The 71,273-nt window shown below is 50.8% G+C and overlaps 1 protein-coding gene across 1 annotated transcript; it reads left to right on the top strand.

Annotated features, from left to right (window-relative positions):
- Positions 1 to 11,527: 11,527 nt before the first annotated feature.
- On the top strand, positions 11,528 to 42,071 carry Disp3 (dispatched RND transporter family member 3). The gene is made up of 20 exons (XM_059256279.1): positions 11,528 to 12,500; positions 13,468 to 13,687; positions 23,398 to 23,534; positions 24,299 to 24,433; positions 24,849 to 25,009; positions 26,116 to 26,255; positions 26,760 to 26,908; positions 27,093 to 27,254; positions 28,394 to 28,555; positions 30,063 to 30,176; positions 31,226 to 31,362; positions 32,706 to 32,890; positions 34,634 to 34,764; positions 34,857 to 35,029; positions 35,830 to 35,956; positions 36,397 to 36,542; positions 38,647 to 38,806; positions 39,447 to 39,560; positions 40,032 to 40,198; positions 41,208 to 42,071. Exons 1-20 carry the CDS (start codon positions 11,528 to 11,530, stop codon positions 41,568 to 41,570), a joined length of 4,056 nt encoding a protein of 1,351 aa, XP_059112262.1. The 3' UTR covers positions 41,571 to 42,071.
- Positions 42,072 to 71,273: the final 29,202 nt, after the last annotated feature.

Below are 71,273 nucleotides of genomic sequence, written 5' to 3'. Positions count from 1 at the left end.
TACATAGCCTGTCAGGCATGGTACCCAATGTCCTTTATATTCTAATCCTCACAACCACCTTAAAGACAGGCATTCTTGTTCCATTTCACAACAGAAGGAAGCAGGTGAGGCTAGAGAGGTTGAGTCACTTGCCCAAGGTCACAGAGCTAGTTAAGGAGCAGATGGGGTCCAGCAGAGCCCCTGCTAGCAGGTTCACTGCAAGGGTGAGGAAAAGGAAGGTTTGGGACCAGAGCCAGGAGGAAGGTGGGGCCACTGGGCAGCCCCGGGCTATTTATATGACACCTCTCCAGCCTTGTCACGATTGCTGGCACCAGTGGCTCCTGTGTTGCTGCCAGTCCCTGGAAGGAAGAAGCCCAGGGCAGCATCTGGAACCAGCTGCTGGAGGATATCACTGGAGTGTAGGGGTAGGAACATTTTACCTTAAACTCCAGGTCAGGTAGCTACTAGAGGGGGAGTCATGGCATGTTGGCCCCATGTGTTCTGGGTTCTGACATCCCACTTCCTCCTTTTAATGCTTTTCTCTGAGGGAGCCAACCTGGGGACCGGGGAAGTTTGGAGTTGCATTGGTGACAGGCTCAGGTCTCAATGTATTGGGAACTAGGAGGTAGGGACAATGGAAAGATCTGTACAGGTTTTGATTCCAGACTGTGCCATCCGGGTCCCTGCAGAGAGAGGTGTCCTAGGAGACAGTATCAGAGCCTTAAGCCTCCTGGAAAAGGTCTTTTTAATCCCCCCACAATGCTAAACATCTGCCTGCACAGCCCCATGGTATGTCAGGCACTGGGAATTCAGAAATGGAAAGATCTAGCTCTATCCTTGTAGTACCATGGAGTCCCCTACCCCACCCTGACTCCTGCTGCCTTGAGAGTAAAGGTAATGGGTGAGGAAAGATGGCTCTCTTGTGCTCCCACCTGAAACAGAAAAGGGACCAGGTATTTTCTGGGACTAAGGACCTGATCCAAGCAAGTGGTCTTCTCCAGGTCAGGGAGAAAGTTTGGGTGGATGCTATAATAACTAGGCATGCTATTTAACTTTCTGCCTTGGTGACTGTGGTGGGAGGCACCATAGGGCTGGTTCTTCCCAGCTGATATCTGGTCCTGACATCCAGCACAAGTATGTCACTTGGTCAGTAAGAAAGGAAACATGATTGGTGATGGGCAGCCAGTCCTGTCCTGAAGGAGAGGTGGTGACTTTCCTCACTTAGGAAGGTAGCTTACATGGAGTTCAAGGACAAAAAGATAAGATGATGCTAAATTGGGATGCTGGGGTCCTGGGAAGTAATGTTTTCATCACTTTCCAAGTCCTGACCTTGGTACTGTCATGAGGGGTTTCTTATGAGCCTTGCTGGGGTCAAGCTGCAGAGTGGTTGCCCCAGTGGAAAGGTTGTCTCCAAAAATAGGCAGCATACTTTGAGATTTTAAATTTTTATTTATGTGTATGAGTGATGTTTTGTTTGGTTTTTGTTTTTGTTTTTTTGAGACAGGGTTTCTCTGTGTAGCCTTGACATTCCTGGAACTCACTCTGTAGACCAGGCTGGCCTCGAATTCACAGAGATCTTCCTGTCTCTGCCTCCTGAGTGGTGGGATTAAAGGCGTGCGCCACCACCGCCCAGCTATGCATGAGTATTTTGTTTGCATGTATATATGTGAACCACATGTGTGCCTAGTGCCCACAGAGGTCAGAAGAGGTCATCGGGTATCCTAGAACTGGAGTTATGGACAGTTGTGAGCCACCATGTGGGTGCTGGTCCTTGGCAAGAACAAGTGCTCCTAACTGTTGAGCCACCTCTCCAGTCCTAAGCAACATACTTTGAATGTTTGCTACTCAGGCTACATTCTGTAGATTTTGTCCTCATGCTCACCTGGCAATAGGTGGCATTTACTATGTCCATCATAAGGGTGAGAAATGGGAAGCACAGAGAGGTGAAGTGGGAAACAACAGAGACAGGATTTGAACCCAGGCAAGCTGATGACAGACCACTATGTGAGGACGAAGTCCACAGCTTGGCCTTTGCTAACATCATTGGCAGAAGTACCTTCTGGGTCCTCAGTGATCCGGGTAGTTTGTATGTCTGGCTCTGGATGTGGACTGGCCATTTTCAGTCCCGATTGCCAAGCAGCCAAAAAGATCACTTTCCAGATGTCCAGATGTGGCCAACTGACAGGACATCCTCTGGCTTTTATCTAGATGGTTCCCCCTTTCCATCCCTCATAGATATAGTTGGGTCCTAGATCTCTCTAGATATAGTAGCATCTGAGGATTCCTGGTTGAAAAGCCTTTCCTGGTTTGAAAACTTTGTTGTGCAGTTTCACAAAAATAGAATACTGGTTTTGGTTCTTGCCAGCAATCCAGACCTGAGAAAAATTAAGCCAGAAAAAAAAATCAGGCTTTGGAAAAGCATCAGTCACCAGATGCAACCCTTCTGGTCTGGCTGGGGGCAAGCACTGCAGTAGTAGCTGCTGCATGCTACCTGCAAGGCAGCCTGATTGCCCTAGCAGGTCTGACAGAGGATTGGGGCAGACCATCCAAAGTAATGGAGCTGGAATCTGCAATAAGCAGGGACATGTCAGAGTCGAGAGATATTCTTGGGCATCTGTGAGCTTGAGAATGGATCTAGGGTGAAACGGTTCATGCATCCTTTGGGAAGAAGAATTTCAGGCATCACAAAGTTAAGACTAGGATGATTTAACAAAATAACAGTCCTTTTATATAGAAAGTACCAATAAGGTGGTATGGATGCATGGATGAATGGGTACATGGATGGTTTCATGCCTGTATGGATAAGTAGGTGAGTGGGTTGATGCATGGATGGATGGATGAATGCATGGGTAGATGAGTGGGTGGGTGGATACATACATTGATGGGTGGATAGATAGATGGATGAATGCATGGGATGGATGGATGAATAAGTGGATGAATTTATGCATGCATGGATGAGTGAATGCATGGATAGTTAGGTGGATGGATGGATGGATGGATGGATGGATGGATGGATGGATGGATGAATGGATGGATGGCTGTCTACATAGATGCATGCATGCATGGATGAATGGGTGGGTAGATGCAAGCATGACTGGGTAGATAGATGATGGATGAATGCACACATTCATGGATGCTGGAGAGGTGGCTGCATGGATAGATGGATGGACAGATGGATGGATGCATGGATGCATAAATGATGGACGGATGGAACTGATGGACTTTGGTAAATAGGACTTTGATTTGGCAGAGCCAGGCCCCAGGTACAAATGGAAGGGCCTATGTCCCTCTCCTCATCTTTAAAGAACTTCCCTTGCTCCAGGAAGAGTTGCCCTGTTACTGGAGGAGGTTTCTGAGTCTGGGAAGCGTGGGGAGGGATCTTTGGCTCTGGATTAGAGACCCTAACAAATTCCTCTCCTGGAGGGATGTACGGTAGATGAAGCTAAGTCCGAGTCTAGGATCGTGGCAGGGCTCGCCACTGTGGGGTGAGGAGTAGCTGTTTTCCTACCACTGCCAATTTATCCAGGGGCAGCATTTAAATAAGAATCAGTTTAGTTTGCCTGCCACCCTCCCCTGCCCAGAAGACCAAATGGATTGCTTCCCCCTCTGCTGTCCTCCATCAAAACATGCCTAGACTCCCACCTCATAGCTCTCCTTGCCCTGCGGTGATGTGGGGCCTGCAATACCATTGGCGCAGGACAGGGAGAGATGATCTGATCCTATGAGTCTCATTCTCTCACTCTATCTCCTGCTCCACCCCGTTCTGAAGGACCCTCAGTTATGGGATTCCCCTGGCCCCTATGAATCTATCTAGGAGGGCCCAACACTAAGAGATGGCACAACCCCAAGATCTTGGGGAATCAGTAGCCCCCTTCCCAGCTAGCTCCATCTCTTCTGTTACCTTCTATGTCCTGGCCCTTTGGAGACTCTGGAAGACAGAACTGGGTTCTTTGAAGCTCATTGGATTCCGACCTCCCATTTGACGGAAGTGCAGATAGGAGACAGGGATGGGACTTGGTGATATCTCGGTGTGAACAGGAGGGATGGGTGCTGGAGGAGGGACCAGGTGGCCTTAGTGGGTCTCTCCAGATCTTAGCCCTGGGGCCCTGAACCTCCCCAGTATTTTTATGATGGAAATTGCAGAGTTGAGGGTGGGCTCATTCTCCACCCAGAGCCCTCGGTCCTAGCTGCTTAGCTCTGACCCGCGCTTGCCTGTCTCAATAGACTGTGGTATCGTCATGGGCTGGGGACCAGAGCAGTGCCAGACTCCTGGCCTTCTGTGGGCTCTGAGCCAATCTCAAGTAAGGAGGAATACTAGGCTCTCCTCCAGCATTGACCATACTTCCTCCATGGATGCCAGAACTGTCAATCAGCAGTCATGGGGGAAAGCCATTGACTTGGGCACAGAAAGGGGAATTCATCTGAACACCCTCAATGCAAAGCAGGGTGTCCATCTCCAAGGTTGAAATTTTCATTCACCCCTCTCCTGGGGCCCCACCGTCCTGCTGTCCCAGCCGGGGCTTGGCCTAAACTGTCTCTAGAATGACTCAGGGGTAGACGCTGAGTGTGCACACCAGCCAGACTACAGTGTATGCATGTGAATGCGCACGCCAGTGAGGGTCAGGAGGGCTGATTTTAGAGCCCAGCATTTTCAAATATGTCAAACTCAAGTAAAACCTAACAGTGAGAAGTTCAGGCTCAAATGAGCCCCTGTAGACCTTTAAAAGATGCAGTTTTCTGCTTTGCAAATTGGAAATCATTCCTCGGGGTAGAAAACACGATACCAAATGGTCTGCAAGCTGGAAGCTGTTGCAGAGCCGTAGTGTCCGAGTCCCCTAGGTTGAGAAGATCAAGGATGTGCAGAAAATGGCTCTGTCTCGGGTACATGGGGCCTGGGTGGCCTCTACCATCCCCCGACCCTCTCATCTGGTACTGGTCCCCTTTGTGCTTTATAAGCCTGAGAGTCAGCAGCCCCAAGTTCTCAAGGAGAGGGCCTCTGCCCTAGAGATCTCATTTCCTTCCCACCCAGAACCCGTCACAGTACTCCCCCAAGGCTGGAGCACCCTCCTTTAGGTTCCTGCTTATCTTACAGGTCTGTGGCCCTGAAGAGTGTTGCTACACGCTTTGGCTCATGGGTGGGGTCTGGGTGTATCTGAGGCCTTTCCCAGAACTAGCACTGTAAAGTGGCCACCTGCTGTGTTGTGTCTCGGGGGAAGCCCATGGCACCCAGCACATAGCTACTGGCTATTCGGCTGTCTGTGCTACACAATGTGATGATATTGCATTGACCTTGAGTGCCAACTCTCCCTGCCCCATTACACAGTAGCTTGTGATCAGGGTAGGGGCAGACCTCCCCCAGCCATCAGTTCCCTTTCCACTGTTTTCCCCTGCTTAAATTAAGGCAACTCTTCCCCTTTACTGTCTGGGGAACTGCGGGCCCAGAGATGGTAGATGAATTGTTCTAGGTCACACAGCAGGTCTGTGGCACGCAAGGACCCTCGTCCAGCCCCTGGCCCAGTCTGCTGCCGCAGGTGCCCATCACTGCTTCCTTCATCTCCCTGGCCCCTGAGTAGCTCCAGGAGGAGCTGCCTGGAACCAGGGAAACAAGAGTGGTTTTACATATTTGCTAATCGGGTCTTTGAGAGAGAGGAGCCCTGAGCTCATCAGCCAGGAAGGAATCCAATTTGGCTTTTATAGCCCTGGTTACTCACCCTCCATTGTGGGCTCTTTCTCTTTTTTATTAACCAATCTTCTAGGGGCTGGGGAACTGCAGAGACTGCTGAGCCCCAGGGTTCCCACTCTCCAGAGCCCCACATGGCATTCCAGGAAGTGGCCAGGATGTGATGGGAAGGGGTGACAGAGTGGGGTTTCTGGAACCTTCTGACCCTCCCGCCAGGAATACCTGGGAGAGTGTTCTAATTTCCGTTTTCTATTCATGCTGCTGGTTACATTAAGCTTTCATTGTCTTATTCTCTGTGACGCCGAGGCTGCTTTAAGGGCTCCAGAGTCTGGGCTGATTGATGGGCCTGGGAAGAGGCCGGAGCTGCACAGGTAGGAGAGGAGAGGAGGAAAAGGGGTGAGGAGGAGAGATCAGTGGGTGGAGTCCCTTCGCAGCCAAACAGGGTGGCTAAAAGGATGACCTCTGCCTCCAGCCTGCAGGAACTCAATCCAACCCTAGCCTGCAGGCAGCTGGCTGCCTTGTGAGCTGAGGGCAGATGAGAACCAGCAAATATTAGAAGAGCAGGGCCAGTGAGATGGCTCAGCAACTAAAGACTCTTGCCTCCACGCCTGACAACCTGACTTCGAGCCCTAGGACCCCCATGATGAGAAGAAGGCACTAACTCCGACAAGGTGTGCTCTGACCTCCTCACATACCTCTGTATGCACACACACAATAAATGAACAAATGTGATTTTTAAAAAACACACAGTGTGTGCTGGCCACATAGTAGGGCCCAGCTGATGGTAAGCCTCTCACCATTTCATTGAGGGAGAAACATTCCTGCCCCAAAAACCCAGCTAGTGGCAGTGCCAGGATTTGAACCCAGGTCTATCTAACTACACAGTCTATGCTGCTCAGCTTACGCTTCGCCCCTGGAATCAAGCTATGGTTCTTTCAAGTCTCTGATAACCTCTTGTTGCCCGGGGGACCAATCCTGTCCCACTGAGCCCACCAGAGGGAATCCACAGAACGGCAGAACAAACAGCAGCTTCTAGGCCATGATTGTGAGGTTTCTCTGGGGATTATGGGACAGTACCCTGGCTGATATACTGCCCAGAGCAAAGCTTGTTTGCCTGATATATATTGAGCTGTTGGGTTTACGAGTCAGCGCCCAGTTTCCTCACCAGCTGTCAGCCTGGGAGGACAACCGTCCTTCATCTGCTCCGTCTCAGCGGCCTGCCCTTCTCTGAGAAATGGGGGACTTGGGCAGGCTTACCACAGCCCCACCTAGGCTCCTAATCAGTAAGTCCAGATCCCTCTGAGCCAACAGACTAGAGCTTCCTGGGAGCACATCCTCTTGGGAAATCTAGGCGTCTACCTCAACTGGGCACAGGCAGCTTGCCCCCAGGGATGAGCAGAGATCTAAGTGGGTCTTGCTGGAGGAAGGATGAAGGGCTCTGAGAAGTACCATCTGCCTTCGTCTAGAGGTCTGGGGGATTCCCCAGCTAGGATCTGATTTTTTTTTCCTGCTACTGGGTTTGAAGCAGGGCCTTACACAGGCTAGGCAAACACCCTCCTGCTGAGCTACATCTCCAGCCTAGGACCCGGGTTTCTTGGGAGAAAATTCTGGAACTGTCCTAATATCTAGTTGCTATGGTAGGGCTCCCTGCATCAACCCCACTTTCTCTCTGCTCCTTGCCCACCTTGTACTAGAGTCTCTAGTAAAACAGAGCCACTGAATATATAGAGATATCAGTGCTCTCTGTGAATTTTTTTCTTCTGTAAAATGGGGCTGCTCACATGCCTCTGCTGCAAGGCTGGTGCTAGGTCAATGGAAGATGGATGAAAAATCCTGGTGGCACAGTGGATGCAGGACTAATTATGATGCTATAATTATCTTAACGACTGTCGGAGATTCCAGCTAGGCTGCCTGGGCTTTGCCTTCACCCCGTGTGTGATTTTGCCCCTTTGAGTGTTTAAGCTGTCACCAGTCTCCCGGTTTGGAACGGAGAGTTCAGCTCACTGGAAAGGGTTGGGGATGCTGGGCAACAGGCATGTGGTGGGAGCATCGAGAAGGCTGGACCAAGACTGAGGACAGTGATACCTAGGAGTGTCTGTGACCTCTTTGCTTCCTTCTCTTTCCCATGAGCTGGACTCGTGGGAGAGGCAGACCCACAAACAGGAGAGACACAGTGTTCTCACTCTAACACAGCAGCAGAGTGGAACTACTTAACTCAAAATATCTCAGTTTGAACTTCTGCCCAAATCTCTCAAGCCAAAAGTGAGGGATGCTAAGGGCTCTGAGCTGTTCATGGACCAGGGCTGAACCAAGGAAGCAAAACACACCCAGTCAGGGAGAAAAAGCTGATTACCTCCTAATTGCCGTTAAATTAGATATATACATATATGTATTTTAAGTAGAATCTGCATGTCTAATGTGAGTTTTTGATTACATTTTAATAGTCTGGCTGGGATGAGGGAATGAAGGAGGAAGGGGTCTGTCATCCTTGGCTAGAAGGAGGGAAGTTGTAAACAGAGAGCTTTGGCTTGGCCCTCCAGCCTGGGTGCTGTGTGAGGATAAGTAGGGGTCCAGACTGGTGTCCACACCACTCCCCACCATAGGTCCTTGCCTTGTAGACTTTAAACACAGCTTCTCTATTTTGGATATGCCTATCATCTCCAGACCTGCTCGTCCCCTGGGGCTGCCAAAAAAAAAAAAATGACCCTAGAATCTGGTGGCAAAATAGAAAACTTCCAGGCAAGAACCCCAGCCTCACCACTGCTAGAATGACCTTGGGTGTCGCAACTCTGCTCACCGGGTCTCAGTTTTCCTGCGTGTGCAATGGAAGTGTTGTATGTGATATATTTTGTTGTTTTTTGAGACATGATTTTTATGCAGTCGAAGCTGGTCTCAAATTTGCAGTGGAGCTGAGGATGACCTTTAAACTCCCTATCTTCCAGCCTGCATCTCCTGAGTGCTGCGATTAGAGGTGTATAATAGAGGTCTGTGCTTTATGGATGCTGGGGATGGAAGCAGGGGATTCGAGAGTGCTAGGCAAGCTCTCGATAACTGAGCCACATCCACGGTTCCCTTTGCTAGGGTTTTATGTGCTGTGATTTACTTCCCTTTCCTTTCAAGACTGCTCTTCCTGTCTCAAGGGACTGGAAGTGTCCACACTCCTATCCCTCCAGGCCAGTGTTGCACTTTCCTCCTGGATCCTGGGCCCACTCTCCTTGATTTGCTTCTAAGAGGCCAGCACTCTCCCTCTACCCCACCCCGTGCACATTGTCACAACTCTTCAAAGAGGTAAAGACAGCTGGTAAAATACATATGTGACTACACACACACACACACACACACACACACACACACACACACACACACGCTTCTTCTTCTTCTTTTTTTGTTTTTGTTTTTCGAGACAGGGTTTCTCTGTGTAGCTTTGCGCCTTTCCTGGAACTCACTCTGTAGCCTAGGCTGGCCTCAAACTCACAGAGATCCGCCTGCCTCTGCCTCCCGAGTGCTGGGATTAAAGGCGTGCACCACCACCGCCCAGCCCACACACGCTATTTTTAAATAGCATTTATTTCTGATTCTAAAAATAAGGCTATACTTGATCATTGCAGAAAATTTGGAAACAGACAAGCATAAAAGAGAAAATAAAAATCATCCATAATCTTCTCAAACAGCGAGAGTCATTCTTAATGGGTTATATTTAAAATACATATGAGATTCCTTCCCCACCACACCCTCTGATTATAAAAGTGGGATTTTGCTTTGGATATGACTTTGAGTCCCAGCAAGATTAGCCTTGAAACGGTTGCATCAGCCAGGCAGGCATGGTAGTTCATGACTGGCATTCCAGCACATTGGAGGTAGAAGCAGGAAGATCAGGAGTTCAAGGTCATCCACAGCTATATAGAGAGTTTGAGACAAGCCTAAGTTACATGAGACCCCATGTCAAAAGCCACACGGGCGGAACTAGAGAGATGGCTCAGTGGTAAAGAGCACTTCCTGCTCTTGAGAGGATCTGGGTTCAGTTCCCAGCACCCACATCAGGAGCTCACAACTGCCTGTCACTTGAGTTCCAGAGACTCCAATGCCATTTGACCTCTGTGGGCATTTGCACACACATGATGCACATAAACTCACACACACTGACATAAATACACACAGGAAGTGTGTTGGCAAGATGGTTCAGGAGGTAAAGGCAAGCCCGAGAGCTGAGTTCAATCTCTGCAACACACATGTCGGAAGAGGAGGGCTGACTTCCACCAGGCTGTCCTCTGAATGCCATATGCACAAGACTGTGGATGAGTATATGCACACCTACACAAGGTGGGGGAGGGGAGAGAATAGAATGTAATACAAAGGCAGTAAGGGGGAGGGGGAAGGAAGGAGGAAGAGAACTGGGTACATCTTTTCTCTTTGCTCCCCGTTCAGGGGTCATTCTCTTGCTTTTTCCTTCTTTCAAGTCTTGGACCCAGAGGGTCCCCTCAGTCATTCTCTCTATTGCATCCACCTCTCCTCCAACCCACCTCCCATTATTCCACTCTCTTACCTCGCTCTCCTCATGTGTCTATTGCTTTAGTCCTCTCCTCCTCCCTCTTCCTTACTTGCTCTGGACTGACAGCATTCTCTTCCTCCTGGGTTGACCAGCTAATTGAAGCAGAATGCTCCAGAGAATGTCAGTGGGAAAGGGGGCATCCTCAGCCCCGCTGCCTCTTCCCTCTACCTGATGTCTATCTGGATCAGGAGTCTCCCTCCATCCCAGAGACACTGAAGGTGGCCTCTGGGCCACCCCGTGGGAATCCTCACATCTCTGAGAGATGCCTAGCCCCTGCCCGTGCTCAGAGGGCTGCCGTTTGCTGGAGCTGCATATTAAGTGGTCTAAGCCTGACAGACAGTGGCTGCAGCTGCAGTGTTCAGGGAGGGGTGGGATATACTGAGGGCTCTGTGGCAGACACCTAGTCTTGGCACAGTCCCCCGGGCAATGACTGAGAACGTTACACTCTCCAAGGGGGAACAAAGGAATGTGATTGCCTGATAAGACGATATTTACCATATTACATAGACTGCAAAGTACTTCCACCTCTGACCCCACACTCCTTTGAGACAGGAGCGGCTCCCTTCATTTTATAGGTGGTAACTCGGAAGTTCAGGGTGGCTCTAAGTCTTACCAATGTTCCAGTTGCCAGGACCCAAACCAGAGCCTGTCTGATTCCAGAGATCATTTTTCTCTCCTTCTACCCTGACAAACTGCGAAGGTACCTTACAGTTGCTCATTATACACAAGTAGTTGCTATGGAGCCACATCTTACATTGGCCTTGAATTCTGAAGTTGGACAGAGAACGCAGCAAAAATTGAAACATCACATGTAGCCAGAAGTCTTGGCTGGCCTTTACACACCAGAAAGAAAAAAAAATGTCTTTTCTGTTGCAATTGGCTTACAGATCCTTTTTTTTTTTTTTGTATTTTTGTGCACATGGCTATTTTGTCTGTATGTATGCATGTGCATACAAGCGTGCCTGGTGCCCCTTAGATTCAGATCTGCTGCAACTGGAGCTACAGGCAGTTGTGAGATGCCATGAGAGTGGTGGGAACTGAACCCGGGTCCTCTGCAAGAGCAGCGGATACCGTATCTCCAACCCCTGCTCTTTTTTTTTTTTTTTTTTTTTTTGGTCTTGAAAGCCAAGATCATCTTGCTGGGTGTGATGGGAAAGAATAATGTGTTTTTCCTGGTTAGGTGCACATGTGCTTTGGTGCCATAGAGCCTAGTGAGCACATGATTCAATCCCACGGTGGAACTGGTGTCTGCTTGTGGTACCCAGGCTGGGTGAAGCCTCCCCTCTCAAGGCTGTTGACCCATCCTTTTCCCCTAGGCTATGGACTCGGAGGATGACCCCCTGCTGCAGGATGTGTGGCTAGAAGAGGAACAGCAGGAAGAGGAGACCTTGGGCGAGGCCTGCAGAGGTGTCTCTGGGCCAGGGCTGCCCTCCGGAGCACAGGGCTACTGGCGACGCTGGACGCTGCCATCCCGGCCCCCAGCCTCAGGGTTCTGGAGCACCCTGGGCTGGGCCTTCACCAACCCATGCTGCGCAGGTCTGGTGCTGTTCCTCGGTTGCAGCATCCCCATGGTGCTGTCCGCCTTCATGTTTCTCTACTACCCGCCCTTGGACATCGACATCTCCTACAATGCCTTCGAAATCCGCAACCATGAGGCTTCACAGCGCTTTGACGCTCTGGCCTTGGCCCTCAAGTCCCAGTTTGGATCTTGGGGGCGCAACAGGCGGGACTTGGCAGACTTCACCTCCGAAACGCTGCAGCGCCTCATCTCAGAACAGCTGCAGCAGCTGCACCTGGGGAATCATTCGCGACAGGCATCCCGGACCCCTCGCTCAGCTCCCAGGGTCACCCTTGCCACTCAGAGATCAGCAGCCATTCCGAGTGAGCGACCTCGACGCCAGGCCCCGCCCCCGACGGACCAGGTAGCCAATCAGAGCCGAGCCCGTCGGGGAGCCTCGCGTTGGGATTACTCGCGCACCTATGTGAGCGCCAACACCCAGACGCACGCGCACTGGCGCATCGAGCTCATCTTCCTGGCGCGGGGAGATGCGGAGCGCAACATTTTCACCAGCGAGCGCTTGGTCACGATCCACGAGATCGAGAGAAAGATCATGGACCACCCGGGCTTCCGGGAGTTCTGCTGGAAGCCGCATGAGGTACTCAAGGACCTGCCTCTCGGCTCCTATTCCTACTGCTCCCCGCCCAGCTCGCTCATGACTTACTTCTTTCCCACCGAGAGGGGCGGCAAGATCTACTACGATGGCATGGGCCAGGACTTGGCGGATATCCGGGGTGAGCAGCAAGGGACTATGCTGAGCTTGGGCGTGGCCAGAGGGCAAGGTGCCAATGGGATGTGCAGCTGAGATCAGATATGAAGAGGGAGAGGGAGAGAAAGTGACAGAATAAGATGCCCACTGGGATTGTGGGACTTTGGGAGTTAGGTTGAGTCCAGAGAGAGAAAACGTGGAGAGAGACTTGGGAGTGGGGTTGGTTAGAGAGAGCCTGGGAGGAAGTGTATCTTAGTTGGGTTTCCACTGCTGTGATTAAAGCACTGTGACCAAAAGCAACTTAGAGAGCAAAGGGTTTATTTCATCTTGCATTTCCGCATCATCGAAGGAAGTCAGGACAGGAACTCGCGGCAGGAACCTAGAGGCAGGAACTGAAGCAGAGGTCATGGAAGGTCGCTGCTTACTGGCTTGCTTGCTCAGTTTTCTTTCTTAAACATCATAGGACCACCTACCCAAGATTAGCACCGACCCCAGTGGCTGGGTTCTCTTCTGTCAATTAACAATCAAGAAAATGTTCCCATAGGTTTGCCTACAGTCAATACGATAGAGGTGTTTTCTCAGTTAAGGTTCCTCTTCCCAGATAACATTAGCTTGTGTCAAGTTGACCAAAAACAAACTAAAAAACTACCCAGGACAAAAAGGAACATGAGATTTAAGCTATCTTGGGGTGGGGCTTGAGGAAGGATGGGACAGTGCTAGATAGTAGAACTTTGGAAGGAGGGAGGGCACAGGTAGGGTAGGGCTTTAGCAGATGGAGTTACAGGATTACAGACTGAGCCTTGGAATTAGGTGGGGTTCAAACTGGAATCAAAGCACAAACCTAGTGGGAACTGCCTGCTCAGGCAAAGGAGGGTCATACTTGGGAAGCTGTAGACTCTCCAAGTCGTGCATCTGTCCCAGATGTTGTAGTGGGGGGGGGGGTGCTGGTGGAAGCAGTGCACTGAGCTCTTCGGATTTCCCTGTCCCTGCAGGCTCCCTAGAGCTGGCCATGACTCACCCCGAGTTCTACTGGTATGTTGATGAAGGCCTCTCGGTGGATAATCTGAAGAGCTCCCTCCTGCGCAGCGAGATCCTGTTTGGAGCACCGCTCCCCAACTACTACTCGGTGGACGATCGCTGGGAGGAACAGAGGGCCAAGTTTCAGAGCTTTGTGGTCACTTACGTGGCCATGCTAGCCAAGCAGTCTACTAGGTAGGAAGTCCAGCTCCACACCTTGTGTGCCTGCCTCTGCACCTGTGTGTAGTAGGTAACAGGGTAACTCCTATGCTCCAAATCTCTTTCCTCACAGCCTTAACCCCAGGAAGTCTTTATCCCCAAATGTGAGCAGAGTTAGGTACATCGTCTGGTTCCTCTGAATGACCTCTTTTCTTGACTGGTGCTAATGGTTAGTAGACATGACAGCTTTGAGGGAGGGAGACAATTCCAGAACTCTTGTTCTGGAGGGCTTGGGTATGACTAGCCCGAAAAGCAGTTCCTTTCTGCCTCTAATATCCAAGGCGTCAGTGGGCAAAATCACTTCATTTCTCTGGCCTGAGTCTCCCTGTTTGTAAGATGAGGCAGTGGTTCCTATTACTGTGGTCATTAAGAGGAGAGGAGAGCAGGGCTGGAGAGGTGGTTTGGTAGATAAGAGCACCTGCTGCTCTTGCAGAAGACCTGGGCTCGGCTCTCAGCACCTCTGTGGTAGCTCGCAGCCATCTGTAATTACAATTTCAGGGGTTCCTACAATCCTCTAACGGCTTCTGCAGGCATATGGCATGTGCATGGTGCATGTACATACACACAGGCAAGACTCATACATATAAAATAAATACTTTTTTTGGGGGGGGGTTTCGAGACAGGGTTTCTCTGTGTAGCTTTGCGCCTTTCCTGGGACTCACTTGGTAGCCCAGGCTGGCCTCGAACTCACAGAAATCTGCCTGCCTCTGCTTCCCGAGTGCTGGGATTAAAGGCGTGCGCCACCACCGCCCGGCAATAAATACTTTTTTTTAAAGAAGAGGAAATGAGCTAGGCCTGGGGAGATTGGTTCAGTTAGTAAAGTGCTTTGCCATGCAGGCATGAAGGTCCGAGTTCAGATCCTTAGAACCCACATAAAACCCCGGTATAATCCCAACAGTAGGACTGTTAGAACTGCAGACTCACAAGACATCTCTCAGACCTGTGGCATTTCCGGGGGTGGGGGTGGGGGTGGGGATCCGTGTGCAGTGTACAGCTTAAGGAAGTGGGGGCTTGGGGAGATGGGTCACTTGGTGAAGTGCTTGCCATGTGAGTACAAGGACCTGAATTCAATCCCCAAAACCCATGTTAGAACAGCCAGGTGTAATGATGTGCATCTGTGATCCAGTGCTGGAGAGGCCTGGAGTCAGGGAGAATCCCTAGAGCTCACTGGCTGGCCAGCCTAGACAAATTGGTGAACTCTAGGTTGAGAGTCTGTCTCAAAAAACAAGACTGGGCAGGGCTCGGTGGTGGAGAGTACTTGCTGCTCTTCCAGAGGACGTCCGTCTCCAGAACTCACATCAGGCGGCTCACAACTACAGTAACTGCAGCTGCAGGAGATTCACTGTCCTTTTCTGGCCTCTGTGGTTACTTGCAATCCTGCTCACAAACACAAACACACACATGCACATAGATAAAAAAAAATGTATCTTTTTAAAAGGTGGAAAATAACAGGAAGACACTCAAGGTTGATCTCTGACCTCTGTTCTCTGCACACACATGCACCAGAGCATACACATGTGCACATGCAGGCAGACACACACACACACACACACACACACACACACACACACACACATTTAAGAGGTCAGCAAGATGGCTCACTGGAGCCTGAAACCAAGCCTGATGACCTGAGTCAGGTCCCTGGAACCAGTATGGTAGAAAGAGAGAGCTGACTTGCACAAGTTTTCTTCTGAACTCCATGCACACACCATAGTATGCACATATACCACCCACCCCCCTCCACACACACACATGTTTAAGAAAGATCTGGTTTGGAGATGGGCTTGTTTCTGGTTCACTTCTATAAGCCTAGCCCCAACAAGGTTCCTGGAAGCACTTGGTAAAGATTACTCTACAGAATGAATGAGTGGGTGGATGATGGATGGATGGTTGATGGATGGATGGATAATGGATGGATGGATGGATGATAGATGGATGGATGGATGATGGATGGATGGATGGTAGGTGGATGGATGGATGATAGGTGGGTGGATGAATGGATGGATGATGGATGGATGGATGGATGGTTGATGGATGGATGATAGGAGGATGGATGGATGGGTGATAGGTGGATGGATGGATGGATGGATGGATGGATGGATGATAGGTGGATAGATGGATGGGTGGGTGGTGGGTAGATGGATGGATGATAGGTAGATGGATGGATGGATGGGTGGTTGATGGATGGATGGATATGGATGGATGAGGTACCTCAAGGAAGGCAGCTGAGAGGAGCTGACTGTGGAGGGCACTTCAGATAGCAAAAATTACCTCTGCTGAAATGTTCACCTGCTAAGTTCAAGGCCTTGCCCTGGCACTTCCTAGCAGGAAGTGACAGCCAGGCCCCAAGGACTTGATTGTAATGCCTTCTTTCAGATTCACAAAATCCTTTTTATTGTTGTATTATTGGTGACTCAAGAGGAAAACACACCTTGACTTAACACAGAATTACATGAATCGTCACTTTTATGGCTTCGTTGATGACACCAGCCTGTGGCATTTACCGTTCTTCATCCTCTGTGGTTTTGTTGTGTGCGTTTTAATTGTATATACATTTTAAACACCACAGCCCATTCTGTCTTGCAGAACCTGTTCATTTCTCTTTATCTTCATGTTTACCTTTCCTGTTGCTCCTCATTACTTTCTGTGGTTTCCTGCTTTCTCTGGGACCACTTTCCTTGTGTCTGAAGAACTCTTTTTTCATATTCTCCAAGTTTGCTGGTGGTGACCTCTGTTTTGTTTGCCTGGAGAATATCTTTATTTTACTTTCATTTTTCTAATCTATTTCACTTGTGTGGTGTTCCAAACTGCCAGCTGTGTTTATTCACTATTTTAAAGATGTCATTCCATTGTCTCATGGCTTCCATCATTTTCTGGAGAGAAGTCAGCTGCAAATCTTCCTTGTTGCTCCATTAGTTTATTACAATTTTTATTATGCTTGTTCATTTGTTTTGTATGTGTACATGTGTGGGCACATGCGTGCTACTATGTGCATGTGGAAGTCAGAGGACAACTTGCAAGAATTTGTTCTCTTCTTCCACGTATATGGGTTCCAGAACTCATGTTGTCAGGCTTGGCAGCAAGCTCCTTTATCCTCTAAGCCATCTTGCCTGTCCATTGTTGCTCTCTTAAAATGACTGTTTTCTCTTTCCTTTTAATTTGCTTATTTTTTAAAGGTTCATTTATTTTTACTTTATGTGTGTGTTGCCTATCTGCATTTGTGTGTGTTATGTGTATGTGTTGCCTATATGCATTTGTGTGTGTTATGTGTGTTGCCTATATGCATTTGTGTGTGTTATGTGTGTGTTGCCTATATGCATTTGTGTGTGTTATGTGTGTTGCCTATATGCAGTTGTGTGTGTTATGTGTGTTGCCTATATGCATTTGTGTGTGTTATGTGTGTGTGTTGCCTATATGCATTTGTATGTGTTATGTGTGTGTGCTGCCTATATGCATTTGTGTGTGTTATGTGTGTTGCCTATAAGCATTTGTGTGTGTTATATGTGTGTTGCCTATATGCATTTGTGTGTGTTATGTGTGTGTGTTGCCTATATGCATTTGTGTGTGTTATGTCCCTTCCCCATAAGACACTCTATAAATGCTGTATAAATTTATGTAGATACAGTAAATGACTGATTTAACTTTCAGCTTTTTTTACTCAAAGAAAAAGTATCTAATTCATCAAAGTAAGAAAGCCAGAGATCTTTTCTTCTTGGCTATTATGTGTGAGGCTAAGGAAATAAAAAAAATTGTTGAAGTGTAATTGGCACACGACCAACTGCATATACTTACATTTTAGTCTTGACACATCTACTGTCAAGATTGCGAATTTCCCAGTACGTTTCCTTATGTCCACTGACAACCATCTCATCCTGCATCCTGCTTCCAAGCTGCTTCCCAGCCCCAAACCATCTCATCCTGCATCCTGCTTCCAAGCTGCTCCCCAGCCCCCAACCATCTCATCCTGCATCCTGCTTCCAAGCTGCTTCCCAGCCCCAAACCATCTCATCCTGCATCCTGCTTCCAAGCTGCTCCCCAGCCCCCAACCATCTCATCCTGCATCCTGCTTCCAAGCTGCTTCCCAGCCCCAAACCATCTCATCCTGCATCCTGCTTCCAAGTTGCTTCCCAGCCCCCAACCATCTCATCCTGCATCCTGCTTCCAAGCTGCTCCCCAGCCCCAAACCATCTCATCCTGCATCCTGCTTCCAAGCTGCTTCTCAGCCCTCAACCATCTCATCCTGCATCCTGCTTCCAAGCTGCTTCTCAGCCCCCAACCATCTCATCCTGCATCCTGCTTCCAAGCTGCTCCCCAGCCCCAACCATAGCAATCACTTTCTGTTTTTTGTTTGTTTGTTTGTTTTATATAATTTTATGTATATGAGCATTTGCCTGCCTGTATTTAAATGCCTGTATTTAAACATGCATGCAGTACTCTAAGAGGCCAGAAAGGGGCATCAGACTCCCTGAAACTGGACAACAGCCAGCTGTCTAGCAGGTGCTGGGATTTGAACCCAGGTCCTCTGCTAGAGCAGGCTGTGCTTTTAACTGCTGAGCCATATCTCCAGCCCCCACTTCCTGTTTCTACCATCATATGTAGACATTCTTTTTCTAGAATTTTGTATACGTGGTATTCTAGGTTCTCTTTTGATGGGACTCATTCATTCCTTCTAGCTAATTTGAGTTGTACCCATGTTTTACCGTGTTTGAACATTTTATTGTTGAACATGGAATAGTATTCCATTGTATGGAGATCATATTTTGTTCATCTGTTCACTCATTGGTGTTTGTATTGCTTCCAGGTTTAATCATTACAGATAAAGCCCCAGTGAGTGTTAGTGTATAAGTCTTTGTAGGGACAAAACCTTTTTGCCTTAGAGAAAAGCCTCATAGTAAAATGACTGAGCAATAATGGTGGGCATATGTTTAACTTAAGGGACTTCCAGAGTTTTCCAAATTGGTTGTACCACTTTGTTTCCACCAGTGGTGTGTGAGAATTCCAGTTCTCCCACATCCCCGCCAGCACTTGCTGTGGGGTTCTCATTTGCCCCAGTTGTCCCACATCCCCGCCAGCACTTGCTGTGGGGTTCTCATTTGCCCCTCTGTCACTGTGATAAACAGCAACCCTGACCAACATGGGGAGGAAAGGGTTTGCTGGATCTTTGTCTTCCAAGTGGCAGTCCGCCATGGAGGGAGCCCAAGAAACTGGATGCAGGAACTGAAGCAGAGGCCATGGAGGAACACAGCCTACTGAGTTGCTCTCAGACTCACATTCAGCTACTTTTCTTGTACCTCCCAAGACCACCACACTGGACCCTTCCACACCAACAATCAAGGAAACACCCCCACAGACTTGCAATCTGATAGAGAATTTCCTCAGTTGAGGGTCCCTCTGACTCTGGTGTGTCAGGTTGACAAAAATAAACCAGTACATATAGATAGTGCCATTTAAAACTGTTCTTAATTTAGAAAGGATGGGAGGAGGGAGGGAAGGAGGGAGGGAGGGAGGGAAGGAGGGAAAGAAAGGAAGAAAGGAAAGGAGGAAGGAAGGAAGGAAGGAAGGAAGGAAGGAAGGAAGGAAGGAAGGAAAGAAGGAAGGAAGGGCACTCTACAAACGTTTATTCTCTGTGCTTTAACCAAATGTGAGTTTCTATGCTAACCACTGTCCACTTGTGCCGTTTTTTATTGAGTTTTCCGTTTCATACTATGACATTCATTTTGAGTTCACCTTTGAGCATGGAACAAGATATAGATTGGGGTTTATTATTTTTGCATGGGAATCTGGTTATCTCAGTGTCATTTGTTGGAAGGGTTTTTCTTTGTTGAATTGCCTTTGTACCTTGGACACAAACTGTCTATGTGTATGTGTGTTTTTGGACCTTCTCTTCTAGTCCATGGGTCCTGCACTTTAGAACTACACAGTCATGATTATCACAGCTTCATACCAAGGTTTGTTTGTTTGTTTGTTTGTTTGTTTGTTTGTTTTTCCCTCAGTGTTAGGGGTTGAGCCCAGGGTGTTGCACATGCTAGGCAAGCACTCTACCACTGAGATGCATCCTGAGACAGGAGAATGACAGTTCAGCCTGTGTGGCAGAGTGTGTTCAAGTACAGCCTGGATAATTTAGCAAGACTCTGCCTCAGATTTAAAAAAATAAATTAAAAATAGCTGGGGCTGTAGTTCAGAGGTAGAGAGTGTGCTTAGCAAGTATGAAGCCCTAGGTCCAATCCCAAGTGCCAGGAGAGAGAAAAGTCTACTGGGCTCTTGTATGTTATTGACACCTTCAAACACTGCATCTTTGGACCTGTGAACATGGTATGTCTAATGTCATTTTTCATTTTCTCTCTAAGCAGTTCCTGTTTTCGTGCTCCTACAATAATACAACTTTAAAATTTATTCTCCAGCTGTTAATTTATACTTTAAATTTATAGTGTTCTTCATGTGTAAACTTAGGGTTTTTGTTGTTGCTGCTTGTTTTTTAGGTTTATTTTCCACACAGATAAGCTTGTGTTATACTGATGAAGCAGAGCTACATCTTCTTTTCCAATAGAGATGCATTTATTTCTCGTTTTCTTGCCTGATTGCACTGGCTAACATCATCAGAACTAGTGCTGAATAGATGGAATGGGGAAGTTCTTTTTTTATTTCTTCTGGATAAATTCTTTCTTATGCTTTTATTTTAATCTTATTTTTTTTTCAGCCCTAACTCTTAGTAGCTACTTTAGGATTTGTAGTATACCTCCTTAAATACCACAGTATGTCTTTGAGATGGCACTATGTCATAGTCACAGCCTTCTGTGCTTCCAGTGGCCTCTATACACTGTGGGCCACATTCTGTGTGGAATGAACACCACACAACCCTATTATTTTTAAGCGGCCAGTTTTTCTTTTATAGAGATAACAAAAACGCTGTGTTTCTTACTCATGACATTTCCGTTTACAGTGCAGTTTCTCCTCAGTGCAGATCCTCCTTCCTACACTCCCTCATCCCCTTCTGCCTGAGGGCCCCCCTCAGCATCTTCAGTAATGTGGGTGTACCAGAGGTAATTTCAGTCTGTGTATCTGACGGAGTTTTTTTTGATTTTGCCTTTGCTTTTGAAATGTATTTTTGCTGGGTATAGAATTCTGGGTTGGGATTCCCCGGAGTGTCTGGGGATGCTGCTCGGCCGTTTTCTGACTTTCATCATTTCTGACTAGAAATCTGCCGTGGCTCTTCCCTTTCTTCTACGGTATGCCACATGTCCTTGCCCTCTGTCAGTTTTTCCCTTGACGAGAGTGTCGGAGTGGTTCAGTTGGGATGTGCATTGTTGTCCATTTAGTTGTTTGGTCTTTGGAGCTCATGGTTCAAGCTTCTTGGATCAACAGCTTCACAGTTTCCATTGTTTGAGGAAGTTTCCGGCTCCTTGAGAATCTAGTAGCTGATCAGAGAGGCTGTTCTCAGTACAGCAGCGCTGTCAAGGCATCAGCCCTGGAAACCACAGCGCCTACTTTATTTTTTATCTCAGAGGATCATAGTATGGTGATATTTTATTTGTACTGAAATGTGATTTTATTTGTATGTTAATAAATAAAGTTGCCCGGGGGTCAGAGCTATTAGAGCCATAGCAAAAGCATGGCAGTGGTGGTGCATGCCTTTAATCCCAGCACTTGGTAGGCAGAGCTAGGTAGATCTCTGTGTGTTCAAGGATACAGCCAGCATTGGAGACACACGCCTTTAATCTCAATACCAACCTCGTACAGACAGGCAGTGACGAGGCAGTCATGTGGTTGAGTTTACAACCAATGAGAAGACAGAACAGAAACTCTGTATAAAGACAAACACACAGGAAGTAGCTCTCTTTCGGAGAGGTACAACAACAGTGACAGTGAAGGGTAAGGTTTTTAGATCTTAGCTATTGCTCTGACCTCTTGGGCTTTCATCTTTGCATTGGCTCTGTGTTTCTTATTTAATAAGACGGTTACATCTACATCACATTTCTCTGTGGTCTGGTATCCAGAGTCCCATTTCATGTGTTTTCTCATAATTTAAGTTTATTTTTAGATTGATTTGTTTTTTATTTCATATGCATGGATGTTTTACCTGTGTATAGATGGTGCGCCATGTGAGTGCTTGTTGGAGCCCCCGTAACTGGGGTTATGGATGGTTGTGAGCCACCATGTGGGTACTGGAAATCAAACCCAGGTTCTCTGTAAGAGCACAAGTGCTCTTAACCACTCAGCCATCTCTCTAGCTCTTTTTTTCTCCTGTTTTTGTGGTTGCAGTGGTAAGGCCAGTCCAGATGTCAACTGCTGCTCTGTCAATGCTGGAAACATCACTCTTGGTTGCATTTTAAAGCGGTTTGGGTGCCGGAGAGATTGCTCAATGGTTAAGAGCATGTAGTACTCTTCAAGATGACTCAGGCTCAGGTGCCGGCATGCACATCAGACTGCTCACAATCACCTGTAATTCCAGGTCCAGGGGATCTGATGCCTTCCTTGAGCCTCTGTGGGTACTCACATATACATAGCGCACACACAGAAACACACACACACACAAATAAAATAAAAATAAATCTTAAAAATATAGTTGGGGGGTTGGGGATTTAGCTCAGTGGTAGAGCGCTTGCCTGGCAATCGCAAGGCCCTGGGTTCAGTCCTCAGCTCTGGAAAATATATATATATATAGTTGGGGATGGCTGGGTATGGTGATGTACCTTTAATTCCAATATTCACGAGGCAGGAGTAGATAGACTTCTGTGAATTCAAGTCTAGCTTGGTATACATAGCACCTCCTAGCCATCCAGGGATACATAGTGAGACTCTGTCTCATGAAAATAAAAATGAATAAATAAAATACAGTTTGGGGTTGGGGAGATTGCTCAGTGGTTAAAATATTTGTTGCCTGAGTGTGAGGACCAGAGTTCGGATCCCCAAAACCCACATAAATGCCGGGTGGCCATGACAGCCTACCTGTAATTCTAAAGCTTGTAAAGTTGAGATAGATCCCCAGAGCTATCTGGCTAGCCAGACTAGCGATGTTAGAGAACTCTGGGTTCCATTGAAAACTCTGCTGCAATGAATATGGCAGAGAGCAGTCAAGGAAGAATTTCTACATCAACACTGGGTTTCCACACCTGCACAAATGCAAGTGCACCTGCACACACGTACACACACACACACACACACACACACACACACACACACTCACACACATGTGGGAACAGGCATATACATACCACAGGCACATCCACACGGGAGAAAACAGTTTGATCACCCTGGTTGGTTTTCCTTTGGAAAATGGCTTGTAGTGAGCACACACTGAACAGCAGTGTAAAACGGGATTATCTGGAGCCAGTTTGATTGACTTTAGATTCTGCTGTGTACCGTTGAGAACTGGAAGGTTACATAGGAGCTGATTGTCACTGATTATTATCTGTGTGGAATGGTAGATCTCAACCTCAGCTGCACGTTGAATCACCTGGGAGATTTGGGGGGAAAAAAAACACTTGGTTCAGCTCCACCCAAGAAATTATGATTTAATTTGCTTGGCATCCGGCCTAGATGTCAGGACTTTTGGATGCTCAAGTAATTTTAACGAGCAGCCAAGGTAAAGAGCCACTGGAGAAGAGCACAGCCCCAGCTCTCAAGTGTCCACAGTCATCTTCAATCCCCTTCTTGTGTCTCCTTTCTCCTCGGCCTCCCTCCCCCAGCAAAGTCCAGGTCCTCTATGGGGGGACGGACCTCTTCGACTATGAGGTGCGCAGGACTTTCAATAATGACATGCTCCTCGCCTTCATCAGCAGCAGCTGCATCGCTGCCCTGGTCTACATCCTCACTTCCTGCTCAGGTACGGCATCCCAGAAGGCTCATGTAAGCCAGTGCCTTCTCTCCCCGCAGCATGCACCAACCTGTTCAAGGGTACCGGGATAGCCTCGAATCCAGCTTGTCAGCGCTGGGCCAAATGGTGCTCGGACACCATGACAACTTTGTGTATGGGCATCTGGGACATTTTTAGACTGTTCTTGATTATTCAAGAGCCTACTCTATATACCACATCGGCTGCCCTTTTGCCCACAACTTATCTCCCTATCACCACCACCACCTCCTCACATGTACTATCTGCCTCTAACTGCTACATGTATACAGTAGGCATGTGCTCTTGCCCAAATGAGCAGAGGTAGAAAACTAGACAAGACATGCAATCACTCACGCAGCAAATATTAGTTGGGTGCTAGATATATGCCCAATGTTCTGACTCATCAGGATCCAGTGGTGAACCAGACAGAGGTCCTGCAGAGTGGAACCTCTAATCTCCTCAGGTGACACACAATATAAAACACTCACAATTCTCTCCTTGTATGTAAGGTTGTCTGGAAGAAGTCCTGTAGGCAGCCTGACCTCAGATGGTTTCATCTGCCACACAGGCCTCCTGCCCAGCCCCTTCTCTGGGAATGAAGGGCTTCAAATTCTGCAGATTGTCCCTACACCTGGCTGGGAGCAGACAGGGTGGTGCAGGGGGCCCAGGATGAGGGGCTGAGGTCAGGGTTACTGAAGGGGGTCTGTGTTCCGTGAGGGCCCTCCCATGACCCTTCTGCTCCTCCCCCTGCCCAGTTTTCCTGTCCTTCTTCGGGATTGCCAGCATCGGTCTCAGCTGCCTGGTGGCACTCTTCCTCTACCATGTGGTCTTTGGCATCCAGTACTTGGGCATCCTCAATGGAGTGGCTGCCTTTGTGATTGTGGGCATTGGTAAGTTATCTCTCCCACCCACGGCAGAGGACTCCCACCTGAGAACTCTGCCCCTTCCCCAAGAAGGTATTCTGGGTGATGGTGAGGGTGGTGGGAAGACAACTAAGTTTTGGAAGAGGGGTGGGTGGGGCCAGGAAGCATGATGGATGGGCCTTGGAGATAGTGAGTGGGGCCAAGGAACATGGTAGGCGATGCTCTGTCACAGTGGGTGGGGCTTGGAGACTTAGTGGGTGAGGCTTGGAGACATCGTGTGAGGCCACGAAGTCTGGTGGGTGGGGCTTATCCTCAGGATGGAGTCGTCAGATAGGCCTCCTTAAGCCAGAGCTGAGCTGCCAGACTATCCTGCACCTGACCTCAGGCACACACAAGTGGGACCTGAGCTGAGCTGCCCTCTGGCTGGGCCTCCCTCCTGCAGGTGTGGATGATGTCTTTGTGTTCATCAACACCTACCGCCAGGCCACCCACCTGGAAGACCCCCAACTGAGGATGATCCACACCATCCAGACGGCAGGCAAGGCCACCTTCTTCACCTCGCTGACCACTGCCGCTGCCTATGCAGCCAACGTCTTCTCCCAGGTGGGAATCCTGCCCTGAAGTCCCTGTCCTGGCTTCCCATCTGTCCACACACCTCTGATGCCAGCACCTTCATCTCAAGGTCCTTGTGTGACTCTGCCGTTTATTTCTGTGACTAATGACCCATTCCCAAACCAACAAGAGGGACGGTTACCACAGTGCAGTTAGTTATTGGTGTCCGTGAATAGGCACTCCGCCACAGCCCTGGGGAAATGGGCATTTTCTGAAGTTCTTTACCATCTGATCTTTACAACCCAAGACGAAAAAAGTACAGTCACCATCTCTGTTTTCCTAGTGCAGAAACCAGGGCCCAGAAAGGTAAAGTGACTCTCAGGGGCACACAGCTCGTAAATGGTGACCCCAATACAGACTCCCCGCCCCCCGCCTGAGCTCTCTCTCCCTGCCACTGCATGCCTCATTTTGATCTCTTGTACAGTCGGTCTGTCTGTCTGTCTCCCTCTCTTTTCTCTTCTCTCTTCTCTCCCCTCCTCTCCCCACCCCACTCTCACTCCCATATTCCGGAGTGGGCTCTGTGTACATAGGAGCACATCTTTTAGAGACTTCGGGACCTGGCCCCATAGCTCATGTAAACTTCTCTGGGCCTCAGTTCCTCAGTGGATTATTCTGGAGCTGAAATGAGCAGGTGGTGAGGTGGTTTCACAAACTTCAGATCTGCCTGCTGATTGGTGAGGGTTTCCTCCAGTCACCACAACCTTGGACAGGTCCCTGTGGGGTTTCGGGGACTCCTGTCTCCTCTTCCACTGTTGGGTACCAATCTTCCCTTCGTCCTCATCAACCTGCAGCCTGGTTTTGAGGGATGTGTCTTAACTTGGGTAATGGCCACGACCAGAGGCTTACTCTGGGTCAGGTGCTGTTCCCAGCTGGCTGTGGGTAGACCAGAGCCTCTGCCCTCAGGTGGGGCAAGTTCTTCCTCTGCTGCTGTGTCCAGCAGAGCTCCTGGTTTCTGGCATCCTCCAGTCCCAGTGCTGCTGTCCTGCAGCCAAACTGTTCCTACTTCAGCCTGGACAGACACAGCTTTCTGGTTGCCTCTGGCCATGGAGACAGCCAAGCCTGACCATCATCCTCTTCTCCATGTGTCCTGGCTGTAGATCCCAGCTGTGCATGACTTCGGCTTGTTCATGTCTCTGATTGTGACCTGCTGCTGGCTGGCTGTGCTATTCACCATGCCTGCAGCCCTGGGCCTCTGGAGCCTCTACATGGCACCTCTGGAAAGTTCCTGCCAGAGCAGGTGAGTGGCCTGCACCCTTCACACCCTGAGTAGCCACAAGACCCTGCCTCTCTTTCCAAATCCTCTGGGCTTCTGTGTGCTCAGTCCTAGGCTGGGCGGGAACAGGGAAGGAGCAGCTGCCGTCGTCTAGCGTCAGTTTGTGGTCATGTGAACAGGAGCTGGGCATACTCATGCACGTCTTTAACCACCGTTCCCCTCAAGGACCCAAGGACCTGTGTCCTCCTACTGTGCCTTTAATGCAAATGAGGAACCTGACTTAGGGCCTAGAGTATCATAGAGCAGCTTTCCCACCTGCTGTGGCCCTTTGTGTCCCCAGAGGAAGAGCGACAGCTGAGGGTAGATGGCTTGCTTCAGAAGGAATTGAGCACTGGCTTGTCAGTGGTACCTTTCCTGAGAGGCAGGAGCAGCTGTGTGCTGCCTGGGCTCATGCGATGTCCGGACCGTGCGCCATCCTCTCTGGGGGCCGCGACTCCTAGCCTCGTGCCTGTCCACTGCCCTCCATAGCTGCCACCAGAAGTGCGGCCGCAAGAGCTCCTTGCATTTCCCTGGGGACCTGTTTGCAGCTCCAGAGCGGGCTGGGGGTGGCCCTGCCCAGGGCCCCCTACCCTACCTGGATGATGACATCCCCTTGCTGAATGTCGAGGATGAGCCAGGTAAGAGCTGGCCAGCCTGACTGGGGCTGGCCTCCACAGGGACATTCAAAGATAGGCTGGTCCCAAGGGAGCCAGGCCAGATGGCCTGTGGGGACCCTGCCCAGCATGTGGCTTTCCCCAGTGCAGGTGTGGGCTAGAGCAGGTTGAGGCCCAGACTTTGACTGGCTACCACTCTGCCTGGCAGTGTCTCTAGAGCTGGGAGATGTGTCGCTGGTGTCTGTGCCCTGTGAGGGTCTGCAACCCGCCCCCGACGGGAACAGCAGGGGCCAGCTCCTCGCCCAGCTGCAAGAGCTGTTGCACCACTGGGTCTTATGGGCAGCTGTCAAGAGCCGCTGGGTGATTGTCGGTGAGTGTGAACAACTCCCTTCCTGCCTCCTTACAGCTCCATGGCTACACTGGCATGAAGGTAGACACACCCCCACCAAAACCAAACAACAACAACAAAAATAGATAACAAACAGTAGGTGTGAAGTAGCACTCAGAGGCCTGGGCGGGACCTCCTCTCTGCCTCCTCCTCATCCTGCATAGGCTGCACCTGGGTCTCCTCAGCCACCGCTTACAAGCTGCCGTGTGCCAGGCAAGAGAGCAGAGTCCTCATGCTTGGCCCTGGAAGAGACTAGCCTGGCTGAGTTTGAACCCTGGTTCTGCCCTTTGTGACCTTGGCTGTGCCTGCCAGTCTAACACTTGAGTTCTTTTGAGAACGAGGGTGGTAACAGTGCCTAGGGTCTGGGGCGTAGCTCAGTGATGGAATGCACGTTCTGGGCCTGGGCCTAGTAAGACAGCTGTAAGGAGTGTGATGCATTTATAAAGGTCTTAGCCGGGCACAGGCGTGCCCAGTGCTCAGTGTACGCATGAAGAACCATCGCCATCTTCAGTGGCCCATCAGAGCTGCCGCAGAACCAGCTCTTTGGAGACTCTCGGATGCTCTGAGACACTAGCTAGCTGTCTTAGTTAGGGTTTCGATTGCTGTGAAGAGACACCATGGCCGTGGCAACTCTTATAAAGGAAAATGTTTAATTGGGGTGGCTTAGAGTTTCAGAGGTTTACTCCATTATCACCATGGCAGGACACAGCAGCATGCAGGCAGACATGGTGCTGGAGAAGGGACCTACATCTTGATCTACAGGTAACAGGAAGTGAATTGTGTCTACACTGAATGTAGTTTGAGCACAGGAGACCTCAAAGCCCACCCTCACAGTGACACACTTCCTCCAACAAAGCCACACCTCCTATTAGTGCCGCTCCCTATGAGATTATGGGCAGCAATTACATTCAAACTACCACACTAGCCCTTGTGGAGGTGTGTCAGCTTGTAGCTTACAGCCAGGCCCCAGCCACTCCACAAACAGGATAGCTATCCCTGCCTCTCCTGGGACTAGCCCTGTCCCCTCCCCCGCTCTCCACACTGAGAGTGATTCTGCCAGGGTGGGGTGCCAGCCTCAGATCTTTCACAGGGCACCATCTCACATGGCATTTTCCTCACAGGACTCTTTGTCTCCATCCTCATCCTGTCTCTGGTGTTCGCCAGCCGGCTCCGCCCCGCCAGCCGGGCCCCACTGCTCTTCCGGCCTGACACCAACATCCAGGTGCTGTTGGACCTCAAGTACAACCTGAGTGCCGAGGGCATATCCTGCATCACCTGCTCAGGTGAGGATCCCCGCTGGCTGAGCTCACTTCCTGTGGTGTCTATGCCCACTGGTGGCCTGAGAGATGAGGACTTGCAGAGGCGCAATGAGCAGGAAGGACAGACATCCTGGACTTGGGGTCCACATTACCAAGTCAGGGACAAGCTGTTACAACAGCAGATAGGAGCCTTTGTGGAGGAAGGAGAGGGTGCTTTGTAGGCATGAATATCCTGGAAGGCTGCCCAAAGGTGGTGTCTAAGCAGATACTTAAAGAGTGAGAGTCATCAAGCTAATAGAGCTGGAGAGGGAAGGAATGGGCTAGACCAAAGGAGAAGAAGGTCAGTCAGGCCAGGTGGGCAGAGGCAAGGAAAGAGGGCTCTGGGCTGAGGGCAGTGGCAGTGACGGGGAAGGGCAGAGCCGAGTCTGAGAGGGGTGGCCGCAGGAGCTGACACTGGTCCGTGAGTGGATGGGAGGAGCAGGATTCTGGGGGGCGTTGGGTTGGTGGAAGAGGGTGGGAGGGCTGGCACTATCTCTGGAGGAGACATGGAGGAGCTAGAGAGTCACTGTTTTAGGAGTGATTTGGGACCTGTAGATGCCGACTCAGTCGGGGTTGAGATGAGCAGGATGGGAGGATGGCTTCCCCGATATCCGGTCTGGGCTCTTACTTAGGGCAGGGAGACTGGGGGTGGGGCGGAGGTTGGCAAGTGTCAAACCACTCTGCCCGGGTAGGCAGGAGCACAATGAGAGAATGCTTAACCGAGCTGAGTGCCTGCAGCTCGGGAGAGGAGCCCGGCTGCCACTGCTGAAATTGCCTTCGCTTAATTAGGGCGTTGTTCCCATTAACCCAGCCTTCCCCCCTGGTCATGGCATGAGCTGAATGCATGATTGCAGACTGGAGCTCTGACAGGTACCCAGAGCCTTGCATCTCACAGTCAGCCCCAGCTCAGCCCCCAGGTCCCCACTGGGGCTCAGAACTGCTCTCCATGGTCACAGCACACACTCCCAGGGACCCCCTGCCCGTCCCCCACCCCCTCCACTTCCCAGCTGGACAGACACCAGAGCAGCCAGCCATCTGAAGGAGCAGCCTCCCCTGGACTCCCCTCACTTCCTGTGCAGTCCTTGGTCCCCAAAACTATGGCTCTCTCCTCTGCCAATAAGGTTAATAACCCTGACCTCGGGCTGGCTGTGAGGGCTGCTATTTTAATGTGTGATGTATCTCTCAAGTAAACAAACACTTTGTCTGTAGAGCTACGACAAAGCAGGCCATTGCCCAGCCTTACCTGATAACTGGGAGATCGAGGCACAGAGTGGGCATGTGGGGACATCACCAGCGGGTCTTCCTCCAGATAGGGACATAATAAACATTTGATGTTTTCCTTGGTTCTGTTGAGTCTCCCTCAAACCACTGATATCCACTCCCTCCAGCCTCTGGGCCCTTCGCAGATCCTGGTCTGTCCTCCTTGCCCACCAGGCATGGCCAGAGAGACTCCCATGTCCCTGACTCAGTGTGTATGTGTGGGGCGGGGCAGGTCTGTTCCAGGAGAAGCCCCACAGCCTGCAGAACAATGTCAGGACATCCCTGGAGAAGAAGAAGCGAGGTTCTGGGGCTTCCTGGTCCAGCCGGCCTGAGGCCACTGCACAGGGTGAGTGGGGTGGGGTCTGTAGATGCACCCTGATGCTCTCCTGGGCCAGCTGGCCTGAGGCCACTGCGCAGGGTGAGTGGGGTGGGGTCCATAGATGCACCCTGATGCTCTCCTGGGCCAGCCGGCCTGAGGCCACTGCACAGGGTGAGTGGGGTGGGGTCTGTAGATGCACCCTGATGCTCTCCTGGGCCAGCTGGCCTGAGGCCACTGCGCAGGGTGAGTGGGTTGGGGTCTGCAGATGCACCCTGGCACTCCCCTGTCTGACTCCACATGGAGAGCAGATCACATCTAGACCTGATGTTCCTGGGGGAACAAGAACGTGTGTCCTTGGGTCATTTAAGGGACAGCATATGGAAAATTCAGAGTCCTCATGCACCATCTCAGCAGACCTCAGAGCTCAAGGAGAACTCAAGGCTCCTTCTGCCAACCGCATCCTCCATGAGCCTGCCCTGGTCACCAGAGTCATCCTGAGAGTCAGTCTAGGGTGTCCTGAGCCTTGACAGTCTCTCCTTGGGTCCCCAGAAGGAGTGCTGGGACAAGGGGAAGTAACTCTAGTGGACAGTTATGTTTGTCCCTGTCACCATGGTGTCGTCACATCATTGTCATTACAGACCCTCCCCATCTTCACACTGGGTCCCACAGATGGCAACACTCCCTACTTCATTGTGTGTCTCCCACCATCATTGGTGTGACTCTCTCTGTGACTGCTACCACCTGCCACCATCACTGGCACTACCCCATCACCACTGCCACCATCGCCATCACCACCCTGTCCCATGACCGTCACCACCACCATCCCATTCCATGACTTTCACCTACCACCACCACCACCCCGTCCCATGATCGTTACTTCTCACCATCGCCGTCACCACCCCATCCCATGACCATCGCCTCCTGCCATCATTGCCATAGTCCCTTGTCAACGCTTGAGGATGAACCCAAGATCACTGCTCAGCTCCTCAGTCAACAGAGCTAAGGTGGGCTTCTGTCACATCCTGAAGCTGTTAAGGTCACTGTCCCCTCCTCTTCCATCCCTTGCTTATTCTCAGAGTCCATGAGCACTGTGTACATCTCCAAAGTGAAGAGCAAAGGCCGTCCGGCTGTCTACAGGCTTTCCCTCAACGCCAGCCTGCCAGCCCCCTGGCAAGCTGTGTCCCCTGGAGATGGAGAGGTGCCATCCTTCCAGGTGAGCCTCGGCTGTCATGAAATAGGCACTGAGGAGGGGCCGTTGGTGCCGTACTGGTGAATACTGGCCATGTAGGCAGGGAGCAGGGCCCCTGAGGATTCAGCTGCTCCAGGCACATGAGGACCAGGCCATAGCAGTCAGATGTGTTATGGGGCCTACAACCAGGCAGACCTGGGTTTGAGTCCTAGCTCTGGCATGTGTAACTGGCATGTTGTTGGGCAGGTGACTCAGTCTCTCTGAGCCTCTGTTTCCTCATCTATGAAATGGGGATATAAAAGACATTGTTGGATGTACAGGAAACAAGAGCTGGTAATCACCTGAGCGCCGAAATGCAGTAACTGTCCACACTGGCAGCCCATAGTTCATCCTATAACGAAGAGTTTGTCCAGAAGACAGCCTCCCAGGACCAGCCCAGATTCAGTATCCCCTTAACAGGACCATTCATGGTCCTTTAACCTTTCCCACTGTCCAGACGTCTGGCACAGAGGAACCAACCTGGTCAGATTGTCCTCCCCACCACAAATGCCACCCCACCCTCCCCAGCCCTGCCTGACCTCCCTTCTCCCCGGCCACTTCTCTCACCTGATGGTCCTGTCCGACTGAATCTGGCCCAACCGGAATCTGATACCATCCCCACTGCCAACTCCACAAGGGCAGGGCCTTGCCCATGCTGCCCAGGCTCAGTCCGTAGATCCAGGCACAGAGCCTGTCCCAAGAAGACACCTACTCTCCCAGTTTCATTTCTCTTGCTGTGATAAAATACCCTGATGCAAAGCAACTTAGGGGAGAGAGGGGTTTATTTCAGCTTACAGTTCTAGGTTACAGTCTGTCATTGTGGGGAAATCAAGGCAAGAACTTCAGCTAGTCACACCAGATCTACAGTCAAGAACAGGGAAATAAATGCATGCTCGCTCGCTTGCTTGTACTCGGCTCTGTCTCTCCATTCATAGACAGTTCAGGACTCCCTATCTAGGGGATGGTGTCGCCCACAGTGGACTGGGTCTTCCCACGTCCATTAACTGAGAAGTCTCTCACAGGCCAACCCAGTGTAGAAAGTCCTCCATTGAGAGTCTCTTCCCCAATGACTTTTGATTGTGTCAAGTCAACCATGAAGGCTAGCCCAGTGAGTTCTTGGTGGAGAGAAATGAGGTTCAGAGAGAAGGGGGGCAAAGGGAGAGAGGAGGAGTTGCCCAACTTACAAGGTCAAACCTAGGCCTCTGAGCTCCAGGAACCAGCACAGGGTGGGAGGTAGCCCAAGGAGGGAGGGGACAGACCTTGAGGCCGGGCAGGCCGAGGCAGCCTCCCCGAGTCACGTGTCTTGTCTCTGTCAACCCACTGCTTAGGTGTATAGAGCGCCTTTTGGTGACTTCACCAAGAAGCTGACCGCTTGTATGTCTACAGTAGGGCTGCTCCAGGCGGCGAGCCCCTCCCGCAAGTGGATGGTGACGGCCTTGGCCTGTGATGCCAAGCGGGGCTGGAAGTTTGACTTCAGCTTTTACGTGGCCCCCAAGGAGCAGCAGCACACCCGGTAAGAGCCATGCAGACGGGCCTGTGTACACCGCCCGGGTCGTGCAGACGGGCCTGTGTACACCGCCCGGGTCGTGCAGACGGGCCTGTGTACACCGCCCAGACCACTGTTTCGCCTCTCCTCTCATGCTTTCTAGGCGTGGGGATGTTAGCCTTCTTCTGGCCCATAGTCCCCCCAGCCCAGTCTGCCACTTTTCCTGTCAGCTCTGCAGGGTCACCATGGCCATCTCTTGGATCCACCTCAGGATCTTGACATTCGCCATCCCCTGTACCCAGATTCAAGTTTCTAGCCTAATGCCACCCCCTGGGGGAGGCTGTCCCTGTACAGAGCCCCCGCCCCATCCAACATCACCCCACCCAGACTCTCCATGCAGCACCTGCTGCTGTTTCTGGCCCAGCCGCCATCTACAGTCACACTGGTCTGGCATGTGACCTGTCCAGCCCCAGGAATGTGTGCTGCAGGGCACTCTGAGAGATTGTTCCGGCTGTATCCCGCACTTTGTGTGGTGTCTGGCATGTGATAGGCACTCAGTATGTCCCTGCTGGCTGGATGAGTGTGTGACACACTTCCTATCCAAGGCTCTCACCCACTTGTGATAAGCAGCTGCTTTCCTGCGCCCTCTTCTACACTGCTGGGGAATGGCATAGATTGTATCTGTTGTACTTTCTACTTTACACTCAGTCTCCACCCTCTGGCATGCAGCAGGTGCCTAATTCTTACTGAATAAGAGCTGCATTCTCCACCTTATGGGGTCCCAACCCCCCAGGGCAGTCTTGTCCTGAGCTTTATACTCTCGTGTTATGAACACAGCCTTATTTATCAGGTAAGGCTGTCTTGGCATAAGTATCCAGCCATTAATTTTACAGATACCGTATGTGGGCTGTGAGTCATCATGCTAGGGGCAGGATGGGTAGGGAGCATCTCTCTGGGAGACAGGCAGCTGCCAAGTGGCAGCAGGACCCTGGCAGACTAGGATTCACACTCAGGAACAGCCCAGCCCCGTTCCAGGAGGGCATCTCAATTCCCGGCGTACACTGAGTGTGCTACCTGGGGACTGCGGACTGACAAAGAACTGGCTTCAGGACATTCAGCTCCCCCATCCCCCAGGTTGACTCCTCTTGGAGTAGAGAGGTGAATTCAGGAGGCAGCAGGTATTGGGGTGGCTCTAGCTGGGTCCTTTCCACCCAAACATCCCTTGTCTCAGGGTGGACTGTGCACTCCTGAGCCCAGGGCTGGGCTTGCTTTATATGCACAGCTGTGGACTGAAGCCTGGCAGCTCCCTGGATGAACTTTCTAGAAGAAACGAGAAGCCGGTTGCAAAGTCAAGGCTCCTTGACTCCTGTGGTTTCGATGGGTCAATAGTCGACAGAGGTGGGACACTCAGGCTGGCCCTAAATCCTTCCTGAATCTGGAGGACAGTTTTAAAACTGGACACTTGTGCTCCTTCACCTCTGTGCCAATGTAGGAGACTAAGAGCCAGGGGGAAGAGCTTTGATCAGGGCCAGGTTGGTCTTGGCAGAGGCAGGGCTAAAGCAAGCCACCATATCCCCAACCCTGGGCATCCTCTTCCCCTGTGCTGGGAGAGCCCAGCTTGGTCCCTGTCCTCCCTGGCCCCTGAAACGGTCACCTTGCCTCACCTCCCCGACCTTTCCTGGACTGCCTAGGCCAGCCAGGCCATCTCACCTCACATCCTTTGAGTTTTCTTGGCCTTCCCGACTCAGCCTGGCCTCCCTGCCTCCACAGGAAGCTGTACTTTGCCCAGTCTCACAAGCCCCCCTTCCACGGGCGCCTGTGTGTGGCACCACCTGGGTGCTTGCTCAGCTCCAGCCCTGATGGGCCCACCAAAGGCTTCTTCTATGTGCCTAGTGACAAAGGTACTTGTTGGGGCACACCCCTGGGGGGGACCGAGGAGGGCCTCAGAAGCCCGGGCCCTACCCTCAGTGTTGGCTTTGACTCTCTCCTGCAGTGCCCAAGGCCCACATCTCTGCCACCTTTGGCTTCAACCCTTGTGTGAACACAGGCTGTGGGAAGCCAGCAGTGCGGCCACTAGTGGACACCGGGGCCATGGTCTTTGTGGTCTTTGGTATCATTGGCATCAACCGCACGCAGCAGATGGACAACCACGTTATCGGGGACCCGGTACGGTCACTTTGGGCAGGTGTAGAAGGGCCCAGCTGCAGCAGCAACCTTGGAAACTGGCACCTGTGCGTGGTTTGCCAGCCTAGCCCTTCACATACAATCATGACACCTACAAAGCTCTTCCAGCCCACACGGGACCTCCACAGGCCCCTGAGGGGGCATCGTTCCCCTGGAGAGCTGAGCAGAACTGATAGAGAATTACTCAGGAAACGTGGGTGCATTTGGGGACCCACACTGGCTGGCTGTCTCCATTAGGGGATAGAATAGAGATGAGAGGAGTCATGTGTGAAACCTGTCCTTCTCTGGGATGGGGTCTGTGTGACATCACTGACCGTGTGTGATTGAAAGGCCTGGCAGGTCTTAAAATGTCACTAGAGGTCATAGTTGGGTTGGGCATAGGCATGGCAGGCACAGCCTTTCCAGTAACAAAAGGAAGAAGATGAGCTCTGTCTTTCCAGTCCAGATGGATACTGTCCGCATTCAGGGTAGGAGTGGGAGCCTGGGCAGGGGACAGGCAGGCCTGCGGGCTAGAGCTGGCCGGAAGCAAGGGAAAAAAGCATTCTCTGTCCAGCTGAGAGAGAACAGAGGTGAGAGCAGAGCAGTGCAGTGGGAGCCATTACCAGAGCAGAGGCGCCAAAGTGGCAGAGCAAAGGGAACTGTGGGTGTCCACATGAGGGTGTGGCATGGTGGTAACAGTAAAAGGGAACTGCTGAGGGGTCTGAGTCCAAGGTGGGAAAGGGAGCCCGAGACTGAGTCCGCAACTCACTGAGTGCCCGGGCCGGTGTGTCTCCTTGGGAAAGGGCAGCGTCGTCTATGACAGCAGCTTTGACCTCTTCAAAGAAATCGGACACCTGTGTCGCCTCTGCAAGGCCATCGCGGGCAACTCGGAGCTGGTGAAGCCAGGCGGGGCCCAGTGCTTGCCCTCAGGTATGTGTGGTCATGGCTGGGGAAGCTGTGAGGTCATGGTTCACATGATGCAGCTCAATAATGCGTGCCTAGTATTTGGATGTCTGTGCTGGAGTGTGCCTGTACAGCGCTCACAGTTCTGTTCAAACACTTCCCGGATATGCACAGGCTTTCAAGGGAATGGGAACGCCCAAGGGTGTGCTGGTGTAATGTTTAGGTATACCTCAAGGGGGAGCATTTCCAAAATTGAGAGCTAGGCGAGTAGCTCGTCCAAAGACTGAGGTGATCCAAAATATTACTTGCCACTGAGGTGGCAGGTGTGGTCTGTAGGTCTCTCAGTGACACTGCCCGATGTTTGCAAGCACATTGGAAGCTTGAGAGGCAGGTGAGTGTGCCCCCAGGTGTACTGTGTGGGATTGGCCCCTCTTCCTGCCACAGCCTCCTCTTGCTTCTTCCTACAGGGTACAGCATCTCCTCCTTCCTGCAGATGTTGCACCCAGAGTGCAAGGAGCTGCCTGAGCCCAACCTGTTGCCAGGGCAGCTGTCCCATGGGGCGGTGGGTGTCAAGGAGGGCCGTGTGCAGTGGATCTCCATGGCCTTCGAGTCGGTGAGCCTGGGGGCACTGAGCAGTGTGGTTGTCTTGAACGTACTCCTCTCCACTCCTGTCCCTCAGACCAGAGAAAGATACCCAGGCTTTGGCCTGAGGTACACAGCTGGCGTTTGTCAGTGACAAGCACTACCCCATCTGACTACACCGTTTCATCCTTTCTGCCACATAGATTAATGTAATCAAGATACCACCACCACAAACAGACATGCCCTCAGGTTCACTTGACCTAGACAGCTCCTCACTGGGAGTTTCTTCTCAGGTCATTGTAGATATTTCAAATTGACAATTAAAATTATTCACAATAGGGACAAGATAATATGTAGACAGTGTTTTTGCCAGATTATAACAGAATGGACTCCATTCTAATTCCCAATAGAGTCCTTGCTCCCATCTGAAACTTCAAGCACATAGTCATTACTCTCCAAATTCCTGTCTGCATTCTGGTCTTCCAAACTCCCACCAAAATGGCCCAGTAACCTCAGGTTAGAGCATTCTAGAGTTTTTCTAGCCCCACAGAGCCAAACTCTTCCAAATCCCTCCTACAAACCTCTAGGGGCATAAGAGCTACATGGTCAGCCTTAGTTACAGTAACAACCCCACTCCTGGTACCAATTTCTATATTTTTAGTATTCTATTATTATGACCTAAATTCCTGACTGGGAGTAGGGAGGAAGAGTTTAGTCCATCATGGCTGAGATAGTGTTGAGGAACAGAGTATTTTTGTCATGGTGTGCCAGGAAGCAGAGAAAGAATGTTGATATTCTCAAAGCATTTTCTTAATATTTTATTCAATGTATGTCCCCAGCCCATGGGACAGTGCCACTGACATCCAGAGTGGGTCTTTTCCTTTCAATTACTCTAACTCCCTGGAAATACCTTCAACATACATATCCAGAGGTGTATTTCATCAGATCCTCAGTGATTCTAATTCTAGTCAAGTTGACCATGAAGACTGGCCATCCCACCATTTTAACCATAAAATTTTTTGTGACATTGGCCACTGGCCATGGTATCACACATCTTTAATCCCAGCACTTGGAAGGCAGAGGCAAGTTGATTTCTGTGATTTTGGGGCCAGCATGGTCTATATAGTGAATTCCTAGCCAGCTAGGGCCTTGTGGTGAGACCCTGTCTCAAAAAGAAAGGAAAATACATTGTCACTGTTGTACTGCCATTGATACCAGCCGTCTGCACAACTTTGCCCCTGTTAATCAAAAAGTTCCTTCCTCCCAGCCCTTGGCAACCCCACTCTACTTTCTGTCTGTGTTAAACTACACTAAATATATCATATAAATGGAACCACAGATTTGTCCTTCAGTGGGCAACATGTCCTTCAAGATCCATCCACATTGTAGCATGTCGTTGACCTGCCTCCCTTTTTTTCAGGCTGATGCCACAGTCACCTTGAAACTGGCAATGTCCTTGATCATCTCAGTCACCCACCAGGGCATCCTCTTCCAAGCTGACCCTCAGCAGCACTCACTCACATGTATGCATGCACACACACATGCACACGCACTCACGCACACACGCACATGCACCACATCTGTGCATACTCACGCACACACGCACACGCACCACATCTGTGCATAGACATGCTAAGACTAAATCATAGTAAGAATAGAACTGGGTCAGTGAGGGGACACAGAAGAAGGTCCTAGATCCCTTTTAGGACTGTGCACTGTGAGCTAGCAGACTTCCCAAGGCCTTGTGAGTTTGCATCCCCAGCCAAGAGACAAGCATCTGCCCAGATGTGCTGAGAGCCATGAGGAAGTCCTGGGGAGAGGGGCCAGTGCTTGAGAGCCCAGAGGAAGCATGCCATGAACAAAAAGAAAACTTCTCAGAGGGGATGGACCCCAGGCAGTCTTAGGGTCATGTGAAGGGGCTTCCTGGAGAGGCAGAGGGTGGCACACGGGAGTGTGGAGGGTTCTCAGAGAGTGTTATGTTGGTCCAGAGCTCGTGGCAGTGCGTGGGGGATGGCTTAGCACCCACATCCTCACAGGACCCGCTCCACCGGTGGCCACAGAGTAGCTGTCCCTAGGAAATGCAAGCAGAATCTCTAGTCTCTGTCACTAGTCTCACCGGCCCCTGTCCCCTGCAGACCACATACAAGGGCAAGTCCTCCTTCCAGACCTACTCGGACTACCTGCGATGGGAGAGCTTCCTCCGGCAGCAGCTGCAGACCTTCCCCGAGGGCTCAGCCCTGCGCCGAGGCTTCCAGACCTGTGAGCACTGGAAGCAGATCTTCATGGAGATCATAGGTGGGTGTGAGTCTAGCCCTGCCCCAGGCTGGGTGGTGGGCAGCCACACAGGGGCAGCTACCCACATCGAGGGCATGGTGCGGTCTGTGCCACTCTTCTGTTATCCTGAGTCCTGGCTCAGAACCCAGGGAAAGTGTGGTGTGGCTGCCAGGCTACTGATGAGAGGCCAGAGTGTGGGTCCTCTCCTGCTGGTGGCATCTGTCCATGTGTGATCTTGAATTTGACCACCTGGAAACTAACATTAAAGCCGGTGAGATGCCTCCGTGGATAAAAGCACTTGCTATGCAGTCCTGATGATCTGAGTCAATCCCCGAATCCCACAGCGGAAGGAGAGAACTGACTCCACTAAGTCCTCTGATCTGGACATGTGTGCTGGGTCACGTGGGTGTGTGCACACACATACAATAACAATTTTAAAAGTAGGTCATGGCCCTTCCTAGGGGCCACCTGTCTCTGGGGGCCTGTTTAACTCCTTGAACTCCAAATAAAGTTGACCTGTGGGCAGACCTTGCTTCTCCCAGAGAGAGGCTCAGGGTAGCGAAGCTAGCTATACACACTGGTACCCTCTGTCCTGGGGTCAAGGGGAGCTGCAGTCTCTTCGCCCTGCAGCCGCTGAGTCCCCTTCTCTCCTACCTTGCAGGGGTGCAGAGTGCCCTGTACGGCCTGGTCCTCTCGCTGCTCATCTGTGTGGCTGCGGTGGCTGTGTTCACCACCCACGTCCTCCTCCTGCTGCCCGTGCTCCTTAGTATCCTGGGTATGTGTGCCAAGGGTGACATGCGCTGGGGATGAGCTCGGCCAGGGTGCATGATGGGAGACAACAGGCCAGGTTCGGGCAAGTGCTTGGTGCGACAGCGGGGCAGGCTGAAGAGAGTGGGACCAGGGAGGGGTCTTCTGGACCTCAAGGCAGCGAGTTTCTCCGAGCCTCTGGCCACCCAGTCCTAGCAAAGCCCTTGTGCCATTCTCACCCATACCCAAAGACCCCCAGCTTGGCATTCAGTGACAGTGACACATAGAAACTACATGTCTGTGTTCCCTGAGTGGAGCCAGGTGTCTCTCTGTGGCATTGTTTAGGTGAGTGACACACTGCTGTACCTACCCCCTTCCCGACTCCTTCCCTTCTCTCTGGCATTGACCATCATCCCTCTTGACTCCAGATGTCCCTGTTTCCCCAGGGACCCTGTAGATAGGAGAAGGTCTAAGTGTGCCTTTGCTGCCCCTCTTACAGGCATCGTCTGCCTCGTGGTGACCATCATGTACTGGAGTGGCTGGGAGATGGGTGCCGTGGAGGCCATCTCCCTCTCCATCCTGGTTGGCTCCTCTGTGGATTACTGTGTCCACCTAGTAGAAGGCTACCTGCTAGCTGGGGAGAACCTACCCCCCCACCAGGCCGAGGTGAGTGGTCCTGTATATGCCTGACCCCTGACTCAGCTCCCACCTTGGGGCAGTGGGAGGGAAGGACAGATGGACATCCCATACTCCACCCCTAGGCAAGCTGTGTCCTAGGAGCTGTTCCCAAGACTGCAGTGTCTCAATCCACAGCCCTGAGTGCATGGAGTGTCTTTCCAGCCATGAGAGCACAGCCCTCCCCCCTGCAGCCCCCTGATGATGTAGTAACAGCCAAAGCTTGCTGTGGACCTAAGGAAGGGGCTGGGGGTGGGGTTGTTCTAGTTAAACGTCTGTTGCTGTCATAAAATACCCCCAACAAAAATCAACATAGAGGAAGAAAGGTTTGTTTGGCTTAAAATTCTACTTTATGGCCCAACAATGTAGACAGGTCAGGGCAAAAACTTCAGACATCTAGTTACATACTTCTTCAGTCTAGAGCAGAGAGAAATTGGATGTGTGCTCTCTTGCTCACATGCTCTCTTGAATGCTTGTGCTCACCTTGACTTATCCACTATTACACAGTTCAGGACACCCTCCCCTGACCCCCTGCCTGGGGAATGGTGCCACCCACGGTGGGCTGTGTCTTCCCACATCTTTTAACCATCCCCAGCAACCCAACCCGATGTAGACGATCCCTCATTGAGACTCTTCTCCCAGGTGATTCTAGGTTGTGTCAAGTAGACAACTAAAGCTAACTGTCCTGGGTTTGATGGGAAGACACTGACAAAATTAAGTCAGCTACCCTTTCAGTCACTTTATTGTTAGAAGAACGGAATTACTCCAGTCAGAACTCACATTTTTAAGGACCCACCGTGCATAGCCTCCCATCCTAAATCCTATCAGCATGCTTGTGCCTGTGACCCTCCATCACTGTCCTACTTACGGGGTGGGAGCCAGTCTCAGGCAGAGCCAGCCTGGGGCAGCAGTGTATGCTCCGCTGTTCCGAAGTCAAGCCGCAGGTGTGTTGCCCGCAGCGGGTGCTCAGCCCCAGCTCACTCTCTCTCCACTACTTCAGGATGCCAGCTCTCAGCGCCAGTGGAGGACACTGGAGGCTGTTCGGCATGTTGGCGTGGCTATCGTGTCCAGCGCCCTCACCACTGTCATCGCTACGGTCCCGCTCTTTTTCTGCATTATCGCCCCGTTTGCCAAGTTCGGGAAGATTGTGGCACTCAACACAGGCGTGTCCATCCTCTACACACTCACCGTCAGCACCGCCCTGCTGGGTATCATGGCCCCCGGCTCCTTCACCCGGACCAGGACTTCCTTCCTCAAGGCCCTGGGTGCCGTGCTGCTGGCAGGAGCCTTAGGGCTGGGTGCCTGTCTCGTGCTCCTGCGCAGTGGCTACAAGATCCCCCTGCCCAGTGGGGCTATGCTATAGCCCTGTGTTCGCATCCTGACTCATGCATCTCACCCCGCAGCCGAGGGAGAGGGGATCAGAGACTCAGAGGCTCTTTGTTTTCTGGCCCAGTCCCAACTAGTGGAACTGGGACCCAGAGCTGTGTGGGTCCACCACCTTCATCACAGCTCAGACTGAGTGTGAAGTCAGACAACCCCATACTGTCTGGGCTATAGCCCCCACATTGAGGTCTGCCTAGCAGTGGAGGATACTGGTCCTCCTTCCATACCTAGTCACCACCAAGCAGGTGGCTTCCTACCAGGGTCTCCTCTCACACTGCTTCAGTGTCATGGCCTGCTTGGGTGGGCATTTCAGGACTCCCACTCTACAGATGTGGAAACTGAGGCACCAGGAGGCAGGGACTGCCCTGTGGCTGGATCAGGGCAGAGCCAGAGTTGCCTAGGAGCCTCCCTGGGCCTTTGCAGGAAGAGCACAGTGGATCCAGGGGGCGCACAACCCCTGAACCACACCCCCTCAGCTTTATGCAGCCAGTGCTTGATGACCCTGTGATCCTCGCCGGGCCTGTGTCCAGGCCAGCACAGACAGAGGCACTTCCTGGGGTCATGCATGTCCTAGCCCCAGCCCCAGCCTCCAGGGAGCCTCAAAGTCCCTCCCTGGAGTTCTGGCTCAGCCACCCCCACGGATCCCAAACCTCCTCTTCCTCACCTGACTGAGAATGGATGACTCGTGTGTGGTGAGGTGCTGCACGCACGCACGCACGCACGCATGGGGAGGAGCTGGCTGCGCCAGCCGCCTGCTCACAGCAGATGGTCCCTATTAAAGTGAGCCGAAACTGCAGACCGCTGCTATTAACACAAGTATTTTCAGCCTCGCTGCCTCCATCATGTTCTTAAAATTGAAATAACTAAGTGTTCACACGCAGCCTGCCACAGAGGGTGGTACCGGACCTGGACAGACACGGAAGTGGATGGGGGTGTCCAGTACAGAGATGAGGCACTCTGGGCTCAGTGGGGGGCTGGGGCCTCCTAGTGGGAGGTGGGGCTCAGGAGATGCCTCTGACTTTATGGGGCCCATCCACAGTTGGGCATCTCTGAAAACCTGGCATTGTGACAGCCACTGACCTTCCTGGAAATAGACGTTGTGGCCCTTGGGTTCTATAAAGCTGGACACAGCTTGAGCTGGGACAGATCCCTGATGGGGAGAAAGGAATCCAGGGTGGTCTACATACCAGCTCACCTGGTCACTAGTAGATATTGAAGGGAGAGCTGGGGTGCAAGGCAGATACCACTGTGTCCTTGTCTAGTGTGCATCTGGCATGGCTTGGTGCCCAGTGTTTGTTGAGGGAGTATCAAACCTTTGGACCCACCATCCACAGTGGAGGAAGGAAATGATCACTGGTATAGGCTGGCATGTAACACAGCAGATGCTCTTCTTGGAGTTGGTGTTTGTTTCCTGAGGGGCCATGATGGCACCACAGATGTCTACAGCAGAAGAGGGTCCTCGGCTGTGATGTCAGGCTGTTCCCTCTGGGAATCCAAAGAGGGAATCTGGTCCTCTTGGCTGCTGGGTATCTGCTAGCCTCCATGTGCCTGTCATTTTATGTCCTTGTCCCTCTCTAAGAGGGACATCTGTCATGCTGGATTTGGCCTCGTTCTAATGACTCCATCTTAACCTTGTTGGCTTCAGAGACCCCACCCCTAATAAACTCCTGTCCGTGAGGACTAGACATTAGGACCATAGCATACATGCGAGCAGGGCTGTCACACACAGGAGTCTGGTCTTTTTCTTTCTTTCTTTTTCTTTCTTTCTTTCTTTCTTTCTTTCTTTCTTTCTTTCTTTCTTTCTTTCTTTTGCAGGGAGGGGGATGGGGGAGTTCAAGACAGGGTTTCTCTGTGTAGCCTGGCTGTCCTGGAATTCACTCTGTAGAACAGGCTGGCCTTGAACTCAGAGGGCCACCTTCCTCTGCCTCCCGAGTGCTTGGAACTAAAGGCATGCACTACCATGCCCAGCAGGAGTCAGCTCTTTTTCTTTTTTTTTTTAAATTTATTTATTATATTATGTATACTGTGTTCTGCCTGCATGTATGTCTGCAGGCTAGAAGAGGGCACCAGATCTCATTACAGATGGTTGTGAGCCACCATGTGGTTGCTGGGAATTGAACTCAGGACCTCTGGAAGATCAGTCAGTGCTCTTAACCTCTGAGCCATCTCTCCAGCCCCAGCTCTTTTTCTAATCATCAGGTGTAGGTGATGCATTCAAGGGAGCCAATGCATGAGAGATGGGTTTTCCTGGATCATGAGCCAGATGTGGAGCCTAAGTGTGTCCCCAAAGTGCATCATCAACCATTAAGGCACATAACCTTTCACAAAGGCAGACTATATTACTAGGGGGTTGGAGGCTGCAGTCAGATCAAAGGGCCTGTTCTTGAACTCCTGAAGCAAGTTCTTGGATCTGCTTAACACACTCTCCTCTTGGTAAAGCTGGAACCCTGGGAGGACTGTCACTGGGAGAAAGGTCTCAGGGAACAGGCTGGTTCTGACTCAGGGCTTCTGGAGCCCACTGTGTGGCAGCCACATGTACAGGGTCCATCTAGCTGACCACAACATGGTATGTCAAGAGAGTTGGAGAGGGGCTTGGAAAACTGACAGCATATCCCAGAAGGACTGATGTCTCCAAGACCTTGTCCTGGTGTCTTCCCAATAACCCAGTTTAATGTAGAGCTGAGTCATTTACATGCTGTCCACGTGACACTTGCTCACTTGAGGAGAGCCCTGCCTGGTCCATTACTTTAATGGAATAGCTCATTCTTCCCTGGACCTCTACCTTTTCAGCAGGCTGTGGGGATGCTGCATAGGTGGGCTGAGGATGGAGAAAACTGTGGCTCAGGCTCCCTAGCCTCTGGGCAACTCTGTGACCCTTGGGACTCCTGTAAGTCTGGTTTACAGATGAGTTTACAGATGAGCAGTCTGGTTATCAGAGAGGGTAAGTGCCTACGGCACCACTGCCTTCTGACCAGGCTTGCTGTCTCCTCCAAGGATGGCAATCTCAACATCCAATTGTAGCTTCTCAGCCACACTTCCCTGCCTTCCTCCCTGGAGCCCCTGTATAGTGACTGATAGACCTACTTCCCACCTGGCTCTCCCCGGGGAGGGGCAGACATGGGAGAAGGAGGTGGTGGCAGTTCGGGTGCTCTAGGGAACTTGGGCCATGCAGCTGTCTACCTCTTTGATCCCCTTCATCTTCTTTGTGACTGCTGGCACCACCAGGTCCCAGAGGCACCAACTCCCATGAACAGAGGCTTGACCTTCCTTTGACGCCAATGTGGCCTGCAACCTTAATGAGCTTCACTGAGCTTAATGAGATCTTTGTTCACTTGAGCTCAGCAACCAGCCCGGGGGGCCCAGGATGTGCAGGCATCGGTGTGCCAAGGTGACAGTCCTCTGTGTGGAGGAGGGGCCAAGGGCATGAGGGGGTCTGAGGGGGGTGGGAAATCCCTTCACCCACCAAAGGCCCCTTGACCCGCTTCTCCATCAAGAGCAGTTGCCAATGACAGCTGCTTTTAAGGGGTGCCTACTCTACGTTTAAAGATTGTTCCCTTGAGAATCCTCAGTGTGCCTCAGAAAAGTGCCTTTGTCTTGTCCCATTAAGGAAGCTGCAGCCGGGCGGTGGTGGCGCACGCCTTTAATCCCAGCACTCGGGAGGCAGAGCCAGGCGGATCTCTGTGAGTTCGAGGCCAGCCTGGGCTACCAAGTGAGTCCCAGGAAAGGCACAAAGCTACACAGAGAAACCCTGTCTCGAAAAAAAAAAAAAAAAAAAAAAAAAAAAAAAAAAAAAAAGGAAGCTGCAGACAGAGATGTGTCCCTGTCCTCTTCCCTAGTTGACCACAGCTTTGAGAATGGATAGGACTGTGCCCACCTCCCCCATCTGCCAGAGGATGCTGTGTTTCCTCCCGGGGTGGGGTGGGGGGCGGGTACAACAACAGTCTTTCCAAACAGAAGCCTGCTCTCTATCTGCCTGGAAGATTTAAACGTTTGGTGATGAGGCTATGGGGAAGCAGGTTCTCGGGGATCTCCTGTTGGAATGCATAATCTGCTCAACCATGCAGGACTGTTTGTCAGTAGCAGAATTACAGCCATGCCACCCTTTGGATTCATCACCCCTGCCCCTGCGAATTGATCTTGCAGGTAAACTTAACCCTTGCCGAGTGCAGAAGGTATGCACTGAAGATTAGTCTGGCTTATCAAAGTACCAGAGCCCACCACATCCATCAGCACTGGAACAGGGGAAGTGAGCTCCATAGGTCTGTGCTCTACAACTGAAAATTAAGAGGGAACTTCCTCAGTGCTGGGATGGAAAAATTGCCAAGGGAGATTAAAATGGGAGAGGAGGTTGTAAAACTGTGGGATACACTAGCTTATGTGTTTGAACAATACCCAAGCAGGTGAGGACCTGTACTTATTTTTTGTTTGCATGTGCATTAAACAATTCTGGAGAACAATACAAGGAGAAACCGAAACCGTGCTTACCTGTGTGTGCCGGGGTGGGAGCGCTACTCTGAGGCAGAAGCCATGGAGGAAGCCTCCGACCATAAATCTTTGTGCACTCGGTGTTCTGACTGCGGGAATCGATCATGTAGATGATTTTCTTGTAAAGAGAGGGGCGGCTGACACTGGCTTCTTGAGAAGCTCACTCCAGCAGCAGGAGGGAGAGAAGGGGTCCCACTACAGACTTCAACAAACATTAGCTGACATTTGTGGCATCTGATGCCCTTCCAGGAGCTGCTGGTGGCAATGCCAGGTGCCCACCTGCCACCTTCTCCAAACAAGGACAGGGTTGGAGCTAGAGAGACTGGGGTGATCAAAGCAGTGGTGGCCCTGATCCCCCCCGCACACCCAGGTGTAGATGAATGAGCAGTAAAAATGCTCAGAATGGGCTGCCTTGGGTAGCGGGAGGTCAGATATCGGCTCATTGCGCCCTGCCATGCTCTCACAATAGCACCTTCATTCTGCTTCAGCTGGCCTTGTGTCTGGGCAAGTCACACATTCCGGCTTTACCTGCTCGCTCATCCGTTAAATAGAATAATACCCACTGAGTGTGGTCTTTGTGTTTTAATAAGATGATGTTTGCCCAGGCCGTGGCCGCAGTAATACCTGTCCTGCCATCTTCCCTGTCGTTTCTCTTATCAGACAGGTCTCTCCCAACCCTGAGTAGATGGATGTGTTCAGCATTCCAAAACTCTTCAGTAAGCAGGAGCTATTCCTCCCCACCCTTCTGACTGGGGTGGAATATGCTTTCTTTCCCTCCCGACAGTAAGCCTGGCTGTGGGGCCTGTGATATTCAGTGGGCTATGGCAAGCTGGAAGCAGTAAAGGCTTGAAATATGGCTGTCCCTCTGTGTTTCTGCCTCTCTGAGTAAAGCACAAGGTCCACAAGCCAACTGGCTTCAGGAAGCTGAGAAGCCCATGGGACCAGCTTGACCCCACCTCTGGCCTGCAGCCAAAGCCTAGATGGCCCTAGCATAGATCAGTGGACAGTAAATGATTAGTACTGAAAGACCCTGTGTTTGGGGATGTTTGTTATGACAGTACTTTCTGGAACCTTCAGAGTTCATCTGAGGGTTTTCACGCAGTTTGGGGGCTCCACAGGGTCTCACCGTGATTCCTCCACTGTCAGCTTATGCCACACCTTCCCCTTTGCCCTCAGGCCTCTGCTAGCCAAACTTCACCCCAACATGTGGTGCTACAACCCCCAGCCCGTGCACAAGCCTTCCCCTCTTGAACCCACTGCACTGTGTAGTGCCTTCTTGCCCTGTAGGAGTTAGCTTCACCCCTGAAGCCTTTTGTGGGGACCCCAAGTGTGGGTTAGTCAACACATAGCACCTAGCCTCCCTTTTGTGCTGTTTTAATGACCTGCTACTTGGTTGTCTCCCCCAGTGTTGGGGGGGTGGTGCTCCATGGAGGCAAAGGATGGGTGTCCAAGCTCTTACATAATGTGTTCACTGTAAATACTGACTGAATACAACACACACACACATACACACACACAACCTCCATCTATATGAGAAATTAGATGATCTCTTGTGATGGAGCTGTATTAGTTACTGTTCTGTTGCTATGAAGAGACACCATGACCAAGGCAACTTACAAAAGAAAGCATGTGGCTGGGGACTTGCCTACAGTTTCAGAGGGTGAGTCCATAGCAGTCATGACTGGGAGCACGGCAGCAGGCAGGCATGGCACTGGAGCAGTAGCTGAGAGCTCACATCTGATCCACAAGCAGTGGGCAGAGAAGGCTAGACTGGGCTTTTGAAACCTCAAAGCCCACCTCCGGTGACACTCCTCCTCCAACAGGGCCACACCTCCTCGTCCTTTCTCGATAGTCCACCAACTGGGGACTGAACATTCAAATGTATGAGCCTATGGGGGCCATTCTCACTCAAACCACTACGGGGGCAGAGCAAGGTTTGGGGGTAGGAGGGGCCATGGTGCTTTCTACCCCACTTCCCAAATCCTATTTCTCACCTCCACCCTCTACTCTTTGTTTTTTAAATAGAGTCTCAGGTATCACCAGGTTATCTTCAGACTCCTTATGTATCCAAGGGCAACCCTGACCTCCTAAGTGCTGAGATCACAGGTGTGCACCACCATGCCCAGCGTATTGCTTTGACTCCCGAGGGGCTCAAAAAGAATGTTTCTACAGTGCTCGATCCTTGAGGTACGACCATTTGGCTCCTGGCTTCAGAACTTTGTGAACCTGCATGTGCCCCTCTGTCTCTGAGACTCAGGGTATCCATTTCTTGGTGCCTAACAAATCACTTCAAAGTCTACTGGCTTAAAACAACAAGTACATGCCAGACAGTGGTGTCACACACCTTTGATCCCAGCACTCCAGAGTCAGAAGACAGGTGGATCACTGTGAGTTCGAGGCCCATCTGGTCTACAGAGTGAGTTCCAGGACAGCCAGGACTACACAAAGACACCCTGTCTCAAGAAACAGAAGCAAAACAAAAAACAAACAAGTACACTGGGCTAGAAAGATGGCTCAGCAGTTAAAATCACTCGCTGCTCTTACAGAGGACCCAAGTTTGATTCCCAATACCCACTCACAACCACCTATAACTCCAGTTCCAGGGGACTCAACACCTTCTGGCCTCATGCATCACTTAAAAACAATAAAAAGAAACTTTAAAAATTTATGTTTATCTCATGATTCCATAGTACCACAGAGTAAGCTAGGCTCCTCTGGGCTCCTCTGGGCTCCTCTGGTGGTTTTGACCCTAGTGGGGCTCTTTCATGAGTCTGCACTTAGCTACAGGTTAGCTGGGTGGCTGTATTTCTCAGAGTTGGAGACTTGGCTAGTTAGTAGACTGAAAGATGTGTCACAAGGCCACGGGTCACCCAGCATCCAGCATTCATCAGACCAGCTCAGCCTTGTCTACAATGCCATGTTCCCAGAACGTGTGGGAATGTACACATAGCCTCCTTTTGCGAGCTGAGCATCACCCTTCAAAAATGGTATTTTGAAATCCTGACCTCTGGTATTTCATCATGTGGCCTTGTTTGGAAGCAGGCTCTTCACAGATTGAACCAAATTAAAGTGAGGTCATTAGGGCACACTCTGCTTTTAATAAAGTGTGACTGGTGCTGGGGCCTGAACTGTGTCCCACCCTATCCTAAAATTCATATACTGATCCGTAATCGTGGACGCTCATGTGTGACTTCCTTGGAGGTGGGGGGGGTGAGTAGGAACCAGGCTGACAGCATGAACCCTGACCCAATCTGGCTGCTGTCCCTACAGGTGAGAAGCAATTAGGATGCAGAAATCAAGAGCATACAAAGCATGGAGGGCCAGCCCTGGAGGGCACAGGGTCAAGGTGCCGTCTGCAAGCCAAGCAGGGGGACCTCAGCAGAACCAGCCCTGCCAGCATCCAGTCTAGGGAACAAATGTCTGTTGTAGAAGCCCCAGCCTGTGGGGTTTTGTTATGGCAGAAAATGAATATAACTGGTATCTTCTTTATAAAATGAAATGTGGGGCTGGGTGAGGGGATGGCTCAGGGACACACATGTGTGAGAACCTGACTTCAGATTCCCAGAACCTGTGTAAGAGCCAGGCATGGGGTCAGGAGTCTGAGAAGCTAATGCTTCTACAGCAAGACAAGATGGGAACAGAAAAATCCACAGACACTTGCGGGCTAGCTTCCCAGCATACACAGTGGAGAACAAATGAGACACCCCATCTCAGCAAGGTGGGATGAGAGGACTGTCCTCCGACAACAAACACACTATGGCACACACACACACACACACACACACACACACACACACACAGGGCCGGGGGAGTGTTTAATGAGGGAACCTGGACATAGACACACATAGATAATATGGCCATACAGAGATACATGCCAGGTGAAGTTGGAGGACCAGAGCTGTGTATCTTTAAGCCAAGGAGCACCTATGGACTGCAAAGTACCTGAAGGTGGGGAGAGGCAAGGATGAACTCCACAGGCTTCACCAGGCCGTGGGCTGCTAGCATCCTGCTTTCCTGCTTCAGAAACAAAAGATCTTAAATGTCCACTGTTGGTACTTTGTTAGGGCAGCTAGGCAACCAAGACACCAGCATCCTTTCTGCAGTAGAAGGGATGCTGGCAGGCTCTGACCCAGGCCTGGTGTCAAGTTCAAATGGACCACGAAGTGGGATCTGTTGGGTCAGATGCTGGTGGAGAGATGCTGTCTATCCATCCTACCAAAGGAGCTGAAAAGTCCTCTGCAATAGTTTGCAGATTTGGATTCTGTGAGAGAAATGAAAGCAGCCTGTGGGTCATGATCAACCATTCCCAAACTTCATCTGTTGAACAAGGCAACGATACAGCTCATCCACCTCACACAGTATTGTTGCAGCCAGGTTTCAGTGGGGAGTGTGGCACAGAGGACACAAAGTGATGATATGTTTAAGTTTGTTTGTTTGTTTGCTTAAGCAAAATTCTTTGTTCACAGTTTAACTGAAATTTCCAGAACAATGCTGTGCTGACATGGAGCAGAAACGCAGAGCTAATGAATTCCAGTTGGCTTGACATTGAGGTCCCTACCTGCCCACAGGGGTCCACCTGGCGCTACCTCTTCTGTGCAGGTACCCAGTCCGTAGGAAGGAAACTGCCTCTGAGTGCAACAGCCTCATTCCCATGACAGCTGCTGTGGAAAACCCAGACTGTCAGCCACTGTGCCCTCCTCATCCCAGGAATCTGCTTCACATGACAGGGTCTTGTCTCCCGGTTCAGACAGAGGCAATGAACCCTAGTGAGGGGAGCAGGCAGGCAGCTGGGAGGGGGCCGGTCCTGCTCTGCTCCGACCTCCTTCCCAAACTGTCACTAGTGTGTGGGCAGAGGTACGGCAGGCATACGAGCGCTTACCAGCATCCCTCTCCTGCCCTAATTGCCTCAAACACTCGAAGGCTCTTGAGTAGCTACAGGTCACAAGCTCAAAAGCATGAGAAAGATGGCCAAGCTTCGTGTCAGAGGAGAGCGAGGGGAGAAGTGACATCCACACTCACTTCGGCCAACGCCGAAATCCAATTTATAAAATGAAAATCTGGTGTGACATTCAACTAAATTAACAATTTATAGATAATTCACAATGCTCATATCATTAAGCAAATGCACTTTAAATTGATTTCAAATTAGTGGGCTAATGATTTCCCTCAGGACCAGTCTCCTCCAGCCCCCAGCATGGTGTTTCTAATAAGAGGTAGGTGAGATAACAGCCTCTTTATTCCATAATTGAAGCCATAATTGAACTCGAGGTCACATCCAAGGGCCCTATTGATCCTCATGGAGAGGGAAAATGCTGACAGCGACCAGCCTTGGGCCAGCGGGGGCTACAGGGGCCACTGAGACTCCTGCAGCTGTGGCAGATTTGAAAGCGTTTCCTGTATGACCTGCAGGTAACCTCGAAGGCTGATAGGAAAGTTAAGTCCCCTTGAAACTTAGAGTGCCCCCAACCCCAGATTCAGAGCATCCCAAGATATGTAGGGAATCCTCAGGATCCTCCATTATCCCCCAAGGCCCCGGGGTAAATACTACATCCTACCGTGACTCTCCCTGTCTGCCTGGTCCCCAACTGTCCAGGCTGAGAGAATCCAAACCAAGGGGCACCGCAAAAAAGCTATGCTCTTCCCTCTACACACACACACACACACACACACACACACACACACACTCACACACACACTCACACACACACTCACACACACACACACACACACACACACAGAGCTCCCTGGATGTCAGTTCAGAAAGACAGAGTGCAAAGTTAAGAATGCTGTTGACCCAGCTGTGGGTCAACATCTCAGCACAAAGCATTGCCCGTCTCCACTGTGGCCACAGAAGGGGCCGTGAGCATCTTCTGCTCCATCTCAAGAGAACTCAGGAGCTTCACTTTATTCTGCACCAGCCTTTTGGATATTTTGAATTCAGAGATCTTTTCTCTAAAGAGTAAGTGAGGGCAGAGAAGTGGGAGGAGAAGCAGCTGAGAGGGAGAAGGGGGGAGGCCAGAGGAAAGGAAAGGAGGGGAGCAGAGGAAAGGAAGGGGGGCCAGAAACACAGTGAAGAAAGAAGTGAGAGGAAAGAGGGAGAGCCACATAAGATGCACAGAGACCGGGAGACACAGAAGAGGCAGAGGCAGCAGCAGGAAACACAAAGACACAGGCAGATACATACATGTAAGGATGGACACACACGTATACACACATATAATCTATGGACATAAACATATAGTTCAGTGGTTCTCAATCTTCCTAGTGCTGCAACCCTTTAATACAGTTCCTCATGTTAGCAAACTCCCAACCATAAAGTTATTTTGTTGCTAATTCATAACTGATTTTGCTACTGTTACAAGCTGTAATGTAAATACCTGATGTACAACCCCTGTGGGGGTCATGACCCACAGATTGAGAACCACTGAAGTAGACATAACACATAGACATAGGCACGTAAACAGACCAATGAACACTCATACATACACATATGGACACACACATAAGCATACACATACATATACACAGAGAAACAGACACACACAGGCATATGCATACAGGCACACTCAGACGTATACATAAACAGTCATACACATACACAATAAACACACAGGCATACATGTGCAGATTGGTTTCACAGAAAAGTAACTATATAGCTGAAAACCTTGTGACTCCAAAGTCAGAATGCACAGTCAGCAGGACAAGGGGGATGGGCCCGCGTGAACAGACCAATGTTGAGAACAGTGTGAAATACTCCACGTTCTCCTTGAGATTATTGCACTATCTATGACACAGATCCAGCTTGTGCTTTAGAATTACTTAAACCCGGAGGCTGGATAACGGCTCAGGAAGAGCCAATGCAAGCATGAGGACCAGATTCAAAAGCTGGGCATGGCCTCATGCACACCCGCCACCCTGGTGCTGATGGGGTACAGAGTGGAAAGCTGGGCATGGCCTCATGCACACCCGCCACCCTGGTGCTGATGGGGTACAGAGTGGAAAGCTGGGCATGGCCTCAGGCACACCCGCCACCCCGGTGCTGGTGGGGTACAGAGTGAGAAGCTGGGCATGGCCTCAGGCACACCCACCACCCCGGTGCTGGTGGGGTACAGAGTGGGAAGCTGGGCATGGCCTCATGCACACCCACCACCCCGGTGCTGATGGGGTACAGAGTGGAAAGCTGGGCATGGCCTCAGGCACACCCACCACCCCGGTGCTGGTGGGGTACAGAGTGGAAAGCTGGGCATGGCCTCATGCACACCCGCCACCCTGGTGCTGATGGGGTACAGAGTGGAAAGCTGGGCATGGCCTCATGCACACCCACCACCCCGGTGCTGGTGGGGTACAGAGTGAGAAGCTGGGCATGGCCTCATGCACACCTGCCACCCCAGTGAGGAACAATGGGGCTCAATGGCTGACTGCCAAGCTCCAGGTTCAGAGACAGACTTTATCTCAAGGGAATAAGGTGAAAAATGACAGGACAGGACAGGACACTCAGGGCCCTCCTCTGGGGTCTTAGTATGCACATAAACAGATGTGTGAACACACATACACACACACACTCCTAAAAACTGTGCAGCAGCAGTCCATATATCACCCACACATCGCAGAATGCCTTGAGAAAGGAGAAAGTGGGAGCAAAGGAGTTTTCTCTTTTTGCTGCCTTTGTCCCCATCTTGTTCTTGGAGCATGAAGCTTCCTGCAGGTTTTAAGTTGGCCTTTGAGTGTCAGGAGCTCCCAGGACGGTGCTGTGACTCTGAGGGTGGAGAACAAACCCTGCCTGGCTGGATTCTTCCTCGGTCACATTCTAGCCCAGGATGTGGGAGACAGAGATGGGGTCACTCACTCTACACCCTGTATTATCTCATTCAGATTCCATTACAGACCGGGTCATGTCAGAGACAAAAAAGAAGAAAGGTGCAAGGGGAGAATGTCTCTGTTCCAGGCAGAGGTTAGCAAGGAAGTCATCTAATCAGTATTGATCAGTGAAGTGCTCCAGAAAACTCTCAGGCTACAATTACCCAAACAGAGACTTCCAGAACATCTTCTCCACTGGTCAGGAGAAAAGGCAAAGCCGGGAAGGAGGAACTAACTTTTTAATGACTGTAAATCAATATGACCAGTTTGAAAACTGATGTCTACACTGTGATCCAGAGATCCCAGTCCTGAATACATATCCAGCACAGCTGGGTGTTTTGCCCATCCAAAAAAAATGCACAAAAACATGCTCAGCTCTCTTCCAAATAGTTTAAACTGAAGACAACCCCATTGCTTATCAATGAAGGAACAAATGAACTACAGTGTGCTTATCACACACAGAAGCCCTGTACAGCAACAATAACAAAACATAGATACTGGTGCACAGCAACATACTGGAACTGGAGACATGATCTGGAAGGAAGGAAGGAAAACTGGGTGAGGGCATGTTGAAGAATCCAGATGATATGAAGCTAAGGAGTAAGAAAAACTAATCTGTGGTGACAGATTTCAGAAAAACAGTTACCCTTGGAGGAAGTTCTATGTGTGAGGGAACTTAGGTGTCTGCTAGGAATTCTGTAATTTTATCTAAATAAACTCTCCCTCCCCATGCTATAGACTTAAGATTGTGTGTTTGTGTTATACATAGAAATTTTTAACAATTTTTTTTTTTTGCAGATAGGGTCTTACATCATAGCCCAGGCTAGCCTTGGACTTTTCAATCTCTCTGCTTCAGCCTCCCTTGCTTGGATTATGTGTGGCCTTTCTAACAAATATTTCTATATGATTCTGCCCCACAGGATCCTTGGGTTCCATCTTGAGGGGAGCTGTGTCACATATGGGAATTCCTGAACATGGGTCTCCAGACACAGGGTCACTACAACCTTGCAGTCTAGGTCTCAGAGAAAAGTGTGGTAAGTGGGGTGTGTGAGCCAAGGCCTGTGGCACCTCTGCCCTTACTTATAGTACTCTTGATGTGCTCCAAACTACCCCACAGAGATGCTGGAAGGGCTTAGAATCTGTGATTATTTGAATGAGGCTCGTATTTTGGGATGTTTGGTCTCCAGTTGGTGGAGCCCTTTGGGAAAGATTAGGAGGTGTGGATTTGTTGGAGGAGGTGCGTCACTGAGGGAAGGCTTTGAGTTTTCAAATGCCCACTCCATTCCCAATTTCCCAGCTCTCTCTCTCTCTCTCCCCTCTCTCCCCATTTCTCTCTTCTTATTCCTCCCTCTCCTCTTTTCTTCCCCCTCCTCCCTTTCTGCCTCATGTTTGTGGAATCAAGATTGAGCTCTAAGTGGCTGCTCCAGCACCCTGCCTATCTGTCTGCCTCCTGCCATGCTCCCCACCATCAAGTTCATGGATTCACCCTCTGGAACTGTAAGGCCCCAATAAACTCTTTTTTCTGTAAGTTTTCTTGGTCATGGTGTCTGATAACAGCAATGAAGCTAACCAGCATAGCCTCCCATCACCCTTCCACTGTGCTGCAACGAGGAACAGGGTGACAGCGGCAACTCTTGGGTGGGTTTCAAGAGATAACAGAGGTGTGTGGGATTATTTTCTAGCCTCTGACTACCATCATTTGTTAATGTGATCTCACAGTGGTGGAGTGTGGTGACCCCACGATGTAGTGACCACACACTGCCTGGACAAGGCCCACCGCAGGAAATGAGGCGGGTCGATTCAGCACCCCGGACAGAGGTCACCCTGGGAAGTCCTGTCAGATCATTTCAGCACCGTGGACAGAGATCCCGCGCGCTCTCGGGCTGTGGATACAGGCGGAGTCATGTTTGCAAAGAGCAATCTTCCCACGGTTTGCTATTTACATGCGGCGCTGCTGTTTCCACCTTTATATAACAAATTAAACCCTGGCAGTGTTAAAAATGTATGTGTAATGAGAAGACTGACTTGGAAAACACCCAACGTGTACCTCCCACTGCCACCTTCTTCCTCCAATCCAGGTCTCTCCCCGGGTTCCTGCATGCCAGGAAATGCTCAGATAAATGGAGCTCCTGGTAGCCAGAACTGTCCGAGTACATGCAAAAAGAACAGGGCCCCCTAGGACTCACTTTATTTCCCAAAACCTAGACTCAAGAATACTTTCTGAGAAAGTGAAAGGAGAAGCTGTTTTTAAAAAATAAAAAATAAAATAAAACATTCCTTTAAAATATGACAACAGACTGAAGACATGGCTCTGTGGTAATGCTCCTGCAGAGAACTTGAGTTCAGTTTCCAGCACCCACATCCGGCAGCCCACAACCTCCTGCAACTCCAGTTCCAGGGGATCCAACACCCTCTTCTGGCTTCTTATGGTCCCTACACACACACACACACACACACACACACACACACACACACAATCAATTCACACACTGAACTCTTTCTTAACCTGTTTTTTAGAAGACTGTTTATTTTTATTTTATGTGTGCAGGTGTTTTGCCTGTGTGTTTGTATGCGCACCTCATGTGTGCAGTGCCCACTGAGGGCAGGAAAGGTGTCAGATCCCCTGGAACTGGAGTTACAGATGGCCGTTAGCCACCATGTGTGGGTACTGGGAACTGACCCTGGGTCCTCTGGAAGAGTGCAAGGACTCTAAACCACTGAGCAATCTCTCCAGTCCCAATATATTGAGCTCTTATTGAAAGCCTACTGTGTGCTAGGCACTGGAAATACAGTGGCTGGCCAATGACTCTCTTGCTGTCAAGCAGTTTACCTTCCAGTAAGGGTGGGAACGTGAACATAACCAATAACTGGGATCATTTCTGCTTGTAGAAACTAAATACTTACGTGTCTTGGTTGAGAGTCACTGTCTGGATGGTTAGAGACATCCATGATCAGGCGATGTCTGAGATGAGATCTGAGCAATAAGAAGAGCCAGACATGGGAAAACCTGGACAAAATGCATCCGGAGAGAAGAGTGCAGCTACCAGAAAGGGGGTACAGTGGACACAAGTGTGGTGCAACCAAAGTAGGGGGAGGAGGCCCCAGTGAGTGAAAGAGAGGGAGGAAGACACGGGAGAAGGAAGACTGGGGACACGGAAGTAGGCTGGGGTGGGGGCGGGGCTTGCAGGTCATATGGAAAGGAAGAGCAGGCAAAGCCTTTAATTCTGTCCTGGGTTTTCTTTCTCTGAGGAAAGCACCTCACCACAGCCAGTGGGATGTATGGGTTCATCTGATGGGATGCCAACCACAGAGACCACACACTATCAGTAGTGAGCAGAAGTGGCAGCATGTATTTACAGTGTGGGTGGGCTGGGGAACTGCTCAGTCAGTAAAGTGCTTGCTGTGTTAGCACAAGGACCTGAGTTCAATCCCCAGGACCCACGAGAAAGAGCTTAACATGGTACTGTGCGCATGCAATCCCAGCATCAGGGAAGCAAAGATGTGTAGACCTCTGTGACCTGCTGGCCAGCCAAGCTAGCCTGGCAAGCTCCAGTGAGAAACCACGTCTCATAAAACAAAGTGAAGGGACCAGAGAGCTGGCTCAGGGGATGAGTGCTTGCTGCTTTTGCAAAAGACCCGAGTTCGGTTCCCAACATTCATGTCAGGTGGCTTACAATCATCTGCAACTCCAGCTACAGAGAATCTGAGTCCCATTCTGTAAATGGTCCTTGACCCCATGTTCTGTCTATAATTTGGTTTCACATCCAAGTGTCTCTTGTGGTCCCAAAACTCAAAGTATAGACTGCATATATTTGTTATCACAGATTGGATGTAAAAAATCTGTGTTTAATCACTTGGTCCTCAAGTGACACTGTTTAAGAAGTCATAGAGCCTTTGGGATGAGGGGTTTAGTTGTAGGAAGTGCATCTCAGGCCCTGGGGTGGGCCTTGAGGTTTGCAGCCAGGTTCCACTTTCTGTCCTGCCTCTGCTTCCTGGTCCACGAAGTTACGAGCAAGCTGCCATAACAGCCAGCTGTTCCCACCACTACATCCTCCCCGCCCCCATCATAATGGACTGTGCCTTCCGCTGGTCCACCAAGATATGAGCAAGCTGCCGTGACAGCCAGACATTCCCATCACTACATCTCCCCCATTAATGGACTATACCTTCCACCGAGAGCCAAAATAAAACTTCCAACCTGGTCAGAGGCAGAGACAAGAAAAATAACTAACACGCTGTTTTCCAGACGGGGACAATGAGACCTGGAAGCCACATGCGACTGTTTACAAGATTTCCGCTGCTTCAGCTCGGGCTGCTAAATGAGGGCCCACTGCAGCTTGCGCAGGCAAACTGAACTGGAAGGCACGGACCTGCTCTCCCTGGCCTCACTCTCTAGATGTCCTCTTCCTCTCCTCCCAGCCCCTCCCAGTCCCTGTCAGGCCCTGGCTCTCCTGCAAAGTCTCATCACCAGCAGGCATGACAGGGCTAGGAAGCTGCCCCTGCCCCCAGGCACGCTATTTTCTTTCTAAGGAAGGCCTTGTCAGAGCTCATCACACAGGCCCCTCCGCTGTAATTGGAGTCTCGGCTCATTAGCATAGGGAAGAGGAGGAGGACACTGTGGCTTTTCCTGAGAGTACTCATTCAGAAGGTGTTCCCTTCAAGGCTCCTGGTCTGGAAGGATGATGTTTGCTATGGAAATTACCACTCACCCATACATATAAATCTACCCCAGAGCCTCCTGCAGGCTCCAGTCCCTCCCCAGCTGTGCTAGAGGAGGCGGAACAGAACTGGGCTGCAAACACTGAGGTCTCCATCTCTGAACTGGCATGGCAGGGATCCTGGTGACCCAAAGAACCCGTGTCACCCAGGCTCAGGTCCCTAAGGGTTTATTGTGTGCCTTGCACTGCAATTGGGTCACACAGTCTTGCTTTAAATTTTTATTCGTGGAGGCGGGGGCAGGGGTGCACATGAGTGCAGGAGTCTGTGGAGGCCAGAAGTGGAAATCAGGTACCCTGAAGCTGGAGGCACAGGTGGTTGTGAACTGTTCGATATGGATTTTAAGAAGTGTGTTGGCTAGTTTTATGTCAACTTGACACAAGCTAAGTCATTTGAAAAGAAGGAACCTCAGTTGAAAAGATGGCCCCACAGATGGACCAGTCTGCAACACTGTTACATTTTCTTGATTGGTGTTTGAAGAAGTCAAACATCAACTTTTGAAGAAGCTCACTATGGATGATGACCTACCCCAGGGTAGGTCCTGGTGCATAAGAAATCAGGCTGAGAAAGCCATGGGGAGCAAGCTAGTAAGCAGCGTTCCTCTGTGGCCTCTGCATCAGCTCCTGCCTCCAGGCCTCTCTCCCGTTTGAGTTCCTGTCCTGACTTTCCTGGATGAGCCCTTTCCTCCCCACGTTGCTTTGGTGATGGTGTTTTATCACAGCAGTGGAAACCTTAACGAAGGCAGGACCCAAACACTGGTCTTCTGGAAGAGCAGCAAGTGCTCTGAACAACTGAGCCTTCTCTCTAGCCCCAGCAAATGTGTAAGAGCACACATATGAGCGTGTGTGTGTGTGTGTGTGTGTGTGTGTGTGTGTGTGCATGCACTCGCCACCATGAAAAAGTAGAGGCCAGGGAGCAACCACAGGTGCCATTACTCAGGTGCCATTTATCTCTACCCCAAACCTTTAAGACAAGGTCTTTACTGGCCTGGGACTTAACACATAGGCTAACATAGCTAGCCAGAACCCAGGGACCCTCCTGTCTCTGCCTTCCCAGTGCTAGGATTTATAAGTAGACACCATCATGCCCAGATTCTTTTTCAACATGTGTTCTAAGGATCAAACTCAGGATCTCACATTTGTAAGGCAAGCATTTTACCAACTGAGCCATCTCCCTAACCTCAATCGGGACATAAAGTCACAGTTGGATAGAGGAAGGCATGGGGTAATTATACCCATGGGAGTGAGGCCTCTGTGGTTATATTGTGTTTCCCAAAATATTGTGCACCCTAATAAACTTATCTGGGGTCAGAGAACAGAACAGCCATAGATAGACATAGAGGCCAGAAAATGGTGGCACTCACACCTTTAATCCTAGCATTCTGGAGGCAGAGATCCATCCAGATCTCTGTGAGTTCAAAGCCACACTGGAAACAGCCAGGCATGGTGACTCACGCCTTTAATCCCAGGAAGTGATGGCAGGAAGCAGAAAAGTATATAAGGCGTGAGGACCAGGAACTAGACCTGGTTAAGCTTTTAGGCTTTTGAGCGGCAGTTCAGCTGAGATTCATTCCAGATGAAGAATGAATTTTGAGAAAACAAGATCAGCTGAGGAATTGGCAAGGTGAGGTTAGCTGTGGCTGGTTCTGTTTCTCTGATCTTTCAGCGTTCACCCCAATACCTGGCTCTGGGTTTGTTTTTATTAATAAGACCCTCTAACAATTCATGCTACAGGCCTCTCCCAAAGCATTCCTGTGCCGTTTCTCCTGAGTGATGCTGTGGTTCTGCAGGAATGCCTGTACAGACTGAGCCATTGGACACACTCTGGGTGCCTTCGCTGGGTTGGTGGTGCAGGCATCTCCGCTCCCTGCTCAACTGTTTGTAGCACAAATTGTTAGAAGGTCTTATTTAAAAAAAAAAAAAAAAAAAAAAAAAAAAAAAAAAAAAAAAAAAAAAAAACCGGGGCCGGGTATTGGGGTGAATGCTGAAAGATCAGAGAAGCAGAACAAGCCACAGCTTCCTCACCTTGCCAATTCCTCAGCTGATTCTGTTTCCTCAGACTGGAAGCCTCTGTGTCCTCATCCAGATGGATCTCAGCTGAACTGCTTCTCAAAAGCCTGAAAGCTTAACCAGCTCTAAGTTCCTGGTCCTCACTCCTTATATACCTTTCTGCTTTCTGCCATCACTTCCTGGGATTAAAGGCTCTTGTTACCACGGCTGGCTGTTTCCAGTGTGGCCTTGAACTCACAGAGATCCAGGCGGATCTCCGCCTCTGGAATGCTAGGATTAAAGGCGTGTGTACCACCATTTTCTAGCCTCTATATCTAGTGGCTGTTCTGTTCTCTGACCCCAGATAAGTTTATTAGGGTGCACAATATTTTGGGGAACACGATATCACCACAACTGTTTTGGGTTTTTTGGGTTTTTGTTTGTTTGTTTGTTTTTTGGAACAGAGTTTCTCTGTGTAGTTTTGGTGCCTGTCCTGGATCTCGCTCTGTAGACCAGGCTGTCCTCGAACTCACAAAGATTCGCCTGGCTCTGCCTCCTGAGTGCTGGGACTAAAGGCGTGCACCACCACCGCCTGGTCCCTGCTCAACTGTTAAGAATTACTGTGCACTGGACATGGTTCCAGGATACCCATAGCTACAGAGAGAGAGAGAGAGAGAGAGAGAGAGAGAGAGAGAGAGAGAGAGAGAGAGAGACCTTGTCTCAGGGGGAGGGGATCAAAAAGAAAGGAAGCAAAGAAAGGGAAAGGAAAGGAATTATTGTGACTTACAGAGCAAAGAACCACATAGGGATCAAGCAGTGTGCAGGCGTCTGTCTGTCCAGCGCTCAGGTCCACGTGTCTGCTGTTCATCACCCTGCCGTGGGCATCCCAGAGGGTCACAGGCAGGCTAGACACACCTTTCCAGAACACTGTTCTCCCAAGTCCATGGGATAAAAGTCTAATGCCCCACGGGAACCACGTGTCCATCCCTAAGGCGACACCATTGCCAGAGAGATTGGTAGCCTGACCAACAGACACAGAGAAAGCAGCTACCCCTCAGGGGACACAGAGGTGTCCTTAAGAGGTCACCACACCAAGCCTCCTGGCAGTGTATGTGCTGAAGATGGAGCCCCACCCCTTCTGTCCTGTGATAGGCACACTCTACAAAGCAGATTATTAGCTGACATTAGACTGGCCTGGCCTAAAGGAGCTGAGGCTGTTGGTGCCCTGGGAAGATGAGCATGACATCTTTGGTTCAGAGTAACTTTCCAGGATAGGGACCGCCAGGACTTTGTTCCCCATTCTTCTGGGAAAAGATCTTCAAAGCTTTGGCCCCATCATGTTGCCTCTGAGGTACATGATGTGAGACAAAGAGTTTCCCAGCCATGATCCAAGTGAGACACTATAGTGCAATATTCTCTCTCTCTCTCTCTCTCTCTCTCTCTCTCTCTCTCTCTCTCTCTCCCCTCCTTCCCTCCTTTCTTCCTTTCTTCTCTCTCTCTCTCTCTTTTCCTCTTCCCTCCCTCTCTCCTCTATCTGTCCCTTCTTTCTTTCTGTCTCCCCCTCCCTCACACTGTCCCCCCTTCCACAGCTCCCCACTTTTGACAGTATCTCATGTATCCCAGATGGGCTTCAAACTCACTGTGTAGCCTTGAACTTCTGATTCTCCTGCCATCTTGTGCTATCCACCATGTCTGCAGGGCTGGGGAATCAAACCCAGGGCCTCCTGCATGCAGGCAAGCACTCTACCAACTGAACCATCTCTCCAGCCCCATCTATTCATCTTTTTAATGGTGTCTCACAGGTTCTGCAGACTAGCCCACAGTCCTGGACTGGAGCTATCCTTCCACCCAGCGCCATAACACTTGGGTAGTCCCTCCACTGTTAGATTGTCAACTTTCACCCCCCAGGGGAGAGTGATACAGGAACACAGGCTGTACTGAGTACCAGCCTGGCCTGCCTGGTCAGCCTGGCAGAGGGCTAAAGCACCGAGAGTCTCCTCTGGACATCCCCTTATCATTCACTGAGTGACTTGGGTACTTTTCTAAGCATGCTCTCCCCAAAGCAAGGTCCGCACCCTACCCAAGTCCAACCCAGTCCCCTGAGCTGTGCCGCACCACGGGCATCAGCCTTGAATGTCCTCTCACCCTACAGCCTAACGTCATTTATTCTTGAAGCATCTTCTGAGCGATTCCTCATGTCTGGTCTTCCATGCCCACCCCACCCCCAGCCACCTGACCTGACCTGAGAATCCTAAGTTCCCTCCTCTTGTCTGAGCCTCTCTCTTCCTTCCCGGCCCCAGAGCTCCTGCAGCTGAGGCTCACCCTCCCCTTTTCCACATGTGTGATTCCCCAGCAGCCTCTGGCTTCTTTATTCTCTGCTCCCCACTCTCCAGTCCACAAAACAGACGGCTGCTCTGCCCAGCAGCACTGCCCTCCCCTCCCTTAGCAGGGTGGCCTCTGGGTCAAGCCACCACACTCCACCATCTGCCAGCTGTGCAGCCACTGGCCCTCTGTCATCCGTGCTATGTCTCCCTGTCCTGTCTGAAAAGGAGATGTAACAGAGTCCATCTGGCTGGCTATGAAGATCTCAAGATTACCCAAGTGAAGAATCACACTTGGCTTGTCATATCAGTGAGCCCCTGGGCCTCCAGCGTCTGCTTCAGATAGGAATCCCCAGAGACCCAGGCAGCCTTCACCAATGCCGAGGGCCCCCTCTGCTTTCAGGATCACTCACAAAGAGAAAGGACAGTCACTTAAAGGGTAATAAATTATGCAGTCAAACAATCAACCAGGATTATTGGGTTTTGTTAAGAGTGAAGAGCCTTTGCCGACAGGCCAGCCATCTCTGAGGCCAGCGTGCCACAGAAACGATTTTCTCAGGAAGTGCATCTACAAGGGTGGATTTTTTCTGAAGCCGATTAGAATCGGCTTTCTATAGCTCCAGGGAAAGTGGAGAGTTTGTTTCTCGTCTTATCTCACTGAAATGTCTTTTACTAGAAGTTGTACGGACTCAATGCGCCTGGACCAAGTACCAATATTCTATTAGGCAATGCTGACGGGGGAGGGGGACAATCTGATGAGGTCGGATCTCACGCTACAAAAATAGAAAAAGAGCTGGAGACGCAGCTCAGTGAGTCTGAGAATGCATGAAGCCCTGGGTTCGAGCCCCACCACCACCACATAAACCTGGCATGGTGGTGCACACCTGTAACCCACTTACTTAGGAAGGAAGGCCTGAAACTCAAGGATGTCCGTTCTCAGCCACATTATGAGTTTGAGGCTAGCCTGGGCTATACAACATTGTCTCAAAAATTAAAATTAAATAAATAAAACTTAAAAAGCAGACTGGATTTTATCCCCAACAAGAGAAAAAGACAATGAAGAACAGAAGAGGGAAGAGGAAAAACAGGAGGAAAAAGCAAATACTCAGTACATAAATGGTCATAACCCCACTAATGGTAAAAGCCCCTAAGTGCAGAAAATCCAATGTCAGTCTGGAATACAGCTAGGTGGTAGTTATTTGTCTAGCATTCATGAGACTCAGTCACCTAAACTACATTCATGCATGCATACATACACATATACACACACACACACATGTACGTGCACACATGCACACATACACACATGTATTCACATACACACACATACACACATGTATTTACATACATAAGCACACATACACACATGTATTCACATACACATGCACACATACACACATGTATTCACACACACATGCACATACTCATACACACATGCATTCTCATACCCACAGGCAAACATACATATATGCATTCACACACACCCATGCACACATACACACACACACACACACACACACACGCATTCATATACACACACACAAACATACACATGCACATACACAAAATTCCACCAAACGAGATGCAGATGAGCCATACAGTGGAATATCGTTCAACAGAAAAAAGGAATATGTCATTGACATCTGTGCAACACAGGTGAGCAGGCTGAAGCCAGACACTAGGACCACACACAGTGTGACTCTGTTCATGCAAAATGTCCAGAATGAGGCCAGCCAGGGAGCCAAGAAGGATTAACGATTGTCAGGGGCCTGGGGTGGGGGGTGAAAAGTGAACGCTGAGGGGTCTGAGGCTTCCTCGGACAGACAGACGCAGCTCTAAAAGAGTGTGGCTGTGGAATGAGCGACTGTGTGATGTGAGAACCACACAGTAAAGGCTTTGGAGCAGAGAAGGAGCTGAAACAAGCCTGAGCCCACCGGCTCATTCCCTCCCTCCAGAGGTGGGTCAGGGAGAGGCAGCAACCCCAGGTTCCCCTTCCACACCAGTGTGCAAGCACCACACATGTAGTGTGCGAGCGCTGCACCCACAACCCCCACACCTTCACACTCACTTCCCCCGTGTCATAAGCACGAGAGGGCTGGCTGGGTACCCTGCAGGAAGCTTGGTCCTAAGAAGCAGCAGTGATGGGGAGAAAGTCACCCTCTCCCAGAAGACCTGTGTACAGAGAAGCTGGTTCCGAGAAGCTGGTTCCGAGAAGCTGCGGCCCAGAGAGGGGGCTTCTGGGCCAAGCTTTGTGGGGCCCCAGCTTAGGTCAGTGCTTCCCAGCATAGTCTGATAATTGAATCGAGTCAGGACCCCACCCAACCTCATGACCCTTGCTCTGTAATCTGGGGACCCAGGAATTTACATGTTCCCTTGGATAGGTCAGCTGTGGCCTGGTTTAGAGACATCTTGGTTTGGGGGGGGGGAGACAAAAACAGGGACCCTGGAGGGGTCCAAAGCCCTGGGCTAAGGAATCAGAAACCCAGGCAGCTCCCACCCTCCCCACTCCCCTTCTGCAATGTCCTGCCTGCTGTCCCACTCTGACTCCCCAGAGGCGGTTGCTGGCACCTTTGTTGTGCTCTTAGTGGTACAGTGAAAAGCAGCTCACAGCCCCTCCCTCCCAGAGCTCCTCAGAGGGTCCCCAGAACACTGGAGTGTCTGTTTACAGTTCATTAGCTACTTGACAGAGAAGCTCCCAGATCGAGAGACATAAAGAGGAAGTGTCAGGGCTGGACCACTGCAGAGCCATCAGAAATGAAGATAAAGCCGCCTGCCAGTAAGGAGGGCTGACAGCAGGGACAGTGGCTCCCTCTGGGCATACAGCCGTGCAGGTGGCCGATGGCCACAGCTCAGGCAGACTTTCAGACTCACTGTGCCCCCAGCCCTGTGGCTGGCTTCCCCAGCTCTCATCCACGCCTCATGCCTGCCCTGATCATGGCCACCACCCTGGAGAAGCCTAAGGTGTCCAACAATACTGACAAGGCAACAGCAGCCCCACCCTGTGGAATGTTATCTGGCCATTGAAAATGGGTGTTTATGAAGACTTTTCCTTGTGTGGGGAAGCAGATCAGAATGAAATCAACAGTGTCAACCCAGTGAATGAAATTTACACATAGAAAAAGAGCACCAAAGCCATGGTGCGCGCCTGTGATCCCAGCACTCGGAAAGCAGAGAAAAGAAGTCGGGAGTTCAATGCTACCCTCAGCAATTTAGTGAGCTCAGGTGAGGGTTAGGTGAGGCTCTCTTCTCAAAAAACCAAAACTAAACAAAAGCTAGGGAATGAGATTCCTTAGCCCTCACTGACAGTGATTGTCACTGGGTGGTTGGGACAGGAGAGACTCTGAGTCACTCTCCTTCATTGACCAAGGTCTGTGCCTTGAGACTGATAACAGCTAACCAATGTTTACTTTAAGAACAAAAGATGATGTCTGTGTCCATCTGTGTTCATCCTATCCTGCTACCCACAAGCAAAGACAGGCCCAAGAAGGCAAGGGACTTCGCCACCCAAGTCCGGTGGGCCCAAGGCCATTGTGTCTTGCCCTGCATTAGGGCAACCTCTAGCAGCCACCTCAGAGCTTCCGGGGGAGACCCACAGCAGATGCTGGGGTACGTTTCCACAATCACCTCTCAAACAACATTTGGGGTCTAGAAGCTTCCTGGGAGCCAAGCGACCCACCCCAGCCATCACCTCACACAGTATAAGCTACTGTCCTCACTGACACTCAACTGGGAGGAACCAAGCATGGGTACCTTCATGTAGCCAGGAGTCTGCGAGTCTTCAGCCCCATGACCCAGAGATGGAGACCCAGAGTAGAGCTGGATGTGTGCCCTGCAAGAAGAGTGGGCTAGGGGGCACTCTACAGGCTTCTCACTGACCCCTGCCAATAGCAGGAACCACACTGTGGAATTCCTGTAGTAAGCTGTAGTGAGTTGGTCGGGGGTCCCCAAAGACATGGCCACCCAGAGACTGTAAATATAATTAATTTGGAAAATTGGGAACACAAGCATTTGGGGTGTGCACGCTTGTGCATGTGAAGGCTGAAGGTTGATGTCATGTGTCTTCCTTATCACTCTCAGCTGGAAGCCAATCCCCTTCATAGTTCTAAGGCCACCAGGTTGTGGCCGAGGCCTTCTCACCAATGCTGTGTCTAAGGACATCCTGGTCATCCTCATCTCTACAAGATATGGAGGTTGCAATAAAGAGAGGGTGAGTTACTTCTCAGTGGTTCCACGGCCACGATTGGTAAGCCTGGACAGGGCTGTCAGCTCTCAGAGTCCCTAAATACTTAGAACTGATAGACTGCCCAACTCTAACAGGCTGTGTGACCCCCATCCAAGTCACTTAACATCTCTGAGTCTCGATTTCCTCACTTACAAATGGAGAGGACCCCCCCCCAAAAAAAAATGGAGAGGAACATCAGAGACGACCCAAGAGCTGTCGTGAGGATCTAGGAACTAAGACAAGCTTTACTGAGGTAGTGCTCGCTCCTGCACTAGGGTTCCCTCTGCACCCCTTCTGTCATGGAGACCCCCCATGGCTGCAGCCTCTCTCCAACCGTGGCCCAGCATCCCCCAGCCACTCGCAGCCAGGACAGCATCAGCTCTCCCTCAGCCACAGCTCATGCTCATAAATTAGGCTCAGGCTAATTGTGGCTTTATAGGCTGGTGGGAGATGTGCATTTAAAAACGTCGGTAAACACACAGCGGCCCTGCTGAGTGAGTGCCTGGTTGTATAAAACTCTTTTAGGCAGAAATGTATGGGCTGCTCAGAGCTGGCTCTCAGGGATGGCAGCTCGTCTGTCATGCCTTCTCCTCCCAAGCTAAGTGGTACAAAGGCAGCTGCTCTGACTGCCAGTCTTGCCTCTGCGTCCCCAGCTGGAGTCTGCCTCACACTGTCCCCGGCCTCACACTGTCCCCAGCACAGCCACCTGCACAGGGCGCAGGGGTCATTGGTAGTTGGGACTGCCTTCTCTGGAACCTTCAAACAGTGGAGAACCCTGCCCTGCTCATGAGTTGAGGAGAGATCCACAGCTGTCCCCGATCTCTCCCTCCCAAGTCTGTGTCCCATGCCCGTCCACACGGGATACAGAGCTGCAGGGCACTCCCACAAGTACAGTCCGTGTTGACTAAGACACTGGGAGCTGGCCAAGAGTGAGGGCAGACTCTATCCCTCCACCCGCTGGGCAAGAGTCAGGTTTGACTCTTAGGTTGAAGTCACAAGCAACACGCACAGAGTGCTGTCTGTCTAACAATACGACTACTGCCGTTCAAAAACATTACCCAGAACATTCCAGAAATCATTTATAATAGCTCTAATTGCAGTGTACTGTCATGTGCGTTCTGTTGTGGAAGTTGTTAGACATTCATCGTGTCTAATTTCTGAATTAAACCTTACCACTAGGATGTCTGCACACTGGGGGCTCAGAGTGTCCTGCAGCTCCCATCCTTCAAGTCAGGCAGAGTGCTTGACTTCATCCTGTGCGGTAGGTACTGATTGCATCCCTGTTCTGCAGATGGAGAAACTGAGGCATGAGGCAGTCACAAAGCTTGCCCAATGCCAGCTGCAGAGTGTGGGGAACGGGATTCAAATCCAAGCACTGATGCCTGCTGCCCTGCACCTCAGCCCGAGTCTGTGAGGAACATCGGCCCTCAGCTTGTGCTGTAGACAGTGTTGTGGGAACACAGTTGTGCATTATGCTGTCTATAGCAAGGAGCTGAGTAGTGGTGTCAGCAAGGTGGACAGAGTGGGGGTAAGAGGGAGCTACAGGCGTGAGCAAGGCTGTGTTCAGGGTGCTCGCCACAGGCAGGTAATCTCACTCCACCTGAGCAATAGCCCCAAGAGAGGCCTCTCCGCCACTCACACCGAGTAGTTGGGAAATCTGAGGTTTAAGAAGGTGTCAGCAAGCTTTCTTTACAAAGAGCTAGAAGCCATAAGTTTAGGCTTGGAGGTGAGGAGATATGTGTCACCACCACTATGGGGGACAGGGGAGAAGGTGCCCTTCGAGGCCAAAAGAGGGCCTCGGTTCCCCTGGAATTGGAATTAGAGGTGGTTGTGAGCTGCCAAATGCGGGGCTGGGACTGAACTGAGGCTCTCTAGAAGAGAAACAAGCGCTCCTAACTGCTGAGCCATCTCTCCAATCCCCAGAAGACTTTTTTAGTGAGTATTGTTTTGCCTTTGTGTAGGTCTGTGTGCCACATGCTTTTCTGGTGCCTGAGGAGTTCAGAAGAGGATGTCCAATCTCCTAAAACTGGAGTTATATATGGTTCTGGGCCACCATGTGGGTGCTGGGAACTGAACCCGTGTCCTCTGCAAGAACAGCCAGTGCTCTTAATCACTGAGTCACCTCTCCAGGACTAAAAGCTTTTCTTAAAATTGAATTGCATTAGGTAGGTGTGTGTGTGTGTGTGTGTGTGTGTGTGTGTGTGCTTGTGCATGTGTGTGTGTGTGCATGTGTGTGTGTGTGTGTGTGTGTGTGTGTGAAGGTGTGTGAGTGCCATAACTGGAAGTCAGAGGACAACTTGCAAGCCAGCTCTTTCCACCACATGGGTACAGAAGTTGAACTTGGGTCTTCAGACCTCATAGCAAGCCAGTGCCTCTACCCATTGAGCCTCCTGGCCAGCCTGGAAAGGCTTTTTTAAAAAAGGAATTTGGATATTAAATTGAAATTCACCCCTCTGATGAGTTAGGTCTCCAGCAGTGCAGCCACACACACCAGAGAGAAGCCACTAAATAAACAGTAGCTAATTTGCACAGGGTTGAGCCCTGACCCACTTTAGGGTCTGAACAGCCTCTTTATGCAAGTCTATTTATCACTGACCCAGTTTGCTTCACTTTTTACCAAAGCATGGACTCTTCAGCCCCAAGCAAAAACTCAGTTTGTTATTTAAATGATTCGGTTTGTATATCTGAGCATTTGAACTGCATTATATTTACAATTACAGCCCATTGTTGAACGTATGGTGTACCCAGGCTGCCACATAAGCTGCAAAGGCTGTGCACTGCCCAGTGCTGAGGATCACTGCTTACACTGTGCTCCTGGGTTTGTCCATGAATTACGACAGCTGTCTATCAAACGTCAGTCAAGCATCTCAAGGAAGGGATGTGGGTTTGCTCCAAGGACCTTGAGCCTGGGGTGGAGGGAACAGCCGTCAACACAAAACCCAGAGTCGACATTCACAGTCTGAGACACTTGGAGAGGTGAGGGCAGGGCTGGCCACGGAAGGACTGTGCCACAGCTGCCCTGGCCACAGAAAGACTGTGTCACAGCTGCCTTGGGGAGGCTGGCCAGGGAACTGCAAAGTGCAGAGACAAGATGAGGGACAGGGGCAAGAGAAAGGGGGAGAATGTTCTAGTCTGGGGTTCAGCGGCAGCGTGAGCTGAAGGGGGGCCTGGACAACTCACGCTCCCCATGACACAGCAGGTTTTCTGTTGGAGCGAGTCAGTGTACCTTCTCCCCTGACTCACTGGGAGCATGTCCTGTGGAAGGATCTAGAATGTTTTCTTTCTTCTTGCTCAGGGCACACCAGGCAGAACCAGCCAGGAGGGAAGACCATTTGGTGCCGGGACTTAGTCACAGGTGCAGGAGACCTAGAACATTCTGTGTCTAGAGAAATGAGCCCTTGGCTTGGCTGTAGCTGGCTGCCAGCTTGCTGCAAACAGAACCAGACTCATAGGGGCCTAGTGTGAGCCCGAGCCTAAGGCTTCGCTCCAGCTTGTCCTGGGCTTTAAACCCCACCTCTTCTCAGCCTAGCAGCCTCAGAAGCCAGGGGAGTCCCCACAGGCTCCCTCTGCTCCAGCCTTGTTCCTGTCATCTCTGTGCTGGGTGGCTCTGGGTGAGTTACTATACCTCTCTGACTCACTCTGTTTCCCACCCATCAGCTGCCCTACTGAGGCAACCCACTTCTTAGGGTTCTTCCACCTTTCAACAGTTCTCCATAGGCCTCCAGTGAGAACCCACATTCCAGAGGTGACTCAAGCTTGGCATGCAGGAGGCCCCACGGTGGCCTTCTGCCCAAAGACGGCGGAGTGAGTGGAAAGGAAGTTGTGCAGAGCGTGCATGTTCATTGCAGAGCTTGCAGTCCTGGGCTGGAGCACAAACCTCCAGGACCAAGAGGGAGGCGCTGGGGTCTTAAGAACAGGTGGGGCTGGGGGATGATGGAGATAACAGGCAGACGGGGCACTGATTAGTGAACTCCCTCTCCACCTGAAACATGCACAGCAGGCCTGGAAGGCTGGGCCGCTCCCTCATCCTAAGAGAAGATGGGTTTGCAAGGAGCCAGAGGAGACCCTTGAGACTTAAGGGATACTGACCCTTT

Source organism: Peromyscus eremicus, chromosome 2, assembly GCF_949786415.1.
Source record: "Peromyscus eremicus chromosome 2, PerEre_H2_v1, whole genome shotgun sequence".
In the NCBI taxonomy this organism is placed as follows: Eukaryota; Metazoa; Chordata; class Mammalia; order Rodentia; family Cricetidae; genus Peromyscus; species Peromyscus eremicus.
This window is presented reverse-complemented; position numbering and strand designations above follow the sequence as displayed.

Coding starts and splice junctions, on each gene's coding strand:
- Disp3 (XM_059256279.1), top strand. CDS start 11,528: ATGGACTCGGAGGATGACCCCCTGCTGCAGGATGTGTGGCTAGAAGAG. Junction 25,010..26,115: donor CAGCCAACGTCTTCTCCCAG/GTGGGAATCCTG, acceptor TCCTGGCTGTAG/ATCCCAGCTGTGCATGACTT. Junction 40,199..41,207: donor TACCCCCCCACCAGGCCGAG/GTGAGTGGTCCT, acceptor CCACTACTTCAG/GATGCCAGCTCTCAGCGCCA.